This window comes from Dermacentor silvarum, chromosome 2, assembly GCF_013339745.2.
Source record: "Dermacentor silvarum isolate Dsil-2018 chromosome 2, BIME_Dsil_1.4, whole genome shotgun sequence".
Classification (NCBI taxonomy): Eukaryota; Metazoa; Arthropoda; class Arachnida; order Ixodida; family Ixodidae; genus Dermacentor; species Dermacentor silvarum.
Window position 1 is genome coordinate 124,227,512 of NC_051155.1, and position 72,089 is coordinate 124,299,600.

Consider the following 72,089-nt stretch of genomic DNA (forward strand, 5'->3'; position numbering starts at 1 on the left):
AGTCTTGGTGGACCCCGGCATAAAACACTTTCGTGTTAAAATATTTCAGGTGGTTTAAGGGCCCTTTAAAATTAAGCGTTCTCCACACGGCTCTTACCTTTGTATGCGCTGAGCTTTCGCCGCTCAGTTTCAGTTGAAGGGATAGACCGCAGGAACCTTCGCTCTCTGCCGCCGCGCTTCCTCACGCCAGCGTTTTGACAGTGGTTGTCTGCGGTCATCGAGTGTGATCTATTCATGTTTGCTTGAGCGCTCTGACACAATGCTTGTTAATGCAGTTAGTAAAGGAATGCACGCGTCCAAGTTTATGTAGCCGATAAAACTACTATCCTTACTCCGTATAGCTCTCTACTAATTTGCTATCGAATTGATGCTTCGCCTTTCGGGCGAAACTGCGACTTTTTAAATGCGAAGCATTTCTTGCCGGCGGATCTGTCTGTTGTCCCGCGTCCCACACCCCCACAGCGCATGCGCATGCCCTCCCCCTCTCTCTCCTCTCCCATGCTCCCCTTTTCTCCCCTCTAGGAAACCTGTACGGAGCGGCGCCCACGTCCCACACCCCCACAGCGCATGCGCGTCCCCTCCCCCTCTCTCTCCTCTCCTACGCTCCCCCTTTGTATCCTCTAGGAATACTCTGCGGAGCGGCGCCCGCGTGCCACACCCCCACAGCGCATGCGCGTCCCCTCCCCCTCTCTCTCCTCTCCTACGCTCCCCCTTTGTATCCTCTAGGAATACTCTGCGGAGCGGCGCCCGCGTGCCACACCCCAACTGCGCATGCACGTCCCCTCCCCCTCTCTCTCCTCTCCTACGCTCCCCCTTTGTATCCTCTAGGAATACTCTGCGGAGCGGCGCCCGCGTGCCACACCCCCACAGCGCATGCGCGTCCCCTCCCCCCCTCTCTCTCCTCTCCTACGCTCCCCCTTTGTATCCTCTAGGAATACTCTACGGAGCGGCGCCCGCGTGCCACACCCCAACTGCGCATGCACGTCCCCTCCCTCTCTCTCTCCTCTCCTACGCTCGCCCTTACTCTCCTCTAGGAATCGGAAGCGGCGCGCTCGACAGGTGGTGCGACAGCTGCATACTCCGCTGGCGGCGCCACGGTAGTTCCGCGGTATGAAATGACGGAGCGCGCGCGCCTCATTCTCCTGTGCAGCGCCGCGATGATCGCTCGGGCCGCTGCCGCGAAACCATCTCCCGCTCAAGGTAACCATATCCCCGCTGCTTTGCATCCACACATGGTTCCCTTTAGCGGGAGATGGAGTAATTTTTTTATCCATGCATTACCACTTCAACTAGTCTCTTTTTTTCTAGTCTGCCCCCCCCCCCCCGGAAAAAAAATACATCTGGTAAGTTTGTATGACCCCCGAGAATGGCGTACCGTGCTTTTGAAGGTCATGCTTTTGGCATACTGCAACATGTCGTCTAACGTCCTTAAACGAGCGGTACTTTCCGTCCTGAATGAAGGTTGAGTGAAATGGTTCAAGTTTAATTACGGTGGCTAGATGGGTAAGTGTGCCGTCCGCCGGGCCTGAAGCGCAGTTCAGCGCTTCTCCACTTCATGACGGCAAACGTGGCGCTGCGGTCGGAGCCCTGTCACAAGCAGTGCGCGTCGTGTGCTGCTGCGGCCGTATTACATTAGAACTGCGGCATATTTACCATCGTATTTAAACTGAAAATCGTCTTCACATTGGCATTGCAGACAGTTACAAATTTCTGAACGCAGCAGAGCTCTGTCACTTGCAAAGGTAACGTACTCGCCTTTTCCGGCACCTGTTTGGTTCCCCCGTTTGAGGTGCAAAATTATAACAGCTATTAGACAGTTTTAGTTTAACGTTAGCGTAACAGCGGGGTTAAGGGAAATAGCGCTACCGTTCCGCAAACGCTATTTCCCTTAACCCCGCTATTACGCTGTTTGGCTCGGTAAACACGTTAAACTTGAGTCTACGAGGAGAAGCACAAGTTCTGCATGGACGAAACAGCCATTCATCAGTTCTTCTCAAACGAGAAAGCTAGGCGAAAGTTTTTTCTACGGGACAGATATATAGTATGTAGGGGCTGTATGCCAATGGCAACTCGTGCAGGGTGTAATGCGCAAGAGAAATGATCTGGCTTGAAAGGATAGGTAAAATACAATGGCATAAATATTGATATTCGTACAACTAAAATCCTCTGGTTCAATTCCCTTGCCTGTATATAGGGGCTATTATAAATGAGACATGATTAAGACTTAGAGATTGACTCCAACCAAATAAGGAAATTTCCTAGCCCGACGTTTCGGAACCAATTCGGCTCCTTCTTCAGGGGGTATTCTTCGGATGATAAGTGGTTCTTGAGGAAAGGGAAAGGTTGACGCTATCTTCTGCAGCCCTTGAGGGAGCACGGCTCAGCGCCCGGTGTGCCGCTTTTAAAAGGTCCATCGTAAGAAAGGAGAGGAAGGAGGGGGGGGCGTCAGGTGGGGAGACACTTGACGGGGCGCCTGTTCTTGACAGACGAAAGAGGTGGTGGTGGGGGGGGGGGGGGGGGGGGGGACGAGATGTTTTGGTGTTGCTGACCTAGAGCGGGGGTTCCTTTCTGCCCTTCGTCGTGTCTGCAAGGCCATGAATATACAAAGAAGGAAGGATGCCCTTCACGCGGTTTATATTGCCCGCCGTGTTCTCCGGCAAACCACAAGGCACCGATGCCTTGTGGTTTGCCGGATGGTTGGATGCGAAGTGTAGGTAGCGGCCTGTGTGGGTTGGTTTTCGGTAGACTGAAAATTTTAGATTGCCGTTGGTTCGTGTTACTTGTACATCTAGGAATGGTAGCGATCCGTTTCGTTCGCGCTCCGACGTGAACTGTATATCCGGGTCTATGGATATGGTCTATGGACTTCGCATCCAACCATCCGGCAAACGACAAGGCATCGGTCGTAAATTCTTTATTGAAAAGAGTCGAAACTCATTGCACATTGGAATCAGATCAAAAGAAAGAAAGGAGAACGGCTCTCAACGAACTCAGAAGGAACGGCTATACAACGGAATTCATTCGAAAAACAACCCGACAACAAAAAAGAAAAAACAAACTACGAGACCTCCAACCGTTGACTCTCCCTCGACCACAAAAACGAGTGTCCATCCCATACGTCAAAGGTACCAGCGAAGCTCACAGCCGAATATTGAAAAAAGAAGGCCTCAAAGTCGCGCATAAACCGATGAACACTTTGAATATCCTCATTCCTAAACCAAAAGACCGTCCACCAAAAGAAAAAAGCTCAAGGCGTCGTCTTTAAAATCAGCTGTGCCGACTGCCCGGCGACGTACATCGGGGAAACCAAAAATCTAAAAGAAAGAGTCAGACAACATGAAAATGACGTCAGAACATTCAACCGAATACGCAGCGCCGTCGCCGAATATTCCGAAGACGCCGACCACAAGATCTCTTTCCAAGAAACCCAAATCCTTCAAACAGAGACAAACTGGCGAAAAAGGCTGCTACTGGAGTCGTGGCACATTCAGAACACGGCGGGCAATATAAACCGCGTGAAGGGCATCCTTCCTTCTTTTGGCCTTGCAGACGCGACGAAGGGAAGAAAGGAACCCCCGCTCTAGGTCAGCAACACCAAAACATCTCGTCCCCCTTCCCCCCCCCCCCCCCCCCCGCCCCTCGTCAACGCATTCCCAGCATCGGACAACCCAGCCGACCAGCGACGCCGAAGCCGCCCCCCCCCTCCCCCCCCCCCCCCCCCCCGCCACCACCACCACCACCACCTTTTTCGTCTGTCAAGAACAGGCGCCCCGTCAAGTGTCTCCCCACCTGACGCTCTCTCCCCCCCCCCCCCTTCCTCTCCTTTCTTACGATGGACCTTTTAAAAGCGGCACACCGCCACCTCCGAAGAATACCCCCTGAAGAAGGAGCCGCATTGGTTCCGAAACGTCGGGCTAGTAAATTTCCTTATTTGGTTGGAGTCAATCTCTAAGTCTTAATCAATTTTCCCAACCAGACAGGTAATTCTGTCGAAATGTTTAGCTTCAAATGAGACACGATTGCAACATAATTTAACAATGCCTTTTGACAATACAAATAAACTTGTTCTTGAAAAAACAAAAACAAATTCTTACGTTGTTTGATGATTTATGATGAAAGGAGTAGCTTGTAGCATGAAAAATAGCAATTTGGACTCGTGATGACCGTATATGTATACGTATATTTGAATGTAAAATTCTTTAGGTAATTCTTGGGTCACACACGCAAACCAGCAACACCAAGCTTTTACTGCAACTATAGCGCTAAATGAAACACTGGACTGCATCACAGCGCTCACAACAATACATGTAGCGTAGCGTAAGGTGCTTTTTCTTTTCTTTTTTTTTTTTTTCTCGAGTACGCCTAGAAGCAAATTTAGGTTCTTGGTCGTCACAAACAAGGAAGTGCAGGCGAGCAATATATTAGCTTGATGATGCTTTCGTAATTTAGATTTATGTTGCTCACAACCAATGACTCCTGAACGCTTGAGCTGGCGAAAGGGGAAAAAAAATGTCAGTGCCAGGGCATCGTTGCAAATCACGGCCGCTGCACTTCAAGCTGAATTTTTCGCACACTGAATAATTTCGTCGGCCGTCTTTGAGCATATTCATTTCTTCACTTGTCTACAAATACTAATTCTTCACCTGTAGAGCACGCGACATTATCATTCGCATCCGATTTGCTTGAAGCGTGTGCGAAAGCAATGATTCTTTCGAGCATGGCTTGCATGCTTGTAGCCGAACTTACAAATCGGCGTAAAGCAAATGGCGCCCTTCCGGCTTTTTTTTTTTTTTTTTTTTTCTTTTTTTTTTTTTTTTTGCAGGAACACTTTCACTCTGTCCCGGAGTCTCATGAGCTGGTATTCCCGAACATCACCCACAGTCTTCACTTCGATCGTTAAACGTCTAAGGAAATTACAGGAACTCGGAGAACTATCGTGACAACGAGCGCAGCGTTCCATTCCGTCAGCGTGTTAACAGACGATATAAGTGACCGCTTTTGAAGATTGCTGATTGCAACCAGAAAAATCGTACTGTTATGTACTATCTCAACATAATTTCACCATTTTATTTCGTGTTTTACGATGAAAACCAATCATTTTAAATATAACAGGCGCTTAATAACAACACACTTAGAATCCCGGCCACGGCGGCCGCATTTCGATGGGGGCGAAATGCGAAAACACCCGTGTACTTAGATTTAGGTGCACGTTAAAGAACCCCAGGTGGTACAAATTTCCGGAGTCCCCCACTACGGCGTGCCTAATAATCAGAACTGGTTTTGGCACGTAAAACCCCATAATTTAATTATTATTATTTTTTTTTCAATAGCAGACGACGCGCGCTTCGCAACAGGGCTCCGACCGCAGCGCCACTCCTGCTGGCATGATGCGGAGAAGCAGTGAACTACGTACAGTGGTGACGTGGTGGTGACCGCAAAAAACGAATACTCCTTTTACGTGTAATTTGGTAGTAGCACCCAAGCTAAAGCTTCCTCTTGAGAAGAGTTTTTTTTATTTTATTTTTTCTAAATTGTATCGCCAGCGACGGCTCTCTTGGAAACGTGCTTTTTGATGTACTGCAAGCGCCGGAAACGGTGATACGTTTCCGGCTGTCATTTTTAAAATTTAAGAATATTAGAAAATACTTTTGACGATTATGCTTTGTTGTACTGCCAGTGCCAAAAGCATAACAAAGAGAGCGAGAGAAAAAAAAACACTTTCTACGTGACCAAAAGCCAACCAAAAGCAACAAGTGACGTCATCGTCGCCATGTATGACGTATAAAAAATTATACCGAAACCGGAACGACACAAAGGAAAAAATAAGCATCTAAGCCACTGTCAGCCGGACCGCCAGACGAGCCAAGATGAAGCGGCAACGCGCTGGCGGGGCTGGCGGTGGGGAGTCTCATGTTCGAACCCGACGCTGTCTGACGTTAGTCTTTGTTTGATTGGCATCAACACAGTGCGCCGTGCCAGCGACATACTCCTTCGGTTGATCAGATATCGAGGTATCAGTAGAACTTGCGCACGCGCAGCTACAACGCCGAGAATACGGGCGAGATGCTAGGCAGTCATGCTGTTTGACTGGCTGCTTTCACTGGGTGCCTGGCTGGCCTGGCAGCTTCAGTGCTACTCGGGATATTGAACGGAGCGCGTCATTTACCTGCATCCCGTTGAGACTGTGGCACTGACGGACTTCACCGGCGGCAAGCTGCGCTTCAGGTACCGGCATGGACGGCGCGTTACGGTCTCTACAGCAAAGAATGGGATCGGGTGACCAGGGCCGTTACCCTTGGCGCTGGAGTCTTGAACGTTTGCTACGTGGCCTCAGCACAGAGCGCGCCTGCTCAGCCGACGCGTTCACGGAATGCTGGCTCATCGAACACATAGCCTCATGGAACCAGGCTCTGCGCCCGGCGAGGCTTGTATTGACAGAGTTCGAGCCGGGGAAGCTATGCCTGCGTTCCTACGACGACCGGGACGGCTTCGGCGCAAGGTACCGTGGCGGCAGTGGCAACGAAAATGACGGTGCTTTCCTCATGGCGTGGCTTCCCAGACAACACTTCTGCATCCACGAGGTCCGCGTGCATGACCGAATGCATGTGGAACGGCTCTCCTTCGTGGCTTCTTTCATCGTCGGGCCAGCGCCCAACCTGCACCGTGTGGTGTTGCGACCCCGCTACAGGCTCGAGCCTGAGAGTGGGTTCCTCGAAGCGTTTGGCCCGCCCCAGTGCCTCAGAGACTTGGACCTCTCGAACGTTCACGTCAGTGACTCCATTGCCCCCAAGGTGGCCGAAGTTCTGCGCGGAAATTCTTCAACCCTGCATAGTGTCACTCTCATCGGCAACCAACTGTCCCCAGAAGCCGCCGGCACCCTGCTTCTTGCACTTGTCGCGTGCGAGCGGCTCAGAGACTTGAGCCTTCAAGATAGCACAGATTCCTCTGCCTGTGACGCCATGGCGGAGTTGTTCAGGAGCAACAGGGCTATTCAGAAGCTTACGTTGGTGGGACTCGGCAAAGCTGGCATGACCTGCAAGCACCTCGGATCCCAGGACAGACGCAGGACTTGTGTGAACTGTCTAAAAGACCTGTTTGCTGTGCTGGAGGGCATTCTCTGCTTTAAGGACCTGACATTGGTATCGACCCCCATCAAAGCCTTAATGGGAAGGGCACTGGGGCACTTTTTAAACACGCATCACTCACTCGTCACATTGTCACTAGAAAGCTGTACTGTTGATTCTGAAGGTGCAGCACAAATTGCCAAAGCACTGTCTGCCAACTGCACACTGGAGCAACTCAGCTTACCAGACTGTACTCTTGAAGGCGACGTGGTCACCAAGTTATGCTCGGCTGTCGCCGTCAACACCACCTTGAAGAGTCTCGTGCTACCAGAGGTCTTCACCTCCACCCGTACCATAGAGTGAGTATGCTAGGTCTGTCATTTGATTGGGTCAGACGTCTTGATAGCACTAATGAAGCCCTTCGGTGAAAATTGAAGGGCTTCATTGCACTCTTCTCTGAAGCCCATCATTACAGAGGTATTAGGGACTAGAGTGCTGCACTCTAGTCACTAATGGAGATTTACTATGCTGTGCTCCAATTGCAGCAACCGTGGCATGTTTTTTCAAAGACATGCCCATTTTAATTTATGGATTTTTTTTTTGGTGTGTAAATGAAGTTTATTAACAGTTACTTAATACTACAATGACCTTGCTGCAGGTGTGAAAATTCTCAAATTTGATACTCATTATTTTAAGCTTGCATAACTTGACACTGGAACCTGCTGCGTTGTAGCCCGATGTCACATGTTGATGACATATGGATCCAAGGATCTGCATGATATGTGAATTTGTTCAAAGTGCACTAAATTCTCATTGCAAGAAGAGCTACTTCAGCTTATATGCAGGCTTCAAGATGTTGGCAAAGGCTTTAACTTTGTGGGAACATGGGTGGCAACCAATGAAACACAGAAAGAGCTAACAAATGTCTAAAACAGTTCTTCAAAGCATAAGTGAAACTTCTAAAGGAAGCATCAGTTAAAACTTTATTGGGGTGCACGCTTCTTGAAAACCACCTCTAGCTGTGCTAACGCCATGCTATTAGAAGCCTAGAAAACTTCTTGAACTATTTGGGAACTTCTTTAGACCTTTATCTCTACTTGCAAATAAACTCGACATCAATAGTCACAAATAATTCATATCAGAACTGTTGACAGTAGCCATGTATACAATATAAAAAGACACTGGGCTGATAAAAAAAACTCACTACTGCACGACTTGAACTTGCGACCTCGCATTTCGGAGTGAGATGCCTTACCCACTCAACCACATCTGCTCCGTTGAGTTGGGCGAATAGTGAGAGCACATGATGCAGCTCAGCGCAGGTAAGGCTTACTGCCTGTGCACAGGAAGTCTGGCATTGCATGTACTTGCAGCCATATGCGACTGCAAAGAACAGATGCCCAATTCCTCGTAGGATGACTGAAGCTTAGGCATATAAACATAATGTGTAGTGAGTACGGCGCACGTAAGACAGAAGAGAAGATGTAGACTTCTGTTGTTTTGAGCCTTGCATGCCTCTTTTGCGCTATACATTGTATAATGCAATACCGACTATAGTTCATCAGTCTGTTCTGCTCGGGTACATATATGTTACAGTTAAGGAGTGTCAGAAAATGAGCAGTCTCTACACATTTTCATGGATAATGGCATAAGAGCTGTCGTACAAAATGTAGACTTTTATTTGCCTGCTGTGACTAGATATCATTTGTCTTCTTATTCCCTCTTACATTGTCATATTCATGCAATCCACAAATTATATTTTGGTAAGCACATTGGGCATTACTCTGTGGGGGAGAATCGAGACGACAAAACCTTTTAGAAATCAATTTCTCATGTTCACAAACAGCAATGTCTAATTATGCTTTTCGAGGTGGACATTTCATAAACATTTTCAAAAACCTCTTGCCACAATTGTTTATTCAATGTTTGAGCCTTTCAAAAAGGTTTCTGTAAGATTTCTGTTTCATGTGAAGAGAGGGCAGTGGCCCTACAAATCGCTCGAGGGGTACTAAATAGCGTACTATAGTGTACTAAATTTTTTAGTAGCGCTTGCAGATAACTATGCATGACAGCCAATGTGGAATACTGTTGTGAATGTTGGTAAGGGCACACACCAGTGAGTGCAGTTTTCTTACTCCTTCAATTTTAGTGAAATATTCTTGAATGAATCAATTTGAGATGCTTGGATGTTGCACTAGTTACTACGAAGCTAATGCATGTATAGTGGGATGGCTAGGAGAGCCCTGCTGTGTTATCAGGCAATCACAGTTGTGATACGAACTGCCGGAAGTTGAAGACCATAAAAATTTTTGAGTATTGAATAAACAGTAAAATGACCTCCTAAAAAAAAGTAATTGTATTTTAAGGCAATAGAATAATGATGCTTCAGCTGTCGAAAAAGGGATGTCTCTTCATCTTGCCTGCATCAAAGCAACAAGTGCTTTCAACAGCTGAAAGCAATTGTCACCTCGATAATGACAAGTCCTGGTCGAAACGCGAGTATGAAATCTTCACTCGTGCCATAAGTCTCCTTTTTGAGATGTATCTTCCAGAGACATTCCTTGTTGATCACTGGTCACCATCTTTTTGTCAGCCTTTGTCACGGTGAAACTTGAGACCACTAGGGAATTCGACAGTTAAGGTAGTGTGGTGCTTGTGGAAAATCGAAGTTCCTAGACTCGCGTGTTGAATCTTGTGGTTTGTTTAAAATCTTAAGTGCAATTAAAACTAGCGATTGAACGGAATATTATCTTTATGTGTGCGTGGGAAAGCCACAAATCGGGCAGTACACAGGGACACGAGAAGGGAGTCTTCAAGCTCGGGAGTGTCAGTGCACGACCTGCTTCGAAAAATGACTGAGGCATATGAACAGAATACGTAGATGGCTAGTGTATTTCTACGAGACTGCTGACTCGGGCGCAAAAAAGAACCTGGACACTACCCAGTAGTTATTGGGTAAAGGTTGCAGACAGCAGCACAAAAAAGGATTTTGAATGCAGGGTATCAACTTAAATAATCTAAACAATGCAGGAACAGTTTAGTGAATACATATGGAACGGAAGCCAACTAATGAATTGGATTGAACTGCAGTGAGGTGAAATCGGAAAGGAAAAGATAATTTGGAGAGCTGCACCCACCGTTAGTAGCTAAATCTGCACGGTCTGTGAATGTGGAATTGTACAAGAAAATTTGCCAATGACTGTTCATGCAAAGCATATGGAAAGCACACGGGGACCATTGAGCATTTTTTGTCCAGAAGTAAATTATGTAGCTTAGCCAATCCAAGGCCTTGGGTTTTAAGGATAGTAGTAGAAAGATGAATCATTCTGTAGGCGAGACTAGAAAGAGTGCATCGGTGATTCATGCTGTAAAAGGTATAAAATGCAGAATGAAAAGAACAGTACAATTTAGGATATAAAAATATAACTATACTTAGGTAGGATCCCTGTTTAGCATAAATAATGTATTTTAATCAGCAGAAAAATAGTTTGGTAGCATGAGCTACCATGCTGTTTCACCGGGGAGGCTCGTAATATCCATCCAGTGTTGAGACATTTGTACTCACTTGTCTTTTTGTTTGTATCATGGATTGAGGCACCCCAGAGGCTCTCCTGTAGGACCAGAAAGAGCTTCCCTCTGCCGCCGGCTTTACTGCAGCTTGAGAGGCTCCTCTAGACTTGAGTTGGGCTTGCCGTGGGCATGTCTCGAGGAAAGAGGGGCTTGGGGAATGTGGGAGAGTAGATGGAGAAAGAACGACTAGGACGAGCTGGTGCACAGGCTCATCGTTAAACGGCTGCTTCAATGAGATCCTAACATGTTATGGGAAGCGCTCTTACTTGTATAAATGTAAGAATAAACAGCAGTGTATGCATCAAACAGCAGGGTCTTCCTGAACGACCATCGACTACAATGACTTAGTATTGCAACAATATTCTTCATGCCGAAACCAAGGGATGGATTAAGCATGGCCATAGAGAACCATCGACCACACCCGACAATGACTCGCTGAACAACAAAAATGAATATACAAAAGGAAAAACTTAAAATTATCCGAGCTCAAGTCGCGTGTTTTGCGAACGAAGCAGACAAAGTTCTGGGTGTTACTTCTGCTGTCAGCCTGGAAGAGCTGAGATCTCTTATAAAACGTCTACAGCTTGCTGAGCAGCAACTAAAGCAGTTACCACATGCACCCGATATTCAAGCGACACAACAAGCAGACCCTGTCACACTGTCGATACGCAGCATCGACCACATGGACACAACATTGGAAAAAATAGTTAGAAGAAATAAACTTTATTTAAAGAGCCGGCACTTTGCTTTTAGTGGCCTCAGGTGTCGGCTCGAAGTCCTTGGACTCAGGCGGCATCTTTGGCTTGCCGGACGGCCCAGAGCTGGTCTTCCAGCTCCTAACTTTTCAGGGCCACCTCCCAGCGGCGGCGACGCCGACGGAGAAGGTCCCCGGCAGCCCCAGCAGCCGTGGCAACGGCGGGAATGAGCGAGCTCTAAGCTTCCTTTATTCTAGTAACGCCTGCCGTTAGTGCAAAATTCACATTGTTGTCCAAATAAATATAAATTGTGTGCCCGTAAAGAAATGACAAACACAGCACAAGGCCAATGTTTTAGCCGAAGGTGTATTAGATATAGCTTTAATATGCTCTCATCGCCAGTGCAAATTCGTTCCATGCCGCCAGCGTGAAATGCTGTGGCGCCATCTGGTGAGCAAAACTCGTAACACTTCCGCAGCTCTCGGTGGTGTCCCAGGCCTATCAGCGTCAAAATAAACAAGTGATCTCAGTAATAACAAGACATCACCGATACTTTGTCCTTAGCATGAGATGAGACCAAGTGATGGTTGATTTTGCAATTTATTTTCTGCTTTCGTGGCAGAGAGCAAGTTGCAAGAGCAAATTCAGATTGAAGTGGGTGGACAGCTTGCTGTTAGTTGGCTGTTAGTGAGTTAGTTGAAACTACATGAAGCCAACATACAATCGAGCCAAGGGAATCACGAAGGACCTTAACTGTCCTTTTTAATTGGAATGTAGAAATAAGGAAAAATGTTGACGAAAGGACAACTTGCCACCAGTGGGAGTCGGGCCCACATCTTCCTCATTATGCCTGTGATGTTCTATTCTACCAATTGAGCTATGGTGACAGCTGTCCCATCATCCACTTCCGTGGGTATTCTTGTATGTGTACTAGATGTAGCCCTGGAAATCTTAGCCAGTGCTGCTTGTGGCCATAGTGGCATGCACTATCGGCGTCAAATGAAACGCGAACAGCGCAGCGCGTGGCCGAAGCATAACTTGAGCGCACCGTCCAGTCATCACCATTGACGGGCGCGTACATCCGGTTTGACCGCACTGCAAGGTTATGCTCCCCCTTTTCGTTTCTGTTCTGGTTCTCTTTAGTTCAAAGCAAGGAAAAATACTGGCGCAGTTATGATAATGGCGCGAACCGTACCACGCGCACCGCTGTTCGCGTTTCACTTGAAACCAGTAGCACTTACGGTTTCGCCGCACTGTGCGATAATACTTGCCCTATGCTGCAATATTTTAGTATCTATTCGTCAATTTTTATTTTCTCGCTTTCAAGTAAAAAAGAACCAGAGCAGAAACGAAAAGGGGCAGCATCACCTTGCAGTGTGGTCAAAGCAGATGTGCGCGCCTGTCAGTGGTGAAGACAGGACGGCGGGCACTGTACCTTCAGTTATGCTTCAGTCACGCGCTCCTCTGTTCGCGTTTCATTTGACGTCGATAGTACAACATCCCTTCAGCCTCATGTGTCAATCATAGGGCTAGATCTAGTACACATACAGAGATAACCAAGAAACTAGAAGAGCGGAGGGCCAAATGCATACGTAAAGTGAAAAATGCGAGTTCAGCTCCCACCGGCAAAAAGTTGTATTTTTGTATGCTTTCATTTCTCTCTTCCTCATTTATACACTTTAATTAAAAAGAACATTTCATTTCCCCACTGCTTTCCTTGGCTTCTTTGTGTGTTAGCGTGTTATGGTTGAATGTGGCATTACTAGACGTGGCCATGAAAACTACTGTTCTTGTCTGCACCGCACTTATAGTGGTGAACGTCAAGTGAAAACACTTTAGCTACAGTTCAGAATAAAAGAATTTGCATACTACTGGATAAGAAGTTGGACCCACTTCTGATGCATTTTGTCTGGCATTCCCTGTGGGGTCATTCATGCCAAGGTGCGCAAATCTGAGTCTAAGCTCTTAACCTACCACTCGATAGCACTGTTTATTTAGTTTCTCGGAGCTTACACTGCATTTAAAGAGCCAGCAGGGTGCATTTCACTACAAGCAAGGCTTTAACAATGGCTTATGCTCATTCGCACTTATACTTAAGTATAAGGGCACTTCGCCACATCTGGACCCTGCAAACAAATTCTGGTGCATAGATAGTCTCAATTGTTTGTACAAGACTATTACAACCAATAAACACAATCAATACAGTGTAATTTCAAGCATGACTCCAATTAATTAACATGTTGCCACTTCTTCTAGCACTTTGAACAGCTGTTGTTCAAACAGCTGTTGTGAGTGCCTCAGAAGTTTGCTGTTTTGTCCCTGTATATGATGTCTCTGACCATGTGCTTTCAAATGGGGACATAAAACGCTGCAAGTTCCCAGAAGTCAGCTTGCGGTATGTTCCCGTCCTGCATCATTTTAGGCTTCTTCAATAAAAATGAAATACGAGTTTGATAAGATCAACGGTCGGCATCTCATTACAATAGCCCAATGCTCTGTTAGACCACAATCACATCTTGTACTTGGTTTGTGCCATTGCCAACCATCTCCGAGACTGGCATGTAGGTCACATCACATATTAACAGGTTGCTTGTCAAAGCAGGAGTGTGCCATGCTTAAATATACAAATTATTCTAGGTCTATTGTCGGTAGCATTTTGACATTTTCCCTCATGTTCCCACACTACTGTTGAAAAGATGTGCAAAAAAGCTTAGAATGAAAGAAGTGTTATATGGGAAGCATTGTTGCCATGTGGTAGAGTGAGTGGATTTTGTAATTGACCTGCACTTTATATTTCGGTACACACATGCTCAGACGTATTAAGAAAAGTTTCTGGTCATCAGCAACTATGACCAACCTGCCACAAGACAAAGGTACTGCTATGTCTCTTGATTATGGCACATAACTTGTAATTGGGAATCTATACCCGCCGTGGTTGCTCAGTGGCTATGGTGTTGGGCTGCTGAGCACGAGGTCGCGGGATCGAATCCCGGCCACGGCGGCCGCATTTCGATGGGGGCGAAATGCGAAAACACCCGTGTGCTTAGATTTAGGTGCACGTTAAAGAACCCCAGGTGGTCCAAATTTCCGGAGTCCCTCACTACGGCTTGCCTCATAATCAGAACTGGTTTTGGCATGTAAAACCCCATAATTTAATTTTAATTGGGAATCTATACCAGCTACATCTGCAAAGAACACAAGCACAGAAGTGGAGCAGGATGCAAGTTCCATTCACCTCCTTGTCTTTTTGTTTGCGGTTCTTTTGGTATAGCAGTGCAGCATACCAACATGTTCAAGTATTCACCTTTTTCAGCCCTACTTAAAGAGCTCCTCATGCCATCAGTAATTTTTAGTTATCTACAGGACTCTTTAACATGCATTCAAAGAGCGTTCTACGCCAAGAATTTTTGGAAAGGACTTCGAAAAATGTAGAAGCAAGTGAAACATTAACGCACAATGGTGCAAAGCTGCGAGCTGCCTTCCGCACAGCAGAGGCTGGCTCTACCAACACTCGTAACCGACATTGTTCCTTTGCCTTCCACCATATTGAAGCTGTGGGCTTACGCGACGTTTACGTCACATTGGCCTTCAACCCGCATGGTGTGAAAGGGAGTCGGAGGTTGTGACCCATGGCCTACTGTCGCTTCTTGCTCTCCCTTTTGTTGCTGCATGGCGCATTTCCAGAGATGTTTCTTTCATGTTCCTTTCATGGGAATCTCCAAGTTTTGTGCTGCTACTGGCTAGTTGTACCAATGTTTATAGAACCAAGGTCAGTTGCAAAACTCTCCGCCCGCGCCTAACTTCTCGCACAACACATAGACCTACTTCCGGTTGGAATGCGCTGGCGCTATAACGGGCTCCCACTAGTGGACAGCATAACATGAACAATACTTGCAGCACCAGCGCTGTTGCAAGCAGCGGTTCAGGAAATACATGAACTATAATGCTACTGGTACTTCTCTTTGACCTACTCTTGCAGCATAAATTTGAGTAATATTTAATGATTTAGCAGCAAGGGCTGAACGTGGCAAAACCGCATCACTGAAATGATGGCTTTCCACAGCACATACAAGAAATGGTGATGTCCAATGGCAAAAGCGAAAATTTTTAAAGTTCCTGCATGGTAACTATTAGGTGCTCATAGTTTACAGCTTATTTCCTTGATGTCATGGTAGCATCAGTGCTATTGCGAGCACCTGTTCAAGAAATACAAGGTTTTTTATTTCTCGCACAGACTGTCGTTATATCGAGATTTTTCTTCGAGCTGCCGTCGCTGCATAAATTTCAGTAATGTATAGCGATTTAGCAGCAAGAACTGGATGTGGGGGCAAGGCAGCATCTCTGAAATGACTTTTCATAGCTCTTGTGATAAATGACAATAACCAGTGGTAAAAGGGGAAATATTTAGGTTTCGGCGTGGAACCATTAGTAGTGCTCTAACTGTACAGGTATTCTCATGACGTCATGAATTCCTTCCAGATCTCAGCTGAAGTTAATAAATCACCAATAACACTTCTAGCTCGCTGCGGTAGAGAAGTGGCTACGGGGAAGCACTGCCAAGCTCGAGGATGCAGGTTTCATACTGGCAACGGTGGTCACATTTTTATGAAAGTAAAATGCACAAACACGTGTGTACTTAAATTAGGTGCACGTGAAAGAACCCCAGCTGGTCAAAATTAATTTGTCGTACTGCTCTACAGCGTGCCATATAATGTGGTTTTGGCACATAAAACCCTTAGTATTTATTTCGTTCTACAAAGATTCTGCAGGTGTTGCTGGCTCTCATTAGTTGTTTCCAATCATTATATTCCAGCATTCTTAATCGGAAAAATATTGGCTGTCTACTTTTACTTCTGCAAGAAATGTGATTTTTCGGAGATTTATTAAGGTCACATGTACTTAGGACCCAGAGAAACCAGTTTATTTAGAATAGTATGCTGTTTTAAATTTTTTATTAATACAAAAACAAGTACAATACCTTGTTCCCAGCCTACAGGTTTATTTTTCAGTCCTATACAGTAAAGTAATGGCTGAATAATTCTGCAAATGCAATAATCTTATGTGACTAAATTTTCAAACATGTGTTAATCTTCTGCACCCAAAGATGCATGCAAATCACAGTTTATTTAGTCTACACATTACGCATAATTGCAGCATGTACATTATTTTCAAGTGTCTTTATAATGTCATCAAGAAGGTGGGCGTCACAGACATGCATTTTGTCCAAGTTTCTTGTCGAGGGAGGAATCGCGCTATCCCACACTGCATGGAGATCTGGGTCCCGTGGAGCCCAAAGGAAGTGGCGTGGCATTTTGTACATCCTGTAACCACTCGTGCAGCCAGGCACAGCACATTGACATTTACTATGTTGGTGTACAGAGAGTGCGACATTTTCATCATCATCATCAGCACCATCATCAGACTATTTTATGTCCACTGCAGGACGAAGGCCTCTCCCTGCGATCTCCAATTACCCCTGTCTTGCGCCAGCGTATTCCAACTTGCGCCTGCAAATTTCCTAACTTCATCATCCCGTCTGGTTTTCTGCCGACCTCGATTGCGCTTCCCTTCTCTTGGTATCCATTCTGTAACCCTGATGGTCCACCACGCACACACATTACACATAATTACATAATTACACATCATTATCCATCCTACACATTACATGGCCTGCCCAGCTCCATTTCTTCCGCTTAATGTCAACTAGAATATCGGCCATCCCCGTTTGTTCTCTGATCCACACCGCTCTCTTCCTGTCTCTTAACGTTAGTCCTAACATTTTACAGACTGCCAAACCCGCACATGGCAACATTTCATGCCGACTGACAAGCAAGGGGCAGACGCAGCTGGAGCCTCGTGCGACAGCAGCGCCACAAATGTCGCTGCCGATGGCGGTGCCGCGTAGCATTGCTCACTTTGGCAACTAACCTTGGTTCTATAAACGTTGAGTTTGTACGCCACGTAGTATGTTATGTGAGGGCGACTGCTTGTGATGTCATCAGTGCGGGCGGGGGGAGTGGGTCCTTTGAGCAGGGTGCACGGGTCTTTCATTTGAACGCTCAATATTTTTTACTGCATACATTGCTGTAATAATTCGCCGACACAATAGTCACCACATTATCAAGATACTGTGCTTGTCTGTTTTCATTACCTAAACCTGTTGAGGGTGCCCTTAAGCACACGAGTGTATTGGCAATAACTTTAGTATGGCTAGAGACCTTGAGTGCTGCAACCGGTTAGTCATTAAAGGGGCCCTGAACCACTTTTTATCAAAGTGGAGAAAGACATTTGAAGTGAAAATATGCTATTTCAGAAACACTTCGCCGCAAAAAGTACTTCAGTGCATTCAGCAAAAGCTGAGTTATTGGCACAACACTCCGCCTTCGTAATGTCACCGTGGCGCTCAGTTCAAATTTCATTTTGGATGTTAATGTAGACGCCAGGACTTCCGATTTTGGTGCCTATGACACACTAAACGTAAGCCAAACGCAGTCGTCCACGGCGAGCAGTCAGTGTACTCGTGGCGGCGGCCGCGGTGTAGCCGACCGCAGCGACCAATAGCAGCCGCGTATTGGAATGTGCTTTATTACCTAATAAAGCACACAGAAGAGAGTGAGGATCATGGCTTCTTTGGAACAAGAGTGTTTGAGAGAATGGTAACTTCACGCTCCGCTTGCGAGCTCCACACACCGCCTACGACAGCAAAACTCGGCTGAGATGCTCAAAGCAGTGTATGCTACCCGCGGACTATGTTATTTCACCAAGCTCGAGGGGTGGTTCAGGGCCCCTTTAAAGGGGTTGAGACATCAAATTTGTGGCTTGCGCGTTCTTTCTTTGAAACGGATCTTATTGCTCCAGGAAGCATGGTACACGCTCGAAGATTCATATATTCTCGGTAAATAATTTAATATCTCATTTATGTGAACAATTTTCAGTTTCGGTTTCTGGGTGGTGAGTTGAACAGTGACGTCACTGTCTAGGAAGCTTGGTCACGTGGGCCCACATAGCTTTGATGTACACACTGCTGCATAGTCTGCTCTCGCACACACGTTCTGTACCAGCGCAGGCAAACAAAACCACGCCGACAGTTGACAAGGCTAGCTGCGGCAGCTCCGATTCTGACTCTACGTCTGCGGCCGATGCGGCGCAGTGCACTCTAGACTCGAGGCTATCTAGGCTTGCCCGATGCTGTGGGTCACCGCTCATTGTACGTCACTCTAATGTGATGTGACGTCATTAAAACTTCCGTTACGCTTCCAACACAGTGACGTCGGTGTCAATCGCACTAGCGATGGGCCTCGATCACGAGAACAATCATTTAGGCACTCTTTGGAAGCGAATTAAAATATATTTTAAACATTTGCTGTGTCTAACAATTCATGTTGAGTGTCCTTGCATACAGAGGAAGCCTACAGCAGGCCTCTTATAGCCTCAAAATTTGATGTTTCAACCCCTTTAAGCTTCCACCTAAGTTTGGCTTGGAAACTATCTGCTGCTAGGGGCTCATTTGCTTAACAGAAAGTGCATACCGTATAAATACTTATACATAACTACCGTTGTTCGCAACAGTCCTTTGTCCTATTTTCGGCCTGCCGCTTAGTTTTTTAGGATGGTGTACAATTTTATCAAGGACTTTTGCTCTAAATATAATATTTAAGCAGCTGATTAATTAATAACTTATTATGTAATTAGGTGAAATAAAAAATAGTGCCTTGCTCCAAGTGAGAGCAAGCAAGCTCCATGTCCAGCTATGTGGCACTCGCATATTTTAAATTTCAGCTTAAGTTGCCTGAGACATGGTATAATCAGCCACTTCTTATGATGTACTCAAATCAGTGCCAGTTTTAGCTGAACCTTTGTATCGCTTATTTAGCTTATACTGTATTGGGTTTATTTATTTCTTTTTTTTTAACTTGCAGCACTGCTTATTCAAGCTTGTTTTGAGAGGGCTATTAGTTTGCTGATCTAAGGTTATCAGCCACCCTGACGTAGGCCTAAACTGGTTCGAAGATTAAGTTCACCTTTCACATGGATTCATGTGCTTAGTTTTATTTTCTGACCTTTCCTTTAGTACTTGCAGTAGAAGCACAATTTGAACCTTCGGCACAATCTTGCATTTATTTTTTGTTAATGAACAGTGGCAACTGTAAAGTCTAGGGAGCTGAGAGAAGGATTGGAAAAAGACTGAGCAATGTGGATGGGGAATCAATGAGTATAGCATTTCTATATAAAAATAGGACATGGCATTGAGAATGCCAATTTACTCTTTGTGGGAGTCTAAATACTCACAGCTGTTTGAAAGAGATGCAGCAGCACCATGGAATCTGTGCGTTTTTTCTTGGTTTGAAATCTAAAGGCAATCTTTTTTTTTTTAGACAATCGTTGAATGAGGGGCATTCTGCTGCTGAAAAATAGTTCAGAGTTAATTGTTCAGCTGCACTTGTGTCATTCCAGTGGAGGCTTACTGCAAGAATGGCTCTGATTATGGTGCAGTTTAGAACATCTCGGGTGGTCAGTCCACTAGAGCTTTCATCATGAGCATCCCTCTTAGGTAGGATGTACATTTATGAAAATGCCCACATTAGCATACTAGATAACATACATGGCTCATCTTATACACTGAAGCTATTAGTGCAACTATAGATACAGTGGAACACCCGACACGGTGACTCAGTCAGCTAAGGCGTTGAGCTGCCGAGCTTGAGATCGCGGGATCGAATCCTGGCCGGAGCGGCCGTATTTCGATGGAGGCAAAATGCAAAAAACGCCCGTGTGCTTGCGTTGTAGTGCGCGTTAAAGAACCCCAGGTGGTCAAAATTGATCCGGAGCCCTCCACTATGGTGTGCCTCATAACCAGAAGTGGTTTTGGCACGTAAAACCCCAGAAAGAAGATGCAGTGGAACATGCAAGATGTCATTCCAGTTCCAATCTAGAACTGTTCATTGCAAATGACCTTGGCAATTAATTCAGAAAGCTACGGAAGTCTAGCTGCCATGGTGGCTTAGTGGCTATGGTGTTGCACTATTAAGCTTGAGGTCGCGGGATCAGATATTGGCCACGGCGGCCGCATTTCTATGGGAGCGAAATGCAAAAACGCCCGTGTCCCATGCATTGGGGCATGTTAAAGATCCCCAGGTGGTCAAAATTAACCCGGGGTCTCTCACCACGGCGGGCCTCATAATCAGATAGTGGTTTTGGCCTGTAAAACCCCACACTTTCATTTTTATCTGCGAAAGTCTGAAGCTAGTATAGGAACTGAAATGTTCTTCTGTGGAAAATCTCTGAGGTTGCAATGAGTGCCTGGTGGCTAAACCAAGCTGAGTTGGTGGCATGGGTGCTACGAGCAAGGACCATTGCATGAACAGGTTTATGATTCTGCAAGGTAACCCATGTTTTCCGTGGCTTTCTTTTGTCTTGTTGATGTGACCCTTTTTTTTTATGTGACAGACTAGTTCAAGCAGAATATATGTTAACCAGTTTTAGAAAGCTAGCGGGCTGGCATAAAGGTACATGCTTCCTTTTTGTTTTCAGAGAAGGGGGCCCTACATTTGAGATGCTGAAACAACAGTGCCCCGGTCGTGTCTACTTCCCTTTGTCCGTGCCTCTTCCATCGTTCGTGTCTCCGGCCCTGGCTGAGGGCCTTTCGTGTGCTTCAAAGCTGAAGATATGCCACTGGGGAATCGTAGGCGATGTGCTCTGCTCCATGTATGCCTCACTGTCCCTAAATAATTCACTGCGCTGCCTCCACGTTGACTACATGGGCGGCGGCAGCGCAGACACAGATGTTGGATCAGAATCTCTCCTCACCTCCTTGTGCACCGCTCTCACGGCTTGTGCACATTTTCAAACCTTCCACCTGGACCTGCACAGGTCCTTCAACGACTTTGAGGAGGCAATTCCTCTGGCTGAAATCTTCGCTGCCCTGGCAAACAATCCATGCCTAAGGTATGTTGCACCTGTTCTCCCTAAGATTGCACTGTAAGGAAAGTTTTTCTCGCTAAAGTATCGGGCACAGTGGTTGAATTTGTGAAACCCAGAAACCTAACATTTTCAGTTAAGTCGCTTGGAGGAAAGTGTACTTGGGAAAGAACACAATGGAACGTTAAAATTTCACACCTTCTGGCACAAAGGTACTGTGTCGAGCAGAAGTGGAAATCGTGGTTAGCTACAAGAAACTTGATTTTCTTCAGGTTTGTGGATGTGCCTGAAATTAGGACTTGCATTTGAACGTTTTCCAAACATGGCTGGCGATTTCACACTTTTTCAGAAGAATATGTGTATCTTCTGAAACTGCAATCGCCGGCCATGTCTGCCAGGCTAAGCCTGCATGTAGCAGCATGGCCATCACCGCCACCATGTTCGGTTTCGTTGAAAGGTGATGAGGAAAAAGCTACTCACAAAAAAAAAAAGTGAAAACCCAATATGCTGCAAAAGCTTGAAATACACTTGCAGAAAGAGAATTTTCTTTCAGAGACAGAGAACATTCCTGTAGGCCTTAGAAGCACATGAAAAACATATTGGAAAGCATACAGGTTTTTAGAATGAACTGTAAAAAACGTAGCTTTATAGAATGTGGTTTTCAGTCAATCTGCTGTGACCAAAGGAATGGGTCAACTTTTGTTTCACTCACTGAATCAAATAGGCTTATGATTTATCCATTCCTGAAGTGTTTGATGTTACAAGTGCTTCGTCTTCATGATCTGCACAATGCTGTCTTCTATGTTTGTGTTCTTTGACTGTATTGTCCTGTGGCAGACCTGAGAAACGGCACAATTTTACTGCGAACAGCAGTTATGAAAGCTTAGGGAATGGACTGAATGTGTGTTTGCAAGAATTTTGAACGATTTTCATGCAGCTTAAAAAAAAACCTGCGCAGTGGTGGGGGCAATTGAACCAATGCTTATACGTTTTCAAGCTTAGGGCTCGAACCACTATTCACGTTTGCCTTTTGCTGTAATCAACTGTTATGAGCTAGGAAATGGGCTGAATATGTTCATGCCTGGCTGAGCGGATTCCTCAGGCTATGCTGAATGGGGCGCAGTAGGAACGAAAGGGCTTTGGTTTGGATCGAATTTTAACACGAGAGCATTAAGGGCCCCGTGTCGCAGAAAGCGCAGAAAATCTGGCGTCGGTTACGGCTTCGGCGTCCGCGAACAAGAATATCATCCCGAACTACCCCGACCACGCAGGCCTTCCGCGTGCCGCAGAGGCGCTGGTGAACTAATTGAATTTCTCAAAGTAAAATGCGTCAGGAAAATCGTAAAGTACGGCTTAACCACAACCTACAGGTATGGATAGCGTTGGTTTGTAATTTGAATATAAAAGAAAACATAATTCTGTTATGGGGAAACTCAAACACAAACCCCTTTTCCAGCATTTCTACCATTCATACAGCGGTGCGCCCCGGTCGGTGTTCCTTGCAAAAACACCATCCAGATGGCGCTTGCCTCCTTGGCAGCTGCGCGCTGAGGCGAAGGTGCTGAAAAAGAAAGCTGCAGTTTCTGGGAAGCCTGACAAACAGTCGGGGATCTTTGAATGCTATTGCGGTCCACTCTTAAACGCAAAGCTTAAGCGTCCTGCAAATTTTTCTTTAGTGGCCTGCAAATATACAGGACTGCCAAGCTGGCAACAATCTTGCTACGCTTTGTTTGATAAATAAATGTAATTATGAAATGCTCAGGAACTCTTACATGAGCTCAACACACAGCCACACACAGTTGACATGCGACCGCAGCATGGATAAAAGGGTTTATACATAAAAAAAGCATTGTGCTGGCTGACTCTATCAGTGCAATATGGCGTAACGAAAAAAGATGCTGCTCTCGGGCAGGAATATGAATCGCCACAACCAGTGCCTTCTCATCGACTGAATGATGCTGAAAAGGCAGAAGCTCGAAAAGAAGCAGATCAATGCTCTTTGAAAATGCCAGGTGCAGCAGCCCTTAATGGGGACCAGGAAAGGAAAACAGCTGCAAGAAAATGCTTCATAACTGATGTACGCAGTAATTAAGTTAAGGGAATCAGTCACTAGTCTGCCCGTTTTTGTCAGTTGCTGCACATGTGACCTAGGTACACCGCATCTGTATATGTGTCCCAGATATGACTGCTGATCAAACTGCTGGATTTGGTAAATTGCAAAGGGTGCCTGTTCTTGCAGTTGATGCCGGTTTCTCCCAGAAGCTGATTCTTTGATGAATCGTCTTGGGTTTTGTACGCCATTCGGATTAACCTTAACACAGCATGCCAAGGTTGCCATCCACTCCATCATCAGCTTCAAAAATCGGCTTCTCTAATGTTGGATTTCATCTTTCACTCTTTATTTTACTTCTATGCCTCCTGTATGAGCATGTCTACCTGTGTGCTCCTATATTTCTTTTTTCCTTCCGGCTTTGAAGTTCCTACTTTCACCCCCGCAGCAGTTTAGTGGCTATGCCATTGTGCTGCTGAGCTTGAGGTCGTGTGTTCGATCCCGGCCACGGTGGCCACATTTCAATGGGGACAAAATGCAAAAAACACTAGTATACTTAAATTTTGGCGCACTTTTAAAGAACCCCAGGTGGCCAAAATTAGTCCAGAGTCCTCCGCTATGGCAGGCCTCATAATCAGATTGTGGTTTTGGCACGTTAAACCCCCGGAATGCTATTTTCATTTGTAAAGTTCAACTTCTGCTTTATCTTCTTGTTGCACTTTCGTCTGGTAGCTGACGTTTTGACTCGGTGCACCTAGCATCAGCAGTATATGCACTGTAAACATGGATCTTTTCTTCGTTCCAATACTGCTACACTACAGTCGAACCTCGTCACAACGAAGTTGCTTCTTACCCAAAAATATCTGCATTATCTGATATTTTTATAAGCATATAGTCATTATATGCAGATACTCTCAAAAGAAAGTTTAAGATTTACATTATTGTATTATGCAATATTCCGTTATACCCACATTTGTTGTATCGACATTTGACTGTACTGCTGCTGTTACTACTACCATGTTAAAACAAACAAGTTAGTCATTGCAGGCTTGTGCGTGGGTGTGTGTCGCTTACTCCCCTGTTCAAGCTGTGCATGCATCTTCTCAGCTTATTGGGGGAGTCAGCTGCCAAAGTTCATTTAGCTCATTACTTTCCGACACTCCCAGGAAGCTATCGCTGACCGTTCCTCGGCTGGACTACAAAGCTGCACAGTTGCTGTCCTTTTTCGTGCCCCAGTGCAAGAGGAGTTTGGTTGAGCTTCGTATCAAGAGCTGTGATGCCATTCCAGAAGCTGCCTTTGGTGCGCTTCATGCTATGGTTACAAAGAACACGTTCCTGTCAAAGCTGACCCTCAGGTGAGTTGCCACAACATAAAAGGAATGCTAGTGTTTAGAAACTGGTTATTGAAACTTTCTTCTAGCAAAGCCTGGCTGGCTGTGTAGCTAGCTGTCTGTATTTACGCCCACTTCGGGGGTCGTCTAACTACTTGCAAGACACTTTGAAGTATTATCAATTTCTCAGTGTGGAGAAAGGAATTTTTTTTTGAGAGGGACAGTGTTGGAACTCACGGTCATGAATTTAATCGAGACAAAGGCAGTCTTCGTGCTCAGTGTCACAGTAACTGCATAACATTTTGCATTCCGAAAGTTTGTAGGCAGGTTTTCTATCCCAGACAAATGGAATCCATAGGGCAAAGTGCCTCTTAGGAGCAATAAATCGAGTGTGATATGACATCACCACGATACTGTCTGGTTGCCGAATATGCTTTAATTAGCCATGCTCATGTTTTGTCTGTAGTGGTACAGTCGAACCCAGTTATAACGATACCGGTTTTAACAATATATCGGTTATAACAGTGAGAAGCTGCTGCACCATCAGCTTTTGTATGATTTCTATGGTGAAATAACACACTCACTACAATGCCCCATGCCGCATTATCGGTTATAACGATGAAGTCTGGCTACTGGGCATCCGTGCCGAAAGGGAATGGAATGCAAACTCCTTGAAAAGAAAAAAGAAAAAAAAAATTTAGCCGTTGCACGCACCCGTGTGCTGTTTCCATCCTTCTCCGCATCGTCAGCCTCGTGCGCCTCTTTACCGTCACCTTTCAACCCCTCCTAACACGAATGGGCTGCACCCATAGCTTTACGCTGCACCACCCTCCAAAACAAGAATGGACCGCGCCAACTGCGCTGGGCTGGCGTAGAGATGGGCAAAGCGGCTCACTTGAGTGAGCAGCTCGGAACGGCTGAGTTCACTGAAATGAACCGGTTCATTTGAACGGCTCACCGGTCCACTTAAATCTGTAACCTGTGTTACGCATATTCTAGTTATTTGGCTTTAAAAAAACTATGTATGCATTTGTAGAATAACCATGTTAATATGTATGTATTGTCACTGTTTCGAGAATACTTTGGCATATTTTAAAAGCGCAAACTTTTAATTGTAATGAGCCTTTCTGTTCTCATATTGGGGATAAAATAACAGGCAAAATGCGACATATTTTTTTTTCAGAAAAAAAAATATAACTTCATTGCCATTACAGGAGCTTTTCTGTTTTTTGTGGTACTTTTAAATCAACTATGGTTAAAATAAGAACAAAAATTATTTTGAGTCATCTTTCAACTTAATGCATTTAATCACATGCACACACTTATTATGATATGAGTGAGCTGCAACGTCATACAAAATGAATGTTGAAGCCATTTCTTGAAGTACACTACAAAAATCATACGGACGATCCACAAATCTGCCCCGGGCACCTTTCGTTCCCCCGCCCCTTGTTTTTTTTTCTCTTGAGCACACGTGCGATACTGGCGATCATGTCATCATGTGCCAGGACAAAAAACAAAATAACAGAATGAAGTCCTGTTAGAGCACAACAGATCACTGGCCTCGTTTTATTGACGGGGTAATGATATATGCTCAGAAAATGCACTGAAGTGGATGACATGGGCGATATCTTCAGGACTGGTGTAATAGTTCAGCGGAAATCCGCTAGGTGGAGATAAGTAATTAAAGAGAAACTGAGACATCCACCCAAATGTAGCAATTCGCTACTATGGAAACCCAACCGGGTTCCTCGAAAGAAAGCCTCGCAGTTGAAGAAAAATTCGTCCTGGTCCGGGACTCGAACCCGGGACCACCGCCTTTCCGGGGCAGCCGCTCTACCATCTGAGCTAACCAGGCGGCTAGCAGATGGCAGGGCGAAGTCGAATTTGTCGACAACTCGAAGCAAAGGCAAGTAAGTGTATGGTGTAATAGTTCAGCGGAAATCCGCTAGGTGGAGATAAGTAATTAAAGAGAAACTGAGACATCCACCCAAATGTAGCAATTCGCTACTATGGAAACCCAACCGGGTTCCTCGAAAGAAAGCCTCGCAGTTGAAGAAAAATTCGTCCTGGTCCGGGACTCGAACCCGGGACCACCGCCTTTCCGGGGCAGCCGCTCTACCATCTGAGCTAACCAGGCGGCTAGCAGATGGCAGGGCGAAGTCGAATTTGTCGACAACTCGAAGCAAAGGCAAGTAAGTGTATGGTGTAATAGTTCAGCGGAAATCCGCTAGGTGGAGATAAGTAATTAAAGAGAAACTGAGACATCCACCCAAATGTAGCAATTCGCTACTATGGAAACCCAACCGGGTTCCTCGAAAGAAAGCCTCGCAGTTGAAGAAAAATTCGTCCTGGTCCGGGACTCGAACCCGGGACCACCGCCTTTCCGGGGCAGCCGCTCTACCATCTGAGCTAACCAGGCGGCTAGCAGATGGCAGGGCGAAGTCGAATTTGTCGACAACTCGAAGCAAAGGCAAGTAAGTGTATGGTGTAATAGTTCAGCGGAAATCCGCTAGGTGGAGATAAGTAATTAAAGAGAAACTGAGACATCCACCCAAATGTAGCAATTCGCTACTATGGAAACCCAACCGGGTTCCTCGAAAGAAAGCCTCGCAGTTGAAGAAAAATTCGTCCTGGTCCGGGACTCGAACCCGGGACCACCGCCTTTCCGGGGCAGCCGCTCTACCATCTGAGCTAACCAGGCGGCTAGCAGATGGCAGGGCGAAGTCGAATTTGTCGACAACTCGAAGCAAAGGCAAGTAAGTGTATGGTGTAATAGTTCAGCGGAAATCCGCTGAACTATTACTTATCTTATCCTATTACTTATCTCCACCTAGCGGATTTCCGCTGAACTATTACACCATACACTTACTTGCCTTTGCTTCGAGTTGTCGACAAATTCGACTTCGCCCTGCCATCTGCTAGCCGCCTGGTTAGCTCAGATGGTAGAGCGGCTGCCCCGGAAAGGCGGTGGTCCCGGGTTCGAGTCCCGGACCAGGACGAATTTTTCTTCAACTGCGAGGCTTTCTTTCGAGGAACCCGGTTGGGTTTCCATAGTAGCGAATTGCTACATTTAGGTGGATGTCTCAGTTTCTCTTTAATTACTTATCTCCACCTAGCGGATTTCCGCTGAACTATTACACCATACACTTACTTGCCTTTGCTTCGAGTTGTCGACAAATTCGACTTCGCCCTGCCATCTGCTAGCCGCCTGGTTAGCTCAGATGGTAGAGCGGCTGCCCCGGAAAGGCGGTGGTCCCGGGTTCGAGTCCCGGACCAGGACGAATTTTTCTTCAACTGCGAGGCTTTCTTTCGAGGAACCCGGTTGGGTTTCCATAGTAGCGAATTGCTACATTTGGGTGGATGTCTCAGTTTCTCTTTAATTACTTATCTCCACCTAGCGGATTTCCGCTGAACTATTACACCATACACTTACTTGCCTTTGCTTCGAGTTGTCGACAAATTCGACTTCGCCCTGCCATCTGCTAGCCGCCTGGTTAGCTCAGATGGTAGAGCGGCTGCCCCGGAAAGGCGGTGGTCCCGGGTTCGAGTCCCGGACCAGGACGAATTTTTCTTCAACTGCGAGGCTTTCTTTCGAGGAACCCGGTTGGGTTTCCATAGTAGCGAATTGCTACATTTGGGTGGATGTCTCAGTTTCTCTTTAATTACTTATCTCCACCTAGCGGATTTCCGCTGAACTATTACACCATACACTTACTTGCCTTTGCTTCGAGTTGTCGACAAATTCGACTTCGCCCTGCCATCTGCTAGCCGCCTGGTTAGCTCAGATGGTAGAGCGGCTGCCCCGGAAAGGCGGTGGTCCCGGGTTCGAGTCCCGGACCAGGACGAATTTTTCTTCAACTGCGAGGCTTTCTTTCGAGGAACCCGGTTGGGTTTCCATAGTAGCGAATTGCTACATTTGGGTGGATGTCTCAGTTTCTCTTTAATTTATCTTCAGGACTACGCTAATTAGCACAAATGAGGACCATCACGTAAACTGTACTTTCACCTGTTGTCTTTAAAGACACGGAAGACATCGTCTTCGAAATGTTGTAGCACCAGTGCACAATGTGCGATCGGTGAGAGTCGTAAGACATGGTTCGAACAGCAGCAGACAGCGAACGGCACTATCCTTTGCCACTTAAGGTTTTGTTACTTCTCCCTTCGATGGTATCCGGTGCCACGCTATAGGATGCACACGAAACCAAGGGGACTGCCATGCACACCGTAGACAGCGAGCGAGTACGAGTAGTGCGAGTCTGCCCACGCCGACCACGTCTCGTTGGCCAGAAAACGAAAGCACGGAACCCAGCAGAAGACCCGGCTCGGACGGAACGGTTTGGCATGGCTCACTGAACAAGAGAGAACAGGCTTCCTCTCGTAAAGAACCACCGCTCAATTACTGAACGGCTCACTCGTTCTTTAAAAAAAAGCAGCTCAAAAGACAGCCGAAGGCAAGGGGGTCACTGCAACTCTTGTGAGGAAGGGCAGTTGCTTTGTCGCATAGCTAATAGATGGTGCGGAAGTCGCACCCAGCAGAAGACCGGGCCACCCGGCTCTGACGGAACAGTTCGGCACGGCTCACTGAACGAGAGAGAACCGGATTCTTTTCTCCGAAAAAAACGCCGCTAACTTTTACTGAACCACGGCTCACTCGCTCTTTAAAAAGCGGCTCAAAAGATCCGGCTCGATCCTGAGCAATGCATCTCTAGACTAACGACGCAAAAAGGCCAAAACAGCGTTGGCGTCTACCGAAACAAAGTGACGGAGTTCGCGTTGCCATAGTCATCATTGAAAATTGTACTAGAATGACAGCAACGCCGGAACGCTTCGTGCCTATTGTGCCTTTAAAGCCTTTATTCTTGTGTTTACCACTGTGCATAGCTCCGCGTTGGCCACGTGCCTTGGGGAATGTGTAGTGGCCATCCATGATCGCATCGATAGAGGCCACTTTTCGTCTGCAGTTGCAGCAACGAGACGGTAGTTTCGTTTTGGCTTAGTGCGTGCGTCGGCTGGGCGCCTTCAAAACCGCAAGGTCGCCGTCCATGATTGTGTCGGCCGCGGTTGTGGCAAACAATAGTTTCGTTTTTACTCAGTGCGCACCAAAGCTGTCGAGGATGAAGAGCACAGTCTACATTGTGATGAGTAGCGACCTGGCGAAGAAATAATCGGGTTGTGCGCGCGGTAGTGAAAAGCGTGTCTCAGATGAGGACGCGCGCCACGGCCGTGCTGTGAAAGAAGTCACGAGGCCTTCGCCACTGCTAGCGCTAATCAGTCACGCGATGACAAGAATTGCAGCTTCCACACTGCCTTTGTGTAAGATAGAAACAGGATTCTGGATTCAGTAAATAAAAGCATGTTTATGTAGACATTCGTTTATTGTGTTCTTCATACCTGCAATAATTCAACACTCGGTTAAATGTGGCCATTTTTTAGGTCCCGTGAAATCCAAATTAACGAGTTTTTACTATAGCAGTGCCATTCTTGAATGCCGATAGCTGCAACTTGTACACACAATCAGAGTGCACAGGAAACAGAGTTAAGCAGTTAAAGGAGTCAACACAGTCAGCAGTCGGGTAGAGAAAGGTGGTGTGAAGGGGCACTGGCCTCCCCGCCATTATAGTTTTCTCACGATAGATCTGCCATCCCCCTGTTTTGATTTTTTTTCATGCAACCCGGTTACATAACACTTATCGGTTATAACAATAGAATTTTCATGGCACTTGAATATTGTTGTGTGGGTTCGACTTTATAGTACTCAAATAGCATAATTATGTCTAGAAAAGGGTAGTGCTACACGGTAGAGCTCGGTATGTCACACTAACAGCTGCTCTTTGAGACACCTTGCACTTGATGCATATTCAGGTCATTATATTGGTATCCTTATAATGTATCGTAGTTGTGGCATCATGTCAAGGTTGACAGTTGCGGCCTGTCTTTTTCTTTTCATTCTGTTGATTTATTTGCACCCGGCTGTACTGTAGGATCTAAGCACACAAGAGTCTGCTTAGCACAGGACTGATGCAAGGGGATGTTTGCACCCGGCTGTACTATAGGATCTAAGCACACAAGAGTCTGCTTAGCACAGGACGCATGCAAGGGGATGTTAGGCGTTCTTTGCCTCGCATCTCCGGTCCACCAGTACGTCTCATGTTCCCATTGTTCTCCTGGCGTCGTTATCTGAGAGCATCCGGGGCAGACTGCAGCAGCGCGAGCCCACTCACACATGGCTGGCATTGACGAGAATAACTTGGCTGGTTCGTGGAGTGTACAATAACGATGGAACACCTGCGTACAAGTGCTACATGTGAACACGATTGCTGTGTGTCACTGTTTTGTAAAATCTCAAACATTACTTCTGTTCCAAAATATGAGGTCTTTAGCTTGGGTCTCTGAGCACAGCTGCAGACAAGGCATACGCAATAATATTTTACTTGGCTATTTGGATCTACCAGACCATGGCAGTGAACATGGTAGACAACATACTGACACTTGTTGAGCCAGTAGTATTTAACACCTAATTGAATAAATTGTGCCGTTGTTTTAAAATTTGGAGGCAAGCTTTAGCTTGTGCCTAATATTGATAAAAATGAACTAAAGATTTTAATACTCTTAAGCTGGTGGACTGATGATCATACAAATTTTAAGGCTGTCAATATTATAGGGTGTTGAATACTTGGAAAGGAATGAGAAATATATATATATAAAAAAAAATTTACTTGGAAGGGTTCATCTGCTATTCGATATGCTAAAAATTTGGCTTCCTGTACTTCACTCATGCTGATATTCTACGAAAGTTTGGCAAGACTTATACAGTAAAAGCTCGTTAATTCTAATTTCACGGGACCATTAAGCCAGGTTGAATTAAACAAAATTCAAACGAATGAAAGTAAGCAAGAAATGAATTCGGGACCCAGAGGGCATGGGAAACATTTATTTGAAAAAAAAAAAATCGGTGATCACTAGTTGCCGCCCTCTGCTCCAGTGCGGAAATGCGACGCAGGGAGTCGTCCTTTCCCTCTTCAAAACTAAAGAAGAGGTGCACGATATTCAGTGCTTCCATGACCTCTGACGTCAAGGGATGCACGAGCACCACCTCCTCCTCTTCATCTTCTCTGCATTCCGTGTCTTCGGCGATTGACTGTTGGCCTCCTACTTCGGCCATAATGTCTTCATCCGTTAAGGCACCACACACCGATGTACCACTGTCGACTTCGACATAATCGCGAAAAGTGACATCACGAAGTACGTTGCGCATCGCTGCAGGCACGAGCTCCTTAACCCTGTCGTTGCCACTTCCTTGTGCGGTTCCAGCCGCAAAACCACAGTGGCGGAAACAGTTCGCAATGGTAGCTGCCGCAACTTGATCGATCCCAAGCCCGCACTAACACGTGCATAGCAGTAAGCAGTGTAACTACGTAATTTTTTTCACTGCCTGCACACAATATCATTCTTTCAAGCATGTGGCGCCTGTAGAAACATTTAATGTCTCTGACAATTCCCTGGTCCATCGGCTGTAGGGCCACAGTAGTGTTAGCAGGGAGAAATACCAACCTCGTGGCTCTCAGCTCAATGTTGACCTTGTGGGCTGAACAATTGTCGACGATGAGAACTTGTCTGCTGCGGAGTTCCATTTGTCTGACGAACTGGAGTAGCATGTTTTCGCATGCAACTGAACGCATCAGCACGTCGAGTTCAGGGAGCCCGTCGTGGCTGCTGCCACAGTCGTCCTCGCTGCAGCGGTCCTCGTCTTCTTTCTTGCTGGTCTAAGCATCAGCTAGGCTGTGATGTGGTCCGGTCCGCTTGACGTGTGGGGACCAATGAGAGATTGCACAGCCGCATCACGTAGCCGGTTGCTTGGCGACTATGGAGCCAAGCAACCCAACTCATAAATTACATCAAAGCCCGTTACCGGTTAAGCACAAACAAAAGTTCTTAGGAATAATTTTTCATAGTAAACTAAACTTCATCGCCCACATTAACAGCGTAAAAACTAAGGCAAACAAAGCGCTTAACATCCTCAAGGTGCTATCACATAAGCATTGGGGTGCCGACAGAACGTGCTTGTTACGTGTTTGCCGCTCTATCGTGCACAGCATTCTTGACTATGGTTGCAAATTTACATGTCAGCAAGGCAGTCGTACATCAAACGTCTTAATCCCACACACAACCAGGGGCTGTGCTTAGCAACTGCATACCTGCCTAGTCTCCCGGATTACCCGGGAGACTGCCGGATTTCGACTATTTCTTCCGGTTGTACGGTTGACAGGAAAATCTCCCGGAAATTGCAGTTGTCTCCCGTTCCTATCCACATCTAGCGCTTTGTCAGGCCACACATGCAAAAATAATTCAACGCAATCCAATCCAGTCGGAAGTTCATCACGCAAAACATTGTTAGGGTAGATAGCCACCTTAACATTGTTAAGAAAGTAGTAGGGAAACCCTATACATGCGCTATTTTGTTAACCGCGGAGCAGCTCCTTACGCTTGCGGGGTTGTTGGGTGCCCTTGTGGCCCTAGTGCGTGAATGCCGCGTTCCGCAACTAGCAACACTCGACTCCATCGTTCCCCTCGGCGTCAGCCGCTCTGGCATTGCGTAGTCCTGCGGTCAGTCATGGCTTTAAAAGCAAGGAGCGCTGGCGCCAAAAGTATCAAGCATTTTTAATATAGTGCTCAGCCGAAGTGACACTGGGTATTTTGTTGATACCACAAAGAAATGCAGAGTGCCAGAGGCCGCTAGTCAGCTAGCCAGTGCCGCTAGTCTAAGCTACACGCTGGGAAACGACATCCTCGCAAAATGTGAAAGAAACGGAATTTCTTACAATCAAACATTATCTGAAGAACTTAAAAAAACACGCCGTGGTTGCTTAGTGGCTTTGGCATTGCACTGCTAAGCATGAGTTCGCGGGATCAAATCTCGGCTGCGGCGGCCGCATTTGTACGTTAAGGGCGAAATACAAAAACGGCCGTGTGCCGTCCATTGGGTTAAAGAATACCACGTGGTCGAAAATAATCCCCCGCTACGGCATGCCTCATAATCGGATGGTGGTTGTGGGACGTAAGACCCGAGGATTTAATTAGCAACAATGAAATGTTGACAAAAGTGAGACCTTAATGTTCATGTGGTCATTTGTATATCTGTAAACAAAATTAATGAAGTGCTCCTGTCAGTACTTACAAATATAGACGGCGGGGGGGGGGGGGGGGAGGTTGAGTAGGACTAACCCCTCCCCCCCTCTCCCTGCCGGTCGGCGGAAGATCTCCCGGATTTAGTTTCTTCGAACTAGGCAGGTATGCAACTGGTGCGTACAGGACCTCACCAGTAGAAAGCCTATATGCTGACAGTAATGAACCCTGTTTAGAGCACCGAAGAGCTTTGCTTACAGTTTCATACTAGGTCTGTTAGAAAAGTATCCGACCTTTGGCCGAAGAAAAAAAACTGGCATAACTGGAGCGTTGGAAAACTAATCACCCTCAAAGTAGTCTCCTTGGGACTCTACACACTTCTCCCAGCGGTGCTGCCATTGTTGGAAGCATTCCAAGACGGCCTCTTTCGGAATGGAGTTTAGCTCAGCTGTCGTTGCAGCCATAATGTCCTCTCTTGTCTGAAATTGCGCTCCTTTCAATGGCCTCTTGATTTTGGGAAACAGCCAGAAGTCGCAGGCGGCCATATCAGGAGAGTAAGGAACCTGTTGAACTACATGAGTCTGGTTTTTCGCCAAAAAAGTCTCAATCAAGTGTGAGGAATGTGCAGGAGCATTGTCTTGATGGATGCGTCAATTTCCTGTTGACCAGAACTCCGGTCTCTTGCGCTGCACTGCATCACGTAGGCGACGAACGACATCCCTGTAGTACTCTTTGGTGATCGTTTGACCCTGTGGTTCGTACTCATGGTGTACCACACCGTGGGAGTCAAAGAAAGCAGTCAGCATCACTTTGACGTTGCAGCACACTTGGCGGGCCTTCTTTGGTCTTGATGTCGTGGAATGCTTCCACTGGGACGACTGGGATTTGGTTTCCGGGTCGTACCCGTACACCCAAGACTCGTCACCAGTGATTATGGTGTTCATGAAATCGGGGTCACAGTTTGTGGAATCCAGCATGTCCTGTCAGCCTTCAACACGAAGTTGCTTTTGCCCCACCGTGCGCAGCTTCGGCACGAATTTCGCCGCAACTCTCTTCATGGCCAAATCTTCGGTCATAATGGAATGTGCAGAAAAAGTCATGATGCCCACCTCTTCCGCAATTTCTCGGATAGTCGCACGGCGGTCCCGCATCACCTCAGCATTCACTTCGGCAATGACCTGGTCATTTCGGCATGTTGATGGCCGACCGGAGCATGGCTCGCTCTCCACCGATGTGTGACCTTCTTTAAACCGGTTGTACCACTCCTTAATCTGTGTGCTGCTCATAGCATCATCACCGAAAGCCGTCTGAATCTTCCGAATGATTTCCACTTGGCTGTCGCACAGTTTCTGGCAAAATTTGATGCAGTAGCGCTGCTCCAGTCACTCCATCATTTTCCTTGCAATAAAAAAACCAACGAGAGCACTGCACACTACCTCACTCAAACGCTGCGCCCAGTGACTGACGCTATCGGCAGGCGAGAAAAAATTCGCGCATGTGCACGAAGGTTCAAGGTCGGCTGATGCAAGCGCGCTTGTTTCATATCCATCAGGTGTCCGAAAAAAAATTAAGGTCAGATAGTTTTCTAATAGACCTCGTACGTGCTTAGAATCACAGCTCTACCTAATCATATATGCCACACTCTTGTTACACCACAAATCGTATACACTATGCCAACAAACCACACAGCGGGAGACCACTTATCCTTCGATTCAAAGATATGTGCCAAAGCTACAATGTTCCGAGCGAGGCTCTCAAGGTCGCCGAAAGACCGAACAGACTGCCCCCGTGGTATGATTTCGCACATTTTTGTGATTTTATGCTAACGTGCCACAAGAAAAAAGAAACACCGCTTGAACACATAATGCAAGATTTCTCAGAATTGCAAGAAAAATACAATGACTAGACCGAGTTTTACACTGACGGTTCCAAGACAAATGAACATGTTGGAAGCGCACTCGTATCGAAAAAACTGGGAAAATTGTCTTAGGGTTGCCACAGTTTGCTTCGGTTTTTACAGCCGAAGTGTACGCCCTGCTTATGACCTTGGAAAAAATAGTAACAGAAGATAATAAAAAAGCAGTTGTCTACACAGATTCCCTCAGTTCACTTAATTCTCTTCGTAGAAAATCAGAATGCGAACCTTTTCTCTGCTGCATCTTGAGTGCCCGGCAAAAGGGAAAAGCATGGTAAAGTAATCTGTCTCTGTTGGGTTCCAAGCCACATGGGAATCCTGGGAAATGAAAAGGTGGACAAATGCACAGCAATGACAGCCCGTTAAATATTAACAGAAATAAATCTTCCATTCAAGGACTGTGTCTGGGTGGTCCGTGCTGGGATCACCTCAAAGTGGCAACAGGATTGGGGCTGTCAAGTAAACGAGCTATAAATATTACAGCCCATACTGCAGGAGTGGAAGACATCGTATCACCAGGAACGTTTCATGGAAGTTATTCTATGTAGTGTTCGCATCGGACACACGCATCTCACACATAACTTTTTATTGAAAAATGAAGAACAAGCGGTTTGTGATCAATGCTAACAATCTCTAACTGTGAATCACATTTCAATAACATATCCAGCATTGGAGGAAAAAAAGACAGAAGTATTTTTATGAACATTACAAAACACTAACACTACTTCATCCCTGCCTTATCCTAGCTGAAAACGCACTTGTATCTCTAGACGATGTTTTTAAGTTTTTAGATGAAACGGGTTTCCTAAACAAACTTTAAAGTAATGATCTTTGTTGCTTGAAGCACTTTAATCAAATTATATATTGCCATCTTGTGCATGGTGCATCGTAGCCTTAGTTGCTTTTGCATCATAAAACCTGACATAACTAACTGTTCAGGCATGCATGGCTGGCAAACAGAAGCAACGGGCAACACCGATGTTAGTAAAGCTTGCAGCACAAATGCAGACATGAAATGTGGAGAACCAGTGCAACGGTGAGCAGAGCCAGCATGGCAGGACATGCCACCAGTACAGTGCAAGCGCACGGCGCTGAGTAGGTTGTGTCAGTGTTGCATTATGGCATGCACAGAGTTGCAAAAGTCATGTTGTGCTAACCCAGCAGCATAATGCAGGTGCATGTTCACAATTGAAAAGGACAAGGTTCATTGGTAGTGCTTTTTTCCAGTGTGTGTGTTGTGTTTGCATGCACACAATCACTATGAGATTGCAAATAAGCAGTGACAATACTCCGGCACGCATGTACTCCCTTTGAAGTGCATTCACCTATGCATTCTGGACCTGTCATTGGCTGTAATTGCGATTTCAAGAGTTGCTTCGTTTGTATAGGTGAAACGAGGCTGTAACTTGCAATTGGCTACATATGCTGAAGTCCGAGTGAGCTGTGTTGCCTGAGTGTCTAATTAGTGGATTGGTTAATTTAAGTTATCACCTTATGTCTTCCTTCAGTAGCTTCATGTTTCACTTTATGCGGCTTTATGTTCTTGCCTTATCGTCATCTCTTGCCTCTACAGCAGGGTTCTCCCCATGGTGGGTGGCAGTGGAAATGCCACCCACAGCTCGGGTTTACCGCCGACCGCTGTGGTTTATGCCCCAATGCTCTGGGTTTACTGCACACCACTCAGGTTCACTCGTAAAAATTCTGTATTCTTTTTTTTTTTTTTCGTGATGCTTGGGTAGTCATTTATCACTAGGGGAAATATTAGAAAGAAAAGTGGCATAGAAGTTGAGAAAATACCTCTTTTCTGTTGTGCTTTTGACAATAATGGAGCAGAAAATTGGGCGTCGGGAGGTGCCATCACACCGTGCGACTACCGCAACTTTCCATTTGACGCAGCACCGCCATTTCATAACCATCGTAACGATAAGAGAGCTGAGCTTCAGATAGCCACAGTGCCATATTTCGCCATGCAGAAATAAAAGCAAAGAAGCGAACGAAAAATGAGAAAAGCTAGCGTCGTGATTTGTTACTACTGCTATGCAGACAAAGGAAGCGCTCCTATTGGCTGTCGCAGATTTGAATCGCCAGCGCATGTTTCACACGCATTTTGACAGCGGCGAGCTGTGCATTTGTTTGTCCCGGCGAAGTAACTGCCTGCTGACTGCCTATAGTTTCAATGTAAAATTACCCTATTTCAGTACTACGAACTTCAGAATGCCAAACTTTTCAAAATAACGAACATTATTCAGTTTCTGTGTTTTGTTAACACCTCAGTACTACAAATTAATATTCCGAAATCTGGGGATTCTTAGATTTCCGTCTATCCTTCACAGCAGCCGGAACAGTAGGCAGGCAGACAAGGCGCACAAAGCGGACTTCATAGCGCATAGGTTCGGAAAACCCGAGACAGCGCCCGAGGAGAAAGATGCGGGAGAGGCCTTTTTTTTTTCTACTGCGGAGGCGACAATGCATCAGGTTTTGAGGCAACATGAAGGTTCTTGCGCAGCCTGCAAGAACTTCAGCACCCTACATTTGTCACAGGATGAGAGCTGTTGCAAAGCAACCAATGCAAGTGGGCTAGCTGGTATGAATCCATAGTTGGATGTAGTGCGGACAGGAAAACAAGGATGAGAAACGGTGTCTCCTACTTTGTTCTGTTGTCATAGTTATCTTGGCCATGGTACACCCAGCTATATCCTATTGTTACAAAACATTGCTGAAGTCCTTGCTCTCCAGTGGACCGATAGCTTTGCTGACACTGATAATCTTGTGAGGCTGCGCATAATTCACTGCTGCTATGCGTGTTCCACAGATGCACTGCGTGGGATGATGTGGTGCGGGCGAATGCAACCTTGGACGATGCCTTGGAACGCAACCTGGGCCTACTCAACAAGGCGGCACGGTTTGTAATGAGCATGGATGGCGGAGGAGGGCCAGGGGCACTGACCAACGAGCACAGCTGTGCCGCTGCTTTTGACGAGCTGTACGGCACGGCGTCGCTCTTGGAGCATCTGGTGATGCTGTCCGGAAAGTGCGAGCCCCACGTGTTGCAATGTGTCACGAGGGCCAGGTGCTACGTGCAGGAGAATTACATGGTCTATGCAGGTGTTGTGCAGGCAGCAGTTGTTTGTGAAGCTGTTGATGGGCGCACGCAGCTAGACGCACTCAACGTTGATTGTTGGCGTGCTGTAGTGCAGTACCTCAAACTCGGCGATGTCAAAACATCGTTGCTATGAGCGAGGTTGCGGGGAGAACTGCTTTGTTTTATATAGTGAGGTGAGCATTGTATAACAAGATTCCTGCTGCTAGAATGAGTACAATAGTACATATTTCTGTTTAGTCTCATTTGGAGCAGGTACATATCAGTGTGACAGTGAGGGGTGAGTAGAATGAATTATTTAACCTCGTTTAGAGACCACTGCATATCATGATAAGCTGAGAATGTCTTTGTTGGGACATTGGCTGATGTTTGGGCCAGTGAATATCAAATGTTCGGCAAGCCATGGCCCTTCTTGGTGTTCACAACTTGTCAGTGAATGCGGGCCGTATTGTGCTGCGCCTTACTTATGCAGTGTTTAGTTGTTAATCATAATGAACTGATGTGTTTGATGTGATAGTTTCTATTCGTGTTAATGTAATACAATGTACTACAAATTACCGCAGAACAATGTGTGAAGCCGTTATAGTAAGCACTGTAACAAAGCTCTCATAAATTCAGTGTAGCCCTGTGAAAGTGCTCTTGACAGGTATCGCGTGGAAAGCCTCGCACGCATGGGGAGTATTCTAGGGTGTTTTGCTTTGTATGTAGCAGCAGTCGGCACATATAAATTGTGTAGCAGTGCATGTGGAAACTTGCTGTAAATCCACATTGCATTTAGTGGCTTTGTCTTTTGCAAGATTAGCTGAACATTAACAGTAGTGGTTAATTCGAATTTTTTTTTTTAATTGGACCTAAAGGTTTTCATTTTGTGTTAAGCATTGTCCATTGCTTTCAATGAGTTCTGCATAATAGTGTATTGATAAAAATTATTCGGGCATGGTCTTGGGCTTCTGATCTCATTATTGTTTAGCACTTTTGCAAGTTTTCTTGTGTGCACTTGGCACACAGTTGCCATATTCGTTTCCTGTTACAGTATATTATGAAGACCAGTAATCTGCTAAGCTAACTCTAATGTTTTAAGTAGTTGTCGGCTATTGGGCAGTTTTCGAATACTAACATTTGTAATGCAAACTAGAAATAAAGGTACCACCAAAAGGGTAGGCACACCTTTGCTGCTAAAAACTTGCCTAAGAAAGGTAGGAGTTTACGTAAAAACATAACGCAAGCTGAGTTTCTGGAAATTAATTTGAGGGCGCTACCCTAGTTACAGCGGATGTGTTAAGATACAGATCAGCACAAGCAAACTGCTTCATAACTTTTATGTGGAGTATTCAGTGGCATAATTTTGCTCTTCAATGCAAGTTCACTTCTATTAGACCCCCCCAGCTAAGTATAGTTCGTTCCATTTTTTTGTCTGAACGTCGCAGTCATTGCCAATAAATCTGTCGGCCAAGGCTTGTACGGCGAGTGATGTAAGCGTTGCATTTTTTAGTGTAATTTAACTGTTGCATTCGGTGTTCACAAAGATGCAATTTGTTGTAAGAATTAAAACAAGAAAATAGGCAACCTCTTGCACCTGGCAGACTTTTCATGACTGAACCAGAACTGAATGTGTTGCTTTTTCACGAATAGTACTGTTAAAAAAAAAAGGCAGATAAAGAAATGGAGGGTCATTTTATGTATGCTGTTTTTACCTAGGTCCATGTTTTTCTTGAAGTTGTGAGAAAATAGTGCATACCAGGGCTGGTCATATGGTTTGTTCTGAGATGAATTACACAGAGTTCAGATTTGTTTACATGCCATCGCTAAATTCAGTAGCATTTCCTTAGGCTAGTACTGCTTGCAAGACATTGGCCATTGATAATATCCAAAGATGAGAGAGCAAAAAGAAAGAGCCTTGTGCACTATGAGCATGTAGTGAAAGAAAAGTTTTTAATGTGAACCATGCTTGTCTAGAGTGGTCAATCAGCCAGCTTGGCTGCACTCTGTTGCAAAAAAAAAAAAAAAAAGCACAGGTCAGCGCCGCAATGAGACCACAGCATGGCCCAGCCGCAGCACCCGGCCACTCAACCACCCTAGACAAGTGATTCCGACAGTATTAGGCACCATCTGTGGTTATTGTGCATCGGTGTTTAAAGCAAGGCCTGGCAGTGATTTACATTGGAAATGCATAGTGCATTGTTACTTGTTGCCTCGGCAATTAAGCCTCCTAATTTCGTGCATGATGCTTGTGGTGGTTTGGCCATACTTGGCCCTTGCGCCAGTAAACACTGTAAATCATCATCATGCTCGTGGTGGGCGAGTGCCATCTTTGAGAACCACCTATGTCAAAGAGGGGGGTGATTTCCTATGTGGTTATTGCAGGGAGACTTTCAGCATTATTTTTCTCTCTGTGTGTCAGTGTGTGTCTGGGTGTGTGTGTATGCATGCTAGTGCGCTTTCCAACTTCATTTCCTTATATATATATATACACACATGCCAAAAAAACTGAGAGCTGCGTAATTTTTCAAGCCCTACCCTGCTAAGGGTGCTAATAGCCAAAATTTGAGAGTTTGCAGTTGTTTGCCAAGTCCCTCGGTACAGTTCATGCTCACTAATGTGTTGCCCAAGTATACATTTTCTGGTTGTAGCACCACTGAATCTTGTCCCCGTGATGCTTGCGGTATGTTCAGAATGCTTGCATAGCAGTAGACTTTTCTGGCTACCATGTGTTCCTTGCCCCCCCCCCCAAAAAAAAATATGTATCAAAATTTATTGGAGCAGCTTTACTGCGCATGGCGTTTACTGTATTTACCTGAATCTAACACACACCTTTTTTCGTGCGAAAATGGGTCCGAAAATTGCCTGCACGTAATAATCAGATATGAAACTAAAACCGCTTTGGTGTCATTATCAGTTGATTGCCAGAGGCAGCAGCGTCATCGCTAACGCAAGATGGCAAGAGAGCACATTTTCGTCAAGGTTGCTATGATCTGGAGTGGTATTCTCGTTCAATCACTTTCGAAGGTGCTATCACTTTCGTGTGACATGGCAAAGGATGCATCGGTTCTGGTGCTCTGACAAGCTCGTTATCTGCGCACAGTGCTAGGAATGCTGTCGGCCTCATGGTACTTCAACAAATGTGGTGCAGAGTAGCGTAAAATCTCATAGTGATTGCTCAAGAATACCGCCAATGTGTACTTGCTGTCCATGGCCAATGAAGCACAAATGGCGACGACGGCGCGCTACTTGCAGTATGACAGCTTGACAAAAATATGACCAAAAAAAATTCGTTCAGTGAACGTCAATTTAGCATGTCTTCATTTTTTTTTTTTGTATTGCATACGTGGCAGGTGCATTATATATTTTTATTTTATGAATCGGGCGCGCATTACTCTGTCAATGGTTGAACTTGGAATCAAGCTAGTTGAACCTCAATTTTCAAGAACAGCTGTAGTGTTGCTAAAATTCGATGCACACACCTTAGATGACATTACTTTTCGAACGCTTGATTTACGTGGGGTATTCTCGTTATTCCTGTCTACTAATTATGTGTAAGTAGTGACCCTAACAATGAGACATTCTGTGACGGATACAGTAGAACCCTGTAGCTACTTTCCCGGTCATAGCAATTTCCTAGTTATATGCTGTGGTGCGTGGTCCCGGTAAGATCAGCCTATTTCTGTTTTTACACTCTTCTGTCTGTTGCAGTTTTTAAAATACGATGTCACACAAGAAATTGATCTGTGGGCTTCTGCTGTACTTACCTAAAACATTTGCTGTGCTATATGCAGTCAACTTCTGTTAGTTTGATCTTGACGGGACCGATGCAACAAGTCAATTTATCCAGCAGGTCGAATTAAACAAACGTCAGAAAAAATGCCAAAACACGCTGTTAATTCACTTAGCAGTATTCACCTTTAAAGCTAGCTTTGACGGTGGAGCATATCAAGCAATGAAAGGTGCCACTGTTACGGGACATAGCCCTTGTTTCTTAATTTACACATGGCACTCCTTGGCCATCCCTGGCCCCTTCGCTAATAAAACCCCTATATCATAATTTACACATGCACATGCGCCATCTCCGGTCACAGTATGAGCACCGAGACGCCCCTCTGAGTTTTAGATAGACCCTGCAGTTTTGTTGGCCTTAGACGTCCCCCTCGATTTTCAGTTTTTAAATTTTACCGCCTTCCTTTTCGATAGCATTGCCAAAATACAGATGGCTTTTCTCCATTTCTCAGTGCATGGCGTGTGTGCGTGCGTATAATTAAGGAGCATGTACTAGGCCCCGTTAATGGTCTCGTATGAGACGCAGGGCGAAACGAGGGCTAAAATCTTCTCAGCAAAATCGGAAACAGCTCTGAATGGTGGCCAGTATGCTTATTAGGCATCTATGTGCTCGTACTGTGTCCGGAGATGACGCGTGTACACCTGCATAATTAAGGAACGCATACTATCTCCCGTGACAGTGGTCCCTTTGCATTCTTGATATGCTTCACCACAATAAATTCGGTATGCTTCACTGCATAACATGGCTGCATTGCGGTGAAGCTGAGCAATCAAGCTCGAATTATTCGATGACGGCCAATTTTGAGATCAAAATAACGGAGGTTTGGGCCCATAGAAATGCATGGGTGCCAGTCGGTACTTTCGGTCGGGATCGAATTAACAGAAGGCCACTGTATACTCCTTTGATTGCAACTTACATGCATTAGAGCTAACAGTTATAGTGGCACGTGTTTAAATATTTCTAGCAGCAGGAATGTCTACTAGGCTTATTTATTTATTGGCAGCTCCAACCGGTCATTGCAGGGCAGTCTGAATTTTTTTTTTGTCAAGATGGTGTGCTCCACTTATGTATTGCTAGTTCATTACATGTAGCTGTGCTCAACTTTAAGTGCTGTTAGCTTTTATATCCGAATGGTTGAGACCAAGTATTGCTTGATTGGTTTATTGATTGGTTGACTTTTATTTATTTTATAACATAGTTTGCATTCACTGAGTGGACCCATAGCCCTCGGCTAGTTTGGTAGTCACGTGTTTCCCATGGGACTTTGTGTGCCAGTGGCAACGTGAAGTGGGGAGGTTTCACACTAACAAGCAGCTGTTTGAATCTGAGCTGAAGTTGACGTGGTCGAACTGCGTTCAGTTTTCACGCACATCCTTAGCTAATTCCTGCAGATGTGACCCAGGCGGACTTTGCACTTTAGAAGCGAATTAGCAGCTTTAATGTTGGTTACCTGCCGGGGTAGCTCGGGGGCTGTGGTGTTGCGCTGCTGACCTCGAGGTCGATGTGGCCACACTTCAGTAGAGGCAAAATGCAAAAACGTTTGTGCACCTAAATTTAGGTGCACTTAATCCCAATTAAATCCAAAAGTTTAAATTAATCCGGAGTCTTCCACTTCGAGGTGACTCATAATTGGGCCGTGGTTTTGGCATGCAAGACTCCAGAATTTGGTTTTAATGCCTATGACTGAGTTGGTGTGCTCAAGTGCTATGGTGCATTCGTCTATGCCTAAAAGACGAATGCACCTTGGACTAAAAATTTTGTGGAATCTTTATTCTTTGACGTATAGTGCTGAAAACTTGTACATATATGTAATGTTATGTGCTTATTACGAATATAAGGTCAATTTTCGTTTATCTCTTTTGGTTCAAATTTCATGCAAGTTTCCTTTTATTATTTTCCGGAAAGATTTGCCAATTATGTGTTTTTTAGATATCACTAAATATGGTATCAGTGGCTTCTGTATGATTCAAGGAGTGCAACAAAGCCAACCTTATTGGTCTGCCGCACCTAAAACACTAGTTACAAGGTATTGAATTAGTCAGCAGAAAAACTTTTTCGAGTTTCAAGCTTTGAAGTCTCGCAACTCTTGTTCTAGGTAAGGCAGAGCAATAAGATTCATTTTGTTGCACTCCTTGAATTGTACAGAAACCATTAATACCCTGTTTAGTGATATTTAAGGAATACATTATTGGAAAATCTTTCCGGAAGATAATTGAAGGAAACTTACATAACATTTGAAACCAAAGGACATATACGAAAACGGACCTTATATTGGAAATAAGCACATAACATTACATATATGTACAAGTTTTCAGAGATACCAGAGGTTTGTTCTAATATGTAGCACAGATAACCTGTGCAAAAGTTTATTTCAATGAGCTCGAAACTGACCTTGATTATTTGTTGGACCACAGTTCCTATCCCCATATCGTCCTTGCGAAGTGTTTCGTGTCACTCTTACACCAAAACCTGCGTTTATGTCATACGTCTATGTGCATGTACCTGTTGCTCTACATGCCACCATTGTCTACTTTTACCTTACATGTCACCATTGTCTACTTTTTTCTCACATGTCACCATTGTCTACCTTTGCTTGTTTTTATCTTTTGTGTTTTCGTGATGCAATGCCGGGATTTACTTTAAGTACCACCTCTGTGGTTTTTGGCTTCTGTCTCTGCCTTTGCCTCCGTGAAGCATTCTACATATTGAAGTGCATGTTAGCAGTGTTGTTGACAATAATGCGATTAGAATTGAAGCAGTATAGTAACACAACCTATTGCCTCTGCTGAAACGTGTCAGGTATGGGGCATGTAATGCAGCCGGGCTTCTATTTGCACCATGTATCGGCACTGTCACAAAGTCCGTGCACGGCGCATGTCTGAACGACTGTTCAGGCAAGAGTGTCTGAATACTATATATGACATGCGCTGGATTCTGCCCAGCGCCAAAAAAAATTCTAAAGGATTTTTTTTTTTTTAATTTTTGAAGTGGAGCAGATATGAAGTTTTGGCGTCAGAGAGGTTAATTGAAGAGCGACACATACCCAATGGAAGCATGCTAATAGTATTAAAAGGTTCTGGTGCTTGTCACCCAAGCAGTTCGTTGGTAGCATTCCTTAGCTAGACAAAAAGTAGCAGTGATAAGTCTTAGTGGGAGGAGGAAATAAAGGTAAAACAACTGAAAAATAAATTGTATATATGTGAAGCTACTTCAGAGAGGCACAATTTCTGGTTACAGCTAACAATATTATGCAACATATAATTCCGATGTAAACATTGGAAAAAGGTTCTACATGTCATTTCAAGAGAGAAAAATAAATGTCACGAAGGAGTAGGAAGCTGCTGCATGGCGACAACGATAGAGACTTAAGCTAAGGAAGATTAACACAGGGGGCAACAGACTCGATCATGTTATTCATTTTTGTTTCCTCTTGTGTGACTGAGTGAATTACAACTAGAAATGGGCTGTGCGATAACTGTGCAGAATTTAAGGGTACCGACAACTGATCAAGGTACCTATTTACTTATTTCTTCATTGCAATGCAAAGTGTGTTGTACAGGGTTCCCAATCCTGAAGTAGTTGTGCAAAATAGAATGGAAATTTTCGCTTTTGTATGTAGTCACAATTAGTAGCTTTGTGCTTGAAATGGTGAAAAGTAAGCGTGATGGCAATGCTATGCTAGCTGCAAGAAATTCTTCTGTTTATCAAGGCTGTTATTATGTGGCTTATACTTTCAGGAGTATTGATTTATTTCTACAATATGTGTTCTTTTTTTGTGTGTGTGTATTATCTCTTGCACTTTTATGCTTTGGGCATTTTCAAGCCAAGCCAAGTTCTGTCAGGCCTGTCTGGCAGGGTCAACACAGCTTTATCCATAGTCTTTACAGCAGAGCGAGTTAAAGGCAGTTTGCATCTCACAGAAAGGCCACAAAACACCTCGTAGAACACTGGGGGACTCGCAGACTTGTATGCCTACAAGAGCACTTGGGGACATCGCTGTTTCACTTGTTGCCATGACAGCAGCGTCTCTTGTCAACATGAACTTTCTTTACACCTTAAAAGGTGCTGAAGAGTGCATAAACACATAAAATATATAACGAAAGCATTTTTTTTACAAAAAGCACAGTTCACTTTATGACAGCTAACTTGCATAGACAGATTTGTGATCATGTGCGGTGGCTTTAACATTAGTATCAACCTCTGAGTAGAGTGGCACTGCGCCCAGTTTTGCATCACTTTGTGTGCCTATATAAAATTAAAATATAGCCTCATTCAATCGCAAATGTCCTGTTTCATTGTGTTCCATAAAAAAATTTTCGTTTCATTTCCACCATGATCTCGTGACACCTTTTGGTCAGTTGTCGGTCCCTTTAACACTGCAGAGCCCATTTGCAGACCAAAGCATCTGTTCGTGGTGGGGCATGCTGAAGATTGATCACATTCTATTCGAATCTCATTGATGCATTTAGTTCACGGCATATTGTCTCGCTTTGTGTTTGGCCATGTGTGCTTGGGTGGAGACAGCTTGAATGTGGACTATGTTCTGCGAGAACTGTTGAATGTTGGAGTTGCACCTTATGGTGTACATTTTCGATGCAGAGATTGAGAGAAGCGGCCTGCTTGTGGAGAATTCTGGTTATTTGCTATAAAAATGGTATAGGGTGTTGGTTTCTGCATTTATGTTTAGTTTGTACCCATTTTCCAGGAATAAATTGCAATAATGTTCCAGTGTTTGATGTGGTCCTTTCACAAGTTTGCTTAGGAGGTCAGTAATCTGGGAGTGAGGAACCAAGGAAAGTTATTGCGCATGGAGGATGGACGCTACTTTGCACTTGATTCACTTTTGAGAATAGGCAAGCCTTTCCGCATCTCTAGAAGAGGTTCCTGGTGTCATTAATGGTGCAGGGACAACAGGGGCAGTTGACACCCCCGTGTCCAGTTTCCCAATTTACTTCCACTGGAGACACGTGTCTGCATTGCAGTGGCAGGTGAATTACTGTGGTCCTGCCATTTTCTGCACTGCACAAAGGAGTAATCTCTGACTGACCTTAACCATTTTTGGCCATAACACGCTTGATGCAATGTTGTAGTGGAGTGCTCAAAGTGCAAGCTTTTATTCATTCAGGTTGGAAAGCTAGAGATATACTGATATACAAGATTTGACATATAAACATTTAACATGCCACTGCTATTGGAGACAGTCAGGTTTATATGCAAGACTATCATTAAAAACTGCCTGAATAGTGCCTCAACATCTTTAAAACCTGGTCAAACGCTCTTTCCAAGAATGAACGGCATGCTGTATGCAGTGGACCATTACGAAAACGCTAAACAAGAGGTTGCGAAAAAAAACTACTAAAAGTTGTCGAGAAAAAAAAAATACTGCTGAAGCACTTGTGTGCCATAAACAGCTATGATCCTAGTGAAAAGGTAAAGAAGACTATACTGCTTAAACACTAAATTATGGACTACAAGCAAAACTCGCAATTGTCATGTAAACTTCCACAGTGAAACCATAAACAAAACTTCCATTATCTGTTTTGTTTCTGCATTCCATCGAATGCATGTCATTTTGTGTTTGATAATTTGTGAAATTTTTTTTAGCAGATGAAAACGGTAACAAGACACTAACAGTTTGAGAATTTGCGATAATTTTTAGCAGATGAACGCAGCAACAAAATATTAAGTCTTTTGCAAAAATATTTCACTAGATTCAAATATTAGAGACTACTGAATACCTTCTTTTCCAATAGGAATAGTTTGTGCGTATTATTTTATTTGTATTCGAATGTTAGCCACTTGCAGTTTGGCATTTTCTTTCCATGCCATTGCATGTATTAGACTTATTGCATATATGTCTGCCAGTGAATGTTTCTATCATTCAAGGTGCATGTTGATATGACGAGCAAAGGAAAGCTTATGTGTCCGAGTTCGTCTGTCACGTGGCAAGCTGCCCGTTTTTTACCATTGGCTAGGTCTTCATTGCATGGTATTGAGAACTACTTTCAAGAAGACCACCGAAATAATGCCTGAACTTTGCAGCACAGGTGAGATGAATGGAAGTGAAAAACTGCAACACCATGATCATTTCCCCTGAAGAGGGGCAAACAGGTCAGAAATGACTACCCGTTTGAATTTACGCAGGCAGGTTGGATGCCACCAAGTAGAACCATGACTTAGTTCGGTTCATCCTGGGGTGCGATCGTGCAAACAGCTCACTTTCCGCACGTTCGGTTTGACTGCTACGTCACAAAGTGGGAAAGCTGCGGTACCGCCCCGCTGTCTCTGACGGCCGCTGACGCAATCGCAATTCTGACCGATCACGAGAAGGCAAGCGAAGGAACGGAAAAGCGAGCTGTTTGCACGATCGCACCGCTGCTCTGGTAATAAGAAACTTGGTATAAGGCACTCACTAACATCTGATGAAGATTACATGTCTTGTTCCTAGTGTCAATCCTAAACTGGACTCTAGCGGAACATTTTCAGAAACATAAATTCCTGGACCCTGGCTACGTCCGTCGATGGCACCAAAAGCTGCTTTGGCACTACTGCAGTTTTTGAGGAACACCGCCCTCGATGACTGATTGTAGTAGTGCTGCGTCTCCTGGGGGGGTATTCTGTAAGTCCACCTAGTGGACTGTCCATTTCGGCCGCTAGTGATTGGCAGGAGCTGCACGAGTGTGGAGGAGACACGTGCCCCCAGCCAGTCTCCTTCTCGCTCGTACAGCTGCAGCCAATCAGCGACAGCCGAAAGGGACAGTCCACTAGGTGAACTCTTAGAGAATACTACTCCTGCTGTGTCTGTGTAGTGCTCATTCTTTCTCTCCCTCTTTTCTTATTCTCCCTTTCCCTTACCCCCAGTGCAGGGTAGCAAACAGGATGCTTGTTTCGTTGACGTTCCTGCATTTCCTCTTTGCTTTGCCTACCGCTCTCTAGACCTATCCCAACCCTATCCGGCGGCTGGTGCGCGCTATGTTTGTCTGGTCGAGCTATGCGCCACCAATCTGGCCGCTCAGATGCGGCTGCTGGGAGAACTTGTACAGGCGTGTTGAGAGCCAAAGGAAGTGTGTCGTCTGCTACTGTACCAGTCCGCACAAACCATAGCCTGATGCTGGAGCCGTAAGTTTGCTTGCATCACGGTTCAGCGTGCGCAAAAGCAGGTTTTTCGCATCACAGAATAGCATCGCCGTCAATAACAGAAAAAGGAGGAAAACAAGATGGAGAGCTTGCCGTGAAATATGCTACATAAACATGCAGGATGGCAGAAGAAAGGAAAAGTTGAATAGAGAACAAATGGGGTGTATGTGGCAGGGTTTTACAGAACGGCGTTCCTGGAACTAGTTCCTTTTGGGAGGAACGCCACTGTCTCGTTAAGGGTCGGTGGAACTGTAACGGCAATTCGTTAGGTTTACAAAAGAACGGCAAAGGGAACGGCAGTTCCTTTTGTAAACATTGCACTGCATTGAACAGACGCATGCACGTACGCAGCGCATCATGTAGGGCGGAAGTACTGCGTACTTATTCACACCAACATCCAGATGCAACGCTTGCCGAGTTCAAACAAGGGACTTTACTAAGTTGCGAATAGATATTCTGGACATTTTTTCCCGCTCATTCTGCAATATTGAACCAGCATTCAATAAACGCCTATGTATTGTTCATTTCGATGCGGTTTCTTGTGAAAGAAATTTAATTATATTAGTGCATGTGATGAGTAACTTTCTATTTGCACATCTGAAGCGCAGTATTCTGACTGAGCATTTGAAGACCGAAGTGGAAAGTGCCATATGTGTTGCACTTGTAATAGACAAGCACCAAAGTTGCAGTTAGACATGTCTGGAGTATGTCCGGTGCTCCCCGAAAAAATTCGTCTAGGAGTGTTTCTTTGGATTCTTTCTTTTTCTCCAGATTATCTGCTGCCGGCGATGTTAACATTCGTAGAATATATGTAGTTCGATGCGAGTTTTAAATTGCTCACTTTATTTTGCCTCGGAATTACCGACACTACATTTAAATTTTTTTAAAATCAAATGTAACGTTGATGTAATGACACGTTCCAATGTTCGAAGTGTAACTGGAACGCGTTCCTTTCGCATTAAAGGAACTTTTAACGGGAACTCGTTTCAAGATTGGGAAGGAACGAGCTTTCGTTCCTGTTTTAGAGGAACGCGTACAACACTGGTATGCGGTTACAGAAACGCACCGTAGACACTCTGAAGAGCCACCAGTGCATGATTGAGGCTTATGTTTGGGAAGGGTGCAACAGAACTAAATTGGTAAGAAAGGGGGGCGGGGATCCAGAATGCTCATACATCAGTGAAAGAGTAAATTCAAAATGTCAAGAGCACCTTTGGGTATCATGCACGAGTGGAAAGAAGACTTGGCTGGGCGTAACGTATATGTGGACTGGAAATAATTGCAGAGAAGAATCAAGAGTTGGTAAAATGCCTATGTGCTAATAGGTGTTTCGGGAATGACACTGAAATTATCCTATTAGGTGGCATGAATGCCCACATACAGGATCTAGATGGCTATACCGACAACAACGGGAAGTCAATGCTAGATCTTTTTGAGCAAGGTAACCTCGTTATCGTGAATACAGGGCCTAAGTGTGCTGGGCAGACCATGTGGGAAGTGGGAAACCGGTAATCGACCATTGATTAGTGTCTGATGACAGAAGGAATTTATGATCGATAAGTTGAGGGAAACAGTCGTTGACGAGGAAGCGTATAGCAGCATAAGGAGTGACCATAAACGCATCATTTTTAAATTGGGGTATGTTGTTGGGAAAGAGAGCAAGGAGCGAAGAATGGCCAGTCCAAATTTGAATGCTGAACAAATAACAATTATAGTTGCAAGAGTCGAGGAAGAACTTGGCAAATGGCCAAGCAAGCAGTGGGAATATAGTGAGCTAAGCGTAGAAATACGGAAAGAGAAGCAACATGCTCGTTGGAAAGGAAAAAAAATTTGGAGGACGCTTAAGCTTCGCCTTCAAGAGTGGAACGCGATAGCATTCAAGATCCTTGACTGTTTCTCACACTTCCCGGCAACTGCAGCTTATGTAACCATAATGTTTACGGGGAAGCGCTGGTGGTGAACTCTATGCACGAAGGCACGCTTTCTGGTAGAAATGCGGCCTCTTTCGTGGGCCTGCCTTCTTTTATTGTTTGCACCTTTAATATTTCAGCCTGAGAAGATTTAGCATAAAAGGCATGCGTTGTCGGTGTTTTGTTTCATGACAATTGTTTGTAGGCTGTCACTCTCAAAATTCCGAGGAATAACTTTGTAAAGAATGCAAGACAAAGTGTGAGCAACTTTAGTGGTAAAATATATTTCGAGGACCTGCATGCTTGGCGGGGGGGGGATGATTTTTTTGGCTGCGGGCGGCAATGCTGATGCTGGATTTTCTGCAACACGGGGCCCTAAATGCTATCGCTTTAAAAACCGAAAAGTTGGTGGAACAGGGAGATACAAGAAGCAAACGGCAGAAAGCACCACGAGGATGCAGGCAGGCAAAAAAAAAAAAAGCGCAGTTGCCACAGGATCAGGTAGAAAGGAAATGGGAAATATACCTGGCGAAAAAAATCTGGTTCAAATAATGGTTCAAGCAAAGATAAAAGGTGAAAGTGAACGTTGATTGTCAGAAATGCATGAGAAAAAGAAGTGAGCACCTAGAATATTTTGGAACTACAAACCTATTAGGCAGGAAGTCTGGAACAATACAACATATCCTAGACGAAGATGGAAACAAGCTGGGAGGGGACGCTGTACTAAATTACATCCGAAAAATAACAGCCAAATTTTTCCAAAGCAATGATGAGGTTGTATTTGTGGAAAAAAAGAGCATGAAAGTCAACAAGATAGAAAAGGTGCTGGTGCTGACAAATTTCAACTGAAAATTCCTAAGCGCACAGCCATACGGCTAGACGAGGTTCCCATTAGGCTGATTAATGAACTAGGACTAAAAAAGTAAGGAAGCTCTGTTAAAAGCAGTTTCAAAAGCCTTAAAAGATAGACCAATACCAGACAGTTGGCGAAAGAGTAGAATAAAGTTAATTTATAAAGGTAAGGGGGAAAAAGAGAATTCACTCATAGACCGTTGACCATTACATCGGTAATATACAGGTTAGCAATGCAGGCGATTCAATTAAAACTATAAGCATGGGCAGAGAATAATGGCATATTGGGAGAACTTCAGATAGGCTTCAGAATCGATAGGCGTCTGGATAACTTATTTGTCCTTACTCAGTGTATTGAAATATCCAGAGAGGAAAGGAGACTGCTATATGTTAGACATTACAGGAGCGTATGACAACGTAAACCGCAACATATTGTGGGATATTCTGGTCGCAAAAGACACGGGCAACGACCTGTGTACAGCTTTTGAGAGAGATTTACCTAGAAAATACACTTTGCATTGAATGGGAAGGGATAAGGAGCGAGGAGTGCAAGTTCATAACGAGAGACTGAGACAGGGGTGTCCTCTATTCCCGCTGCTGTTTATGATGTACATGGTAAGGATGGAAAGAGTGCTACAGGCAAGCAATATCGGGTTTAATCTCTCACACAAACGGACAGGTACAGTAGTAGAGCAGCAGCTTCCAGGTTTGTTTTATGCGGACGACATTGTGTTGTGAACGAACAAGCAAAGTGATAGGCAATGTCTGGCTAATATGTGGTCAGGAAGGTGAGAATTTACGTGTGAAACTTGGTGTTAAAAAATCGGGTTTTATGGTATTCAATGAAACTAGCTATAGTGAACGGATAGTGTGAATACAGAGCCAGAAGAATTTGTATAGGTATAGGGTAAGGATAAGGTATAGCGATAAACGAAGGCAATAGATACATGGAAACACAGAAAAAAAAACGGCAAAGCTGAAGAGAAATGCGGCCATAATGAAACACGGAGCGCTATGGGGATACAATAGTTAGGAGGTGCTCTGGGGTTTGTGGAAAGGTGTAATGGTTCCAGGACTTGCATTTGGAAATGTGGTTGTTTGCTTGAAGTCAGGGGTACAATCAGGACTCGATGGCAACCAAAGGTCAGTGGAACGCCTCGCATTGGGCGCTCACTCTGGAAGACTACAAATGAAGTTGTGCAGGGTCATATGGGCTGGACAAATCTTGAAGTGAGGGAAGCTCATAGTAAAATGTATTATGAAGAACGACTGAGAAATATAGAAGAAAGTAAATGGGCTGGGAAAGTGTTCAGATATTTGTACTGGAAAAACATTGATTCACAGTGGAGGAAAAGAACTAGGAAGCTTACTGGCAAATATGCGACCGCTATGGCGAGCAACATGGCAACAAATAACGCCAAGCGGAAAGTCAGAGAGGCTGAGATAATCTCATGGGTGCTACCAATGGAAAAGAAACCTACTATGATTAAAAGGAAAAAAACGAAATCTGTGATAACTTTTCGAAGCGAGATCAGGATGCCTTAGAACACGGACTTATAAAGTTAGATACAACAAGGAAGAAGCATGTGCTTGCTACGGTAAAGCTAGGGAAACGATGGAGCATGCTTATTAGAATGTGAAGATACCTGCCCAGTGGTCAATTTAGGCACCTCTGGCCTCCTTGAAGCCTAAGGGCTTCAAGGAGTGCCACAAGCGGCCAGTTGCGTGGCAATTTTGCGTTTATTCGCGGGCGTCTTTCATGCTCGGAAAAACACTTTTATGTAGCACATATAGAGCAACAGAAAGCTGTATCGGGAGTTTTTCATGTTACTGTACAACATTCTCATTGATCCTTTTCATCTAATTATAATATTTGAGAAGGTGATTATTAAATAAGATTAATTATGTAATTGGGCTGAATGCAAAACATCATCTGTGTATCTCCAAGCGACGGCAAACATTACCTTGGTTCTGTCCATCTCCGTGGCATTTACAGATTCTTAAACCTAGGTGAACAACAATTGCCAGTCAGCCTCTAGAATCTGTAAAGGAGTACGATTATCTAGGTCAATTACTCACAGGGGACCCGATGATGAGAAGGAAATTTACAGGAGAATAAAATCGGGTGGGAGTACATACGGCCGGCATTGCCAAATCCTGACTGGGAGCTTACTACCACTGTCGTTGAAAAGAAAAGTCTGCAATCATTGCATTCTACCAGTGCTAACAAATGGGGCAGAAACTTGGAGGTTAAAAATTCTAGAAGCTCGAGAACAAGTTGAGGACTGCACAAAGAGCGATGGAACGAAAAATGTTACGCCTAACGTTAAGCGAGAGGAGGAGAGCGATGTGAATCAAAGCAAACGGGGATAACCGATACTCGTAACTGACATTAAGAGAAAAAAAATGGAGCTGGGCAAGCCATGTAATACGTAGGATGGATAACTGATGGACCATTAGTGTTACAGAATGGGTACCAAGAGAAGGGAAGCGCAGTCGGGGATGGCAGAAAACTAGGTGGAGTGATGAAGTTAGGAAATTTGCAGGCGCAAGTTCGAATCGGCTAGCGCAGGATGGGGGCAACTGGAGATCGTAGGCAGAGGCCTTCGTCCTGCAGTGGACATAAAAATAGGCTGATGATGATGAAACCTAGGTTCATGATAGTTCGTGGTAATTCATGCTATTGACCCTGTATAGCATGAATTAAGGCAAGTGATGCACGTGAGCGCGGACGTGAGCTCCAACACCAACACGCCATAATTGTCATTCCTTCGTCGCCATTTCATCGCCTTCATGCCATTGTGATCATTTCTTCGCTGTCATGCCATCATCTTTTCGCCGTTTCCACTCTGTCGCTGTCACTGCGTTGTCATACACGCCATCTTCGAGCCTTCGCGGTGTCATTCCATCGTCAACCTTCATGTGTCTTGCCGCATCGTCATCATCACAAGGTTGCTATCATTCTGTCGTGGTTGTTCCATCCTTGTCCTTTTGTAATCGCGCTGTTGTCATTGCAGCTCAGTCATTGCCATCGCCATCTTTCCAGCATCGGCATCACGTTATCGTCACGCCGTCGTCACACAATTGCTGTGATACCATTGTCGTCGCGTTCCATGGTCCTGATGCTGTTGTCATCTCATGGTTGTCGCTCCATGCAGCGTCGTCGTATGTACCGTAGTCGTCATGCAACCGTCATTATGCCGTTGTGGTCGTACCGTCAAGGTCATTTTGTCGTTGTGATTTTAGTGTCATTATGCCGTTCTTGTCGTACCATTGTCATCATTTCATCGTCGTCGTTGCGTCGTCATCATATGGTCATCTTTATGTCATCACGGTCGTTCGTCGTCACGCGTGTGTGCAGCATGATCAAGGGCAACATGGTTTTGAGCGAGGCTGCATGTTCCCAGTGGAAATGCCCACCTGGGTCATGTGGTCTCAGCTTGCAAATGACGCTAAGCTGCAACACCCTTCTTCACAAACACCAATGAAAGCTCCGCTTAAACCGAATTTCTACATCGCATGAGATTGACATATTTTCTTGTTTACTGATATTTTCTCCGCCCAACTTGTTCTTCTCTCCGATTCTCGGCGTCAGCTCGCAGGACCAGCTTGGGCCACATGAGCGTAATGAACGCATATTGTTCCTTGTCCCGCTTCCACACAACCCTCAGCTACGGATACGATGTTCGACGCTCGGCGAGCTGGTGGTGCTACTGTCCGGCGTCAGGCGTCTGTAACAGTCTAAATTCCCATTAGCTGCGACGCCACGTCACGAGCGCGGCTCGACGGAGCAGAGCGGGCGAAAGCGAAACGGAACACCAGTGCGCCAGGTGTTGTGTGAAGGGAAAGGGCATCGCCGTGACGCCACGTCATCCTCGCCCTCGGAAGCCTGTATTATCCACGCATTGCTTGTCCGCGCAAGCTCTCGCCTGCGTTGTAACTGCACCTCGGTGAGGCCAAATAAATTGGAGGACGCTTAAGCTTCGCCTTTAAGAGTGGAATGCGATAGCGTTATCGGGCCCCGTTCGCATCGCATTTTTTTTCAGTGGGCTTCACTGCAACACAGAACGTGGGAACGCCAGCTTACAAAGACCAAGCTTACACCGATCCCTTAAAGTCGTCTTCACTTTTAAGCAGAAATGCATTGCCGGGAAGACATTTTCCAGGGGCAATATAAGTCGTCTTATATTAAAATGTAAAGGCCCTAGCACCTTTTTTTATTATTTATTAAATGTTTGCTATTGCCCCGACGCGCATGTCCAAAACGCATTAGGCAGGCGAAGTCCCAACTGGACCTGCCGAGGATGCGAGTGCCATCTGGATAGCATTTTCGCAAGTAAACTACCCGAGCGCGCTGCTGTTGGTATGGTAGAAATGCTGTAGTGGGGGTGCGTTCTGCTCCTGCGGCTACTACTGACAGAGCTTCTGCGCGAACACCATATCTTGAAAGCGATCTGCTATGTGGCCGAATGTGTGCGCCCCGGGGACCTCATCTTCAAAGCGATCTGCGATGGGTACAAAGTCACTTTAAGTGCAAAAGTGCATGCGCCGAGGGCTGGTAGCTTCGTATGCGCTGTGCTTTCGACGTTTAGTTCGAGACAGCGCGAAGGTCACAATTTGCCCGCTGCTGCAGGTGCGCTTTCTCATTCCATCGTTTTAAACAGTTTCCGCGGTCATCGAGCGAGATGTGTAAATGTTTACCTGTGCGTGCGTGACACCGTGCTTGTTTATTTAGTTAGTAAGCGAATATTTTCAACTTTATACGGCCGATAAAACTACTATCCTTACTTCGCATAGCTGTCGACTAATTTGCTATCGCAATCGATGCTTTGCCTTTCGGGCGAAACTGCGACTTTTTTCGCTAACACGTCTCCCTTCACCTGACCCCTTCTCGGTGGCGCATTTTTCTCTTGGCAAAGGTGGCAACCCTACGCGCCGCTCACGACAACCCAAAAGTGGAAGTTGCCGTGAGCACGTCCCAGGTATAGAAAAAGAGAACAGAGTTGTTACTAGCTGACTCCGGCTCGTGTATAAAGAAATGAATAATACTTATTAACTCGTAATAAGCATGTCGGAACTACAGCCGCAGAACAGCAAGATCGAGGAGAAACCACCTTTTAGGCATCTTTAGGCTACATATTTTCTCGGTTCCTTTATTAACAGCAAAGCTGTTTAAGGCAGCCGTAATTTGTAGTTTGTTGTTCGTATCCAGAAATAAAAGAAAATAAACTTTTTTGCCGAGGCGGGCTCGAATACCGCCTCGGCAAAAAAGTTTATTTTCTTTTATTTCTTGATACGAACCACAAACTACAAATTACGGCTGCCTTAAACAGCTTTGCTGCGTACCCACGGTCCCCAGGCGAGCATTGTAACCGCTAGGCTATAAAGCCTTTTTTTTTCTTTCTTACATGGTATTTATTACATTAACATGTAATGCAATAAAACACAAAACATTTTGCATAGTCATAGAATGGCGGGCGCAATGAGTCACACACAGAAAAAGAGAAGAGGCACTGTTCTGCTTTAAAAGGGTGGTAAGGCTAAGCACCTCACCAAAATGGAGTACCAGTACGGTTAAACATCAAGTCCATCATAAACATGTTTTAGGTGCACAGTCATCTGGTTGAAATTTACTCTTGTAGGTACAACCGGTTCGATGTGGCGGTCCATCATTCGCGCCTTCCACAAACTGTGCATTCCCATGAGAAAAACATGTCGAAAGGTACATTGTCATCAGAGGTCGGCAGCGGGTATCGCAGTGTATGGGGGTTGATTTCAAAGTCTTTAAAGAAAGACTTTGAAATCAACCCCCATACACTCCGTTGGAGGATATCCGTTGGAGGATATCCCAAAATAGAATGCGTCTTTGCAGCCAATAAAACATTGTTCAATTGTCTCTGGCACATCACACACACGACAGTTAACAGAAGACGCAAAGGTACCCCTTTTCTGTAGCCATGCTTTTATCGGTAAAGTTTCACTATGAAGTTTATAAAAGTGTTTTACAGCATGGGGATATATACATATTATGAACTCGCTTTAGTACATCGTGGCCTGGCCATTCAATGTATAGTGATCGGTAAAATGGAGGTGGAAATAGCATGGACAGTAAATCTTTGTATAAGCTTTTACGCGACACAGCGCAGTACAGATCTTCAGTGGAAAACCGAACTGTCGGGAAACGAACCGCCAAATAAACCTCTTGCATGAATCCCCACAAGCATAAACGCGAAGAAAAATTTGAAGAAACAACTAAATCAGGTAAAGCATCAACAAGTGTGACGCATAAATGACCGAATTATAGGTTGCGAAATATCGCAAAAAAAGTACAAACGAGACACTATTTGCCGCACGTAAAGATGCACTAAGCCCAGCCCACCCTCACAAAGTGGTCTAAAAATATTGTCTTGCCTCATAGGCTCAAAAGTGGAAGACCATATGAAAGTTGCAAAAATTCGGTGAAAGCGTTGGATGTAGAGCCTGGCACAGTGAATAACTTGCAATACGTAGTAAAGTTTAGTTGCCAAAAACTTATTGCAGGCTTCAGCCCTCCCGAAAATAGAAAGTCGGTGTGGAACGAATGTCTGAGCGTAACTTTGCAAGGCTGAGGCCCGTTCTTTCCAATAGCGCGCGCTTAATTTATATGTGTCTAGCGGTATGCCAAGATACTTTCGTGGAACATCAGTCCACTTAATGCCTGCAAACTGTTCTGGATTATAACACCAGGAGACGAACCAAAAGTCTGAGCTTTTCGAGGAGTTCATTCATGCTCCTGATACGCTGCCAAATTTCTCTATTGTAGCCACAACCTTTTCAACACTGGGCTTATCCGCGCAGAAAAACGCTAGATCATCTGCGTAAGCTAACACATTTACCTCATTGCCCAGTATGTTGAAGCCATGGATGCAACTTGACTGAATTACGCTTAAGCATAGTGGTTCCAGGTAAAGGGCGAAGAGTAGTGGGGACATCGGGCATCCTTGTTTTACCGAAGAGCAGATAGCAGCGGGTTTGGAGAGATGGCCATTAATAACTAAACGAGCAGAACAACGGGTATAGCAACATCTAACGCCTTTAAGTACAGCGGCGCCAACATTGGCGTGTTCCAGAAGAGAAAATAAATAGGAATGACTGACTCGATCAAAAGCTTTAGCAAGATCTACTTGGAGCATTGCAAGCTGCTCAATGGAACAATAACAGTATTGAAGAAGAGTACGGGCGATATGTATGTAAGTTTGAATTGATCGGCCCCTAATTCCGCATGTCTGATAGGAACCAATAAGAATCGACATTGCAAATTGTAATCTATTAGATCAAATTTTTGCAAAAATTTTATAATCAACGTTTGACAATGTGATTGGTCTGTAGCTTTCAACAGAGCGCAGTTTTTCCTTATCTGAGCTTTTTGGAGTTAAAACTGTGTGGTTTTTGCAAAAAGATTGCGGAAGGGCGTCCACCTCTAAACTTGTAATAAATATATGCAATAATATATGGGACTGATAATTCCTTTGAACGCTTTGTAAAATTCACTTGAAAGTCCATCAGGGCCAGGTGTTTTCGATAAAGGCAGCTGATCAATAGCTAGCTCAATTTCTTGGATGGTAAGAGTACCACTGATGAATGTACACTCCTCATTCTCTAAACGTTTTACAATAGACACAAAACTCTCTAAGACTTGCATCATGATCTTCGGGAGGGGCTCTAAACAAAGCACTGTAGTAACTTTCAAACTGTTAAATTATGTCATCCGTATTTGTCACAAGTCTACCTGTGGCGTATATTTCTGGAATTACTTTTGAAATAGCGTGACGTCGCTCATCAAGTAAAGCTTGACGTGTTGGCTGTTCAGAGTGCAGAGCACGCCTGTTTCGAGATCGAACTCGCGCACCTCGGTAACACACTGCACAAACATTTGGAACTCGCATTTAATAATTTTCTATGTTTTCTATGCAAGTGCCTGGTATTTTGCATTCCATCTCGTAAATGCTACTTAGGCTCTTCAGAAGCGTTTTTTCATCATTCTTTCTATAAAAAAAGCTTTCACCGACCCAATTTCTATAGCCATTGTGCAAACCTCTTGCTTAAAAAGTTCCCAAGCAGTAAATAATGACAAGTCTGTAGAAAAAAATTAAGTTGTTAGGGCCACACACACACGATTAATAAATTCCTGATCATTTAGGAGCTCAGAGTTAAGCTTCCAGGGTGCCCACTGTGGTCAGAAATTGGTTACAGATTTCTCACCAATCTTTGCGATAACCATACAATGATCAGAGAATGAAACTGGGATAGTATTACAGGACAGTCAGGAGAGGAGTGATGAAGAGCAGTGTTGTGGAGTTACCACTTCGGAATTGGAATGACTCCGGAATCATTCCACATTTTCGCGACCCCGGAATGGAATGGGGTTTTACGTTTTTCTTACGTTTTTACGTTTACGTAAAATTACGTTTTTCCGAAAATAGAGCGCTTTTTCGCCTACGCGCTGTTTTTTTTTTTTTTTTGTCAAAATATGCCGAAGAACCAACCAGCCCATGTTCAAACATTAGTAAGTCAGAGCCTCGAATTTAACAATAAAGCAGTATATTTAAAATGGCTTGGCTGATTACAAGTAGGGTACATTTAGAAGCAACGCGCGCATAGACCGAGTTGCTCCGAATCTTGTCTCGATTCTTCGCGTAACTGCGTACCAACGCATATAATTATATGCGTACCAACGTACCAACGCATAATATAATTATATGCGTACCTGCGTACCAACGCATAATTATATGCGTACCAACGCATATAATTATGCGTTGGTATCCGTCGTGCCGCACTACGGCGGCGGCATACTCCCCAACTTACGCCTTGTGATTTTTTATTACCTCGGTGGCGCCTTCGCCCCCCCCCCCTTCACTCCCCCCTCCCCTGTTCACTTTTTTGTTTTATTGCGATAGCAATTATATGGACACTCCAAAGCAGATTTCTGCCGTCGGCGTCGCCGTGAGGTTTCGTATGACGTCAATGGAGATGAAATCGTCGCCGCGCGCCGCCGAACGCTGTATATGAGCGAGTGAAAGGGCGCGAGGGACGCGCGCTTTCACGGGGAGTGAACGCACGGCGAACAAACGCGCGTTCTGTGCCGTGCTCCCTTAAGGGCTGCAGAAGTAGGCGTCTCTTTCCTCCTTTACAATCACCATATATGTAGAGCAAACGCGCCTTCTTCTGACGCACGAAAGGCCGTGGGGGGGGGGGGGAGGTGGAGGGAATGGAGGCGACGTTTAGCTGCGGCACCAAGTGCCTGTTTATATCAGAGGCTCCGGCAACAGTCACCAACACCGCACGCATTTTGAGCGAACGCGGGCAAAACGCCGACGGCGTCGACAACAGTTCTGCGTGTTGCCGGTGCTGCTGCATGTCCAAGTTTATACAGCTGATAAAGCTACTATCATTACTCCGTATAGCTCTCTACAAATTTGCTATCGCAATTGATGCTTCGCCTTTCAGGTGAAACTGCGACAACTTTTTTGCTTCTGTCGCCGTCGGCGACTCGGACGCACATTCAAAAAAGCGCTTCTCTAAGTTGTGATGCGTATTGACGCTGGCGCGATGCTTACGTTCACTGCAATTGCTCTCGCATACCAGCTTGCGCGCCGCTTCACCTCGTACTCCTCCCCCCCAATTCAGCCCTTTTGCAATACTGTCCCCCCTGTCCGGACAACAGAAACCTTTGCCCGAAACTCTGCCGACAAAGGTCTGCAGGTCAGCGTAGCACACAGTCGTACTCGATGAACTGTACGCCCTCTCCCTCCATACAGAGAGAGAAAGAGAGAGAATAAACTTTTGAAAGCATTGGTTCGGTAACCCAGCCGACGCAGAGAGCCCACGTAACTGCGGCCACGGCTGCGCCTCCCCTAGCCCCGACGCGACGATTCGCGCCGTAAAAAAACTCACGTTCGCTCTGTTCTAGGGAGCTCTGTTCTAGGGTGGGGGAAGGGGTGGGGGGAGGAGAGAGGGGAGGTCCGGGTGGCGCCGCCGCCGTGCTGGCGCCTGTTGGCGGCTAGAGAAGCCCAACGGTTCATTTAGTAATTCGCTCATACTGTGAATGCTAGATAATGCTTCGAAGCACCCCCCTCGGCTTTCTGTGCTACCACCCCCACCCTCCTTTCCAGCCTTCTATTGCAAAAAAAAAAAAAAAAAAATCACCGCATATCCACGAAGTGAATGATGATGAGGGGGCGAAGCACCGGGGGATCATTCGGGTAAACCACAGCTACGGACGATAGAGAAAGAGAGCGCGCGTCGGGAACGAACGCCCTTGTGCACCGCAGCGCCCCTAGCTACAGACTAGAGTGTACTAGACAATGGTCGAGTGGGCCGAACGGCGCTCTCCCGATGAGGCGCCGCGTGTGGAAAAATTGTGCGAGGGCGCTGCGAGCGAACTGGATTGGGGCGGAGACGCGCTCCGCGGCATATTCAATGTACTTTCGCTGCGGGCGCCGTGGCCGATTACGCATAGTACGCTCTTAAAATAGTGCTTTATTTCAACTGCAAAATTATGTTTACACCATTTTGCCAAACATATATATTTGAGGCATGGATTATACAACGCGACGTGTCCAATTTTGCTGTCGTTGTCAAGCGCGTCGTCTGCTAGCGAGCGCGCGTTCGCTATGCGGACGCTGGCGGACGCCCAATTTTTCTCGCAGGACGTCTGTGCATTACATTTTTTTAATGTTTCAGTTGCTTTTGTGCGCCCATGGCTCTTGACGGCCGGTACCAGATGTAGTTTTAGCCAAGTCAACTGTTGTTTTTACCACTGTCTTCTAAAAGTAACTGGTATCTCTGCAACATGAAGCTACGTAAGAACATTTTATTATTGATATCGTGTCATTTTGTGCGTGCTTCTTGTTGGTGGATATTGATCAGGGACAATGATCGAAGAAAACAATATTAGAGTGAAATAAATCAGGCTTATTAACAGAGTGGCGCGAAGAATGGCGAATATACTTCTAGACAATTAAATCAAAGGGTACATAAACTTATATATTCACGGTATATGTGTAACGTAAAAAATAACAAATATGCTAAATGCAATAATTCCAAAAGTGAGAACTCCCGACCGGAATAAGCGCACGTGTTTGCAGTTACAAGCACACTTATTAGCGAATACTGCACATAAAACTCTCATTCGCAGATATAATATGCATAGCAGGCAAAACCATCTTATATATATATATATATATATATATATATATTTAAGCAAGTGTTATTGTTATTGATATACCGTACGACACCGAATAGTCGTTTCCGTTCGAATGTAACGCATAACAGCACCATTGAGGTCTCGAAGGTGAGTGACCGATGCAAGTGAGGGCTGTTATTCCGTATGATTGTGCTGCCGGGGAGTCGTGGCTGTTGCGCAGAGGCGCAGTTCCTGAGAGAATTAACGCACGGGTGTTAATAAGTCCTGTTTAACAAATTCCTAGCTGTCATTCATTATAAACGCCCCGTTTGGGGGCAGTCTGTAAAACTGCTAACTTGATTCAGGCAATGAAAACTTTTTTTGAGTCTCACCATGTTTGCAACCCATTAAAACTGGGTGCCCCCATGTGGTATCACATTTATCTTCTTCAACGAACGCAAAAGATCTGCACATATCTCTACGTGTATCTGAGGTATGCCGTTCCTTTATTGATTCATTATGGTCGTTATGATAGTGCACCGGATAACTGAAAGCAGCCGTTTTTAATATACAAGCTGCTGAGTTGAGCGCTCATACAATTGGGAACGGCATTACATTTATGTCTGAAATATAGGATAAGCGTAACATGTTTTTCTCGGAAGTCAGACTCGAGAATAATTTATTTTGTTTACACCCCTAGAAAATGCTGAAGAACGCAGCCACATGCTTTTCTCATTTATTTTTAATTTAAATAGATTCTTGGGTCACGTGGCAAAATCAAGATATGATTATGAGGTTTAGTTTTACCACCTGGACTTCTTTAACGCGTACCTAAATAGAAGTACACGAATGTTTTTCCATATCGCTCCCGTCGAATTCCGCGACCTGGATTGAACCCTCGAGTTCCATGGAGTTTAGCAGCCCAACGCCGTATCCACTATATAGCCACTAATTAGGCTACCGCACCAGGTTTCTTTCTTTCCTTGTTTCTTTTTTTGAAGTATTGACAGGGGGGAAAAATTCCACGTACGGCTTATACGGCTAAAGATGAGCATGTAGAATGACTAACTAAAACTGTTTTCGGCGCTCGAGGTCCTACCGCAATAAATTACCTCGCTACTCCGCATTACTCCGCATTCTGTTACGCGAGGAAGGCGGGAACTTGAATGGAATGTTGCGCTGCAGTTTACCCATTTTTTATCGATAACAATGCTTCCCGTAAATCTGAGTACAGGGCGCCGGAAGGGGCAGATACATGCTGTTTACTTGTTTGAAGCGGCAAGCAGGAAGGTTACATGTGTTTCTCCGTCTGCGTTTCGCAAGACCTATTGATGGAAAACTATATGCGCAACAATACACACGAGAGATACATGCTGCTTGAAGAACGAGAAAAATATTTTTTCTCCAAAGGGAACCATACAATAACATAGTAGAATAAAAGCCGACACTGCGGCCGCAATGCACGCGGATCACCGAGCGGCCTTAAAAAATAAAATAAAATAAATAAGAGAAAGCAAGGAATTTTTAAGGTATAAATACATGGCATATGCAATTATGAACACCATTTGAGCGGTCTGAACGCAAATATTAGCGCGCGAAGTAGTACGAATGACCCTGCCGAGCTGTATCGCCAGCTGTTTCCAACGGCGCGACCTTGATGCGGCCCAATCCAGTTCGATCGCAGCGCCGCCACAGTATTTTTCCACATCGGGCGCCTCACTGCAAAGCATGCGCCGCCCCAGCCGCTCGTCCCACTCGACCATATTCTAGTACACTCTACTACAGACGAGAGAGAAAAACGCCGGAAGCGGAAGTGGAAACGGAAGCGGAAGTCGGCTTCCGGTTCCGGCTTCCGGAAGCCGGAGCTTGGCGTACATATACTATACATATATATGTATATATGCGTATACATACATACATAGCGGTCTCCATGCCAACCAGAGCTACGGACTACGAGGGACAAGGCTCGGCCCTAAGGTGCTTCGCTCCTAAAACGCTTCCGTAACGCACTGCCACACTGGTTCCTGCGCCCAGCGGCTCACGCACGCAGCAAGTCCGCCAACATGGCACATTGGAAACAATCTATTGAATTTACCCGTGAAGAAAACAAACAAGCTGCACGATGCGAGCTTTGCTCCGAAACTATACATGCTGTAGTCGAAGTTTCATCTAATTTGATTCGGCACCTAAAAAGAAAGCACGAACGTGAGTACACACAACAAGAGAAAGGACTGGCAAGCCAGCCGAAGATAACGTCGGTCTTCATCGCTGGGTGCAGCTGTGTGCCTGTTCATCGAAAGGCTGCTCTTGACGACGCCATAATATAAGGTCTCGATGAACACTACTTTTCTCAGCATAAAAATACGCTATCTCATCATTTTACCAATAACACATTTAGGCTTAAACAATATTGTCGCGGGCAAAACAGAGACAGCCAGAAATCCACGTCTTTACCGGAACCAGACCAAAAGAACAACGTTCTCTACTTCTACCAACCCCCCAAGCGTGTACGTGCCACAGCAGATGGCTCATATGTGACGGCATGTGCATTATTAAAACATCACAAGCCGTTAAAACATGATGATCATGCAAATACTATAGGCAGCGGGAGAACTACCCCTATACACTAGGTATGTTACCATGCTACTTTCCTTCGACCTTGGTAGCGTGTTTTGTGTATTTTTGCTGTTCTTAACGCGTTTGATGACATCACCTTTATGGTGCGTTCATCGGTAACTCGATAAACTATCAAGATGTATTTCCTACGTTGAGGAATTACAGGAATGGAATTGAACTGCCTGGCGATTCCCGGAGTGGAAATGGGCTAAGTTTTTTTTTTCATTCCGAGGAATTGAAAGGAATGGAATTGCGACAAGTTCTAATTCCCCGGAAATGGAATGGAATGGGGGCGCCCATTCCGCAACACTGATGAAGAGACATAAATCCGATCAAGAAGGGCGTAAGAATAACCTTGAATTCGTGTATAAGAGCAAGATCCCTGTCCGCACGCTCCGATATCAATGAGCCCTGCTTTTTCTATCGCGTTAAACAAAACTTCGCCACTCTTGTCCCGATGAATGTTAATCCCGCTTCGATCCCGCGGATCATATACACAATTGAAATCTCCCATTAACACAATGCAGCGTTCACAGTCCAGTAGACTAGACACAGTATCAAATAAAATAATTTGGTTAGCAGCGTCATTAAATCTGTAGAGGTTAACTATTCGCCATGGCACACCCTGCAACACAATATTGCAGCATATATATCGACCTTCAGCGTCCACATGTAACTAAATGTTGAACTAAGTAGGCTCTTTTTCAGAAACAGGAAGCAGCTAGCCCGCGGATAAACCAAGAGCGTGTGAAACGCAGATACTGTACTCGGACAGAAAAGGTCGTAAGGCCCTTTCTGTCTCGTCATCACTCTCAATCTTTGTCTCTTGCACAGCGACGACGTCTAGGCGGTGCCTAGAGAAAAGCCGGCGAAGCTGTGCCTGTTTCTGCAAAGACCTAAGACCCCGTACATTCAAAGTTGCGAAGAGAAGTTGCTGGGACAGCGCCATGGTGACTACCCACTATGTGGACTTCATGATCTGTGTAGTCGGTCCTTGAGGGCAACGGTGAGGCTCCTTCCGAACCCCCACCAGGCCTCCTGGACCGTGATCGTTGGTACTTTCCTGAATGTTTTGATGTCTTGCGGTGACGTGCTTTTCTTGTGGTACTGGTCGTGTCGCTGTCCGTGCTTGTTTCCGATCTGTTTGTTGCACGGCGCTTCGGAATTGATGTAGCCACGCTACTTCTTCTGTCCTCTACCAGCATAGGGCACGTGTGGAGAAGTTTGGGTGTAGCAGATGAGTCATTATCGGTTTCCTCATTCGCTTGCTGGACAGGAGCTGGCTGTGTGAATACGGGTGCTTCATTCAATTGTTGCTTGGACTGATCATCTGTCTCTTTGCTACCTTACTTGTCCTGGGGCGGTTCTGCGATGACATTGTCTTTAACATCTAGAGGGGACTTGCTGGCACAACTGGTCTCCGCAGCAGATGTAACATCTCCGGTTGCGTCGAGAACCTCTGTGGCATCCATTATGTGATCTTGCAAGTATTCATCTGGTGGCCGTGTTCTATGTCGCAACTTGTCGGCGTATGTTACTACACATTCTTCAGCTGTGTGGCCAAAGCGCCGGCAGTCTTCACAACGTGGGGTTCTGCAGTTGGGACGAATGTGGCCAACCTTGTTACAGCGGAGACAAAGCGGGGGTGTGCCTGAGATCAATACAAGGCTCTGCACTCCACAGACAGGTAGGAGATGTGGAACGTCACCCACACCTATTCCATCGGCAAGAGACAACACCACATCGCGATTTAGGGTACGCATTTGTTCCATCTCCGATACTCTCCAGCTTTCTGCTGATATATATTTCACTTTCCCGTAAGCCTGGAGTACATATAGAATGTAGGCGTCTTCCAAACGCTCAGGGAGCCATAAAAGCTTCATTTTTACTTCTGGTGGGTTCAGGGTCCATGACGATGAAGCGTCTTCCTTTCACTGATAAATCCCCGCACGTGACTAGCTTTGATTTTGTCATTGCTGACTTGCACGTCACCATCCACACGGGCGACATCTGAAATTGGGCAATGGAACTTATTTCCTTTAGGTCAATCACATTCCGAAGGGCGTCTCTGAAGTCCTGGGCTCTGTACGGTCGACCAGCTAAGTCAGCATGCAGGAAAACGGTGCCCATAACCAGCTTACCGGTAGGTAGACGAGGTAGCACAATAGGTGAGGCGTAAACTCGTAAAGGCTCATGGGAAACGTCGTCTGCTCGGCGCTTCCGGCTCAACCGCTGACGGTTCCGGCGCGCAATTTTCCGTTCGCGGGGCCGGTCGCGCTTGCTCTCTGTGCACTTTCATCACAAAGTATCGCCCACGCTGCAAATATCTAGAGCCCGTGACGTACGCATCGATGACTGACCATTATATCTGAGCATAGGCAGTCATTTAAAATATTTTTTTCTAGCCGAATTGACCGAACACGTGAATTAGGTACGCGTGCTGTCACAGTCGCGGGTTTATCTTGAATGACGAATCGCACTTTCTTGTTCTTAAGTGAATTCTGTGCGGATCAACAATGGGAGTGATCTTGTAACATTTCAATGGTGAATATCAGATTTGTGCTAGAGCCCGTCGTATACGCTAACGTGTTTGCCTTTGATCGTAGTCCTTTATAAATCGCGTTGAGCAAGCGCGCACAGCTAAGAAACTTGGCTTTCCTTAAAAAAAAAAAAAAGATACCTATACACGTGTATCTTTTCGAACTTTTATACCACTGATAACGTAGATGCTTGGACCAGTTGGTATGACATACAAGGAATTTTATATCATTTTACAGCGAACCTTTTGCGACGTTTATCATGCATGTGTTGTTTTCTACAATAACTTGCTGTCCACGTTACTGATAATATTTCATGGAACATGCTTAATAACCAAACGTTAACGACGCGATCGGCATGGTTTAACGATATTTTAACGTAGTATCTCTTTCTGAAACTTCACCAAAACATTCGTTATAAAAGTGTACAGAAATTTATGACACATTTTAACGCGATCCAAGCTGCAGTATACCCCTTGTGTTTGGGACACTTTGTGATAGTTGTGTAAGATATGGAACGCAAGGTATGCTAGAAGCGTTTGTCGACTGCAGTTGACTTCCGCGCACGCTTGAGTCTGTCTTAATATGCTTTCGACGTCTCTTTATAAGTAATATTGCAGCTTTGTGATCGTTAGGCTAATGTTTCTCGTCTTGTGCACCTTTCACAAAACATACGAGAAAAATTACGGTCTACGCTTTTTAAATCCTTCCACTACACCTTGCTCATCTTGCATCTAGCACTAAATTAAGGTCGCTATACTATGCAAGTTATTCGCTTCAAATGTTGTTCCAAGACATTCGTGCCAAGAAAAAGCTATTGATTGGAACCGCCTGCCCGCATCTAACGCCTCCACTACTAAACCATGCATGTTTGATCAAATCAGCCTAGTGAAACTTAGATTAACAAGTAAAAAAAAAAAATCAGATCCCTATTCCACTACCGTGCAGATGGAATCCAGCGAAGCTGTGGTGGGTTCTGTCGTTGCCACGAACAGAATTCACTTGAGAACAAAAAAGTGCGATTCGTCATTCAAGATAAACCCGCGACTGTGACAGCACGCTTACCTAATTCACGTGTTCGGTCGATTCGGCTAGAAAAAAATATTTTAAATGACTGCCTATGCTCAGATATAATGGTCAGTAATCGATGCGTACGTCACGGGCTCTAAATATTTGCAGCGTGGGTGATACTTTGTGATGAAAGTGCACAGAGAGCAAGCGCGACCGGCCCCGCGAACAGAGAATCGTGTGCCGGAACCGTCAGCGGTTGAACCGGAAGCGCCGAGCAGACGACGTTTCCCGTGAGCCTTTACGAGTTTACGCCTCACCTGTACGGTAGCGCCACGCTTGATGATGATGATGATGATGATGATGCCTCAATCAATGGCACAACCCACTGTGGGGGATAGGCCACGAACCGGGTGGTATTATGATCGAAATTTAAAATAAATTAGTTTAGAAATAAATAAGTAATAAAAATTAAAGGAAAATAAATGAATAATTCAAGATGGGAAATGAACTGATAATAAAAGAATTAAGTAGTCTATACTTAGTCAGCCTTGCCTAGATAGGAATAGTAATATGAATTTAATAATAAATTAAATACAGTAAAGGATAGATGTAAATTTTGAATAATAATAATAATAATAATATAATTGGGATTTTGTGACATTACTTTTTGAATTTGCTAATCTGTAAATTATTGAAGGATAAATAAATCAATCATGGAAAAATGAGAAAATATTAATAAGGAAATCATTTGTGTCACAAAGAAAACTATAACTGGCTCGGCAAACTATAATTGGCTCGGTGGCTGTATCCTAACACCGCGGCTCCAAGTGAGAGTATACCTGAACTGTTTAAAGGTAGTCCTAGGTTGCGAAGTAGGATTTCCAAACATCGTTGTCGATGATTAGAAAACCGCCGACACGACAATAAAAAGTGATCGATGGATTCTAGTTCATTGCAGAGGTAGCATAATGTGGATGCCGCCAGACCACATCTGTGCAAGTAAAAATTTAGTTGTGGAATACGGCAACGCAGCCTTGTAAATGTTACTTCGAATTGCCGGTTAGGACACCACTGTCGGTTCCAAGAATAATTTAGATGTATAAAATCTGTAGAATTTGCTAATGCGAGGCTTTTCTTGTCTTCGGTCAAAGAAAACTGCCCATATCTTGCTGCAGTGATATGCGCAGTTGCCGGCAGAACAGATATCTCCGGACCTTTTAAAGAAGCTCGTGCTAAAGAATCAGCTATTTCATTAAGTTGGATGTCGCGGTGGCCTGGTACCCATACTAATTGAACTAACCTTAAGTGGGGTGGAGCTAATGTATAAAACGTGTTCAAAGCTGTCGAATTTGTAGATGCGTTAAGCGCGCTGCATACAGCAAGGGAATCTGTGAGGATAACAACTTTTGTAACACGTAGCGGTAACTTTCGCAATGCAATAACTATTGCCATAAGTTCGGCTTGAAAAACTGATGTGTAATCTGACAGGCGAAGTAAAAATGACCAATCGAGGGATGGTGAGTAAATTCCCACGCCTGCCTTCTCTTAACACGAGGAAGCATCAGTCGCTATTCCATTTATTGGGAAATGGGCCAAATAGTCTTGCAAAAGGGCATTCAAATATGTTGGTGGCAGCAGTTTTGTGATTGGTAAAAATGTCTGAAAATTCTATTTTAAGGGACAATGTGGACCTATCAAACGGGATTATTTCCCTAATGAGAACATTTAAAGGTGCTAATTGTGCCTGCACAAATACAACCGGTGGGGTATGTAACCATGGCCACGAGTTCTCAAAAAATGAATTTGGTTCACTAATAACGCAAGACAAAGCACGTAACTGAATCGTCACCGAGTCAAATCAGCGCGTACAGCGCGTCGTAATTGCAGCCTCCGCGATCAACTTCAGAAACATTTTCAGAGCTAATTGCGGAGGCCACGCTCCGCTGTGCTGAGTACGGTGAACGCCACTACCAACGCCACCTAGGTGGCGTTGGTAGTGCTTCTTGATGCCAGCGTCCCTTCGAATGCTGGCATCGAGGCGTCGTAGTGCTGAGACCACCGAAGCGTTCACTGTCGGTGCGCGTTAGTGTCATAATGCAGTACTTCTCTTTTCTGCTCGTAGGCGGCGGCACCGCCCCGAGCAAGAGCGCGGGTACACGGAGGAGTGTTAGATATATAAGGCGCGTCTGTGTAGCTCTCTGCAAATGCGTTTGTGGCGCAATGGGTTAAACGCTCGGCGATCTATCGTCGCGGACCGAAAGGTCGTGGGTTCGATTTCCAGATTTTGCATGTTTGTGGAACCTTTTCTTCTGGTTTCTTTC

General features: G+C 45.1%; 1 protein-coding gene across 1 annotated transcript; it reads left to right on the top strand.

The window, feature by feature from the left end:
- The first annotated feature begins 5,866 nt into the window (after positions 1-5,866).
- LOC119441736 (uncharacterized) lies at positions 5,867-42,022 on the top strand. Its single transcript, XM_037706343.2, has 4 exons — positions 5,867-7,423; positions 20,861-21,274; positions 24,464-24,652; positions 38,482-42,022. The coding sequence occupies exons 1-4, from the start codon at positions 6,234-6,236 to the stop codon at positions 38,903-38,905; spliced, it is 2,217 nt and encodes a 738-aa protein (XP_037562271.1). The 5' UTR covers positions 5,867-6,233; the 3' UTR covers positions 38,906-42,022.
- The last annotated feature ends 30,067 nt before the right edge of the window (positions 42,023-72,089 follow it).

What these genes read in the sequence shown, in the direction of transcription:
- LOC119441736 (XM_037706343.2), top strand. Translation starts at nt 6,234, where the DNA reads ATGGACGGCGCGTTACGGTCTCTACAGCAAAGAATGGGATCGGGTGAC. An exon ending in ACCTCCACCCGTACCATAGA is followed by an intron (nt 7,424 to 20,860) that starts GTGAGTATGCTA and finishes TTTTGTTTTCAG; the next exon opens with AGAAGGGGGCCCTACATTTG. An exon ending in CTGTCAAAGCTGACCCTCAG is followed by an intron (nt 24,653 to 38,481) that starts GTGAGTTGCCAC and finishes CGTGTTCCACAG; the next exon opens with ATGCACTGCGTGGGATGATG.